Raw genomic sequence first — 72,089 nt, forward strand, 5'->3', positions numbered from 1 at the left:
TACCCATCATAAGGTTACACCATTCTAATCAATATGCTCATAACAGTATCTTACAATTGTCCAGAGCTGCCTCACAATTAAAAGTGTCGCGCAAGAAAACTGAATTTGCACGATGGAAGGAATCCAGCCAAGCTATTCGAGGATCCGGATGGAACCGGACAGCCAAATGCAAGCGGATGGCGTTGCGGGCCTCGTCAAATAGGGTACCTAGAGTAGAGACAGCGAGGAATTTTTGGCTTCATGAGCGTCTTTAGCCAATTCATCAGCGGTCTCATCACCAGGAAGTCAAGGCCCACTTTAGGCGGGATCAATCGGAGCAGAAGGTTACAGCTGTGTGCTGCGAGTCTCCGAAGTTTGGTTAAAAGGCTCTGCAATATGTGCGTGCCCTTCTTAGATGTGGTAAGGCGGAGTAAGAGAGAGTGGGAGTCGGTATGAATGGCAGCCGAGTTAGTTTCCCTCCAAGAGTAAGTCCGTTACTAGGTTCACTCCGATAAGTTCTGCCCAATTAAGTGGAAAGACCTCAAATGGGATTCTAGATTGCAAGGCTAGGCGGAGGTCGGGGGCAGAACAGGCTGCCGTCGCGGTCCCATACAGGATGCGCCATCTGTGTCCAGCCTGCTAAGTTCTCATGTATGCAAGAAAGGGCATCTTGCTTGGCAGCAAGGGAGAGAGATCGGATTTTGGTGGCTCGCAAGGAAAGACTCAGTAGCTACCCGATGTTCTTCATTGGGTGATGAAAGGAGGATATTGCTGTCAGGACAGGGATTCTGTATAACGTCCCTAAATTCAGCTATGATGATCTGGCTCATGTTTGGTGGTTGCGGTATCATTATTTTCAATAGCAGTGCACTGTGAGTGGTAGGAATGAATGCAATGAGTTCACGATAAGGTTAAGGGGTCATTCGAAAGACATGCAGGGTTGAAGTTTAGCCATTAGATTATGTTAAACGCTGCCGAAATGGTAAAATTCGTGCAGATGGCATTAGTTTGAAATAAATATTCAGATCTTAGTCGAAGGTCTGTGCTGAATTCATAAAGTTGGGATTAACGTGGAAAACCCTTCTGAATGTCATGCTGTTTTTTGAAGAATGAGCGGTCGTAGAGGTGCGGTGCGAACAGTGACTATAGTGTATGGTCTATAGTAGGGTACAAATAAAGAATAAAGCGGCTTTTCCCCGACCGAGGACTCCCTTCCATCTAATGGCGTCGACCGATTCTCACGAACCTGCTAGCGTGACAATGCAACGAGCAACGTGACAATGTAGGGAGGGGACTATCCCCGACCATGGAAGAAGGGGACTATTCACTTTAATCGGCCACTCCCTAGCACTGTCGCGCTATAGCAGGCTCATGAGAATCAGCCGACGCCATTGGCTGGAAGGGGCCCTTCGGGGACAGGAATAGGGACAGAAAATTTAATAGTTGGTTTTTGGGGAAAGGAAATGGCGCAGTATCTGTCTCACATATCGTTGGACACCTGAACAGAAAATTTGAAAAATTAAGATTTTCTGATCACTTAGACGGTTAATGCATTCTCGGTTCCCTTGCCGTACCCTCCTCCTTCCACGGCAACCATCCTCCATTGGCGATTCCTCAGACCTCGCCACATTCTCCTTACACAAAAACCACTTCCGGACTGTTCCCGTGGTAATCGCCCTCCGGTTGCGCCTTCCTAAACACTCGCCACACCCTCATCTGTCCACAGTAAACGTCCTCCTCCCTGCAGGGTAACTACCCTGAGCAGCGGAGAAAGGAATTTCAGCGCTGCTTCACGCGTGCTTTAATTCCACCGCGTGGGTCCAACCTTCCTGGCGGTTTAACTCGCCTTGAGGAGGTGGTGCTGTGGAGAATCAGGGTGGGTGCTGCGCTGAGGCCTGCGGTCAGGGCCTCCAGGACATCGCAGACTCGTTTTCTGTACTGCCCCTTCTGCCCCGCTGCCGCTACGGAGGCCACGTTAGCTCATTCTTGCTAACTTACCCCGGACTTTGGGCCGCGCAAGCGACACCTCGGCAGTCAAGGTTACCACGCCAGACAACCACCCAACGCACGAATCTGGACACATGGGCCCCAACGTCGGGCCTCGCTGGCATTTATAGCCGACACAGGCCTACATATGTATACCAGGTGTTTCAGAGAAGACTTTAATTAATTCTCAAAAATAGTTTTTTTGAGGTAAAGATATACCCTTTTCAGCATAGTATTACTAGTGTTGGCGGACACCAGAAAGCCGGTGGATCGTTTTAAGTAGTAAGCTGGTTAACTAATTTTTAATAATTAACTTTGTAACTATTAGAGTTACGTGTCTAGTTTCAATTCGAGATTTATAGTCGGTCGTTAGTAATAGCCATGTCAGTTTTTAAAATTTAGAAAACACGACTACCCTTGGCGATGAGGCTGGACAAAATTTGGTTATTTTGACTAGTTACGAGCACTGGCAAGGCGGCTTTGCCTGCATGCGTTTCGAAAGCGCATGCACTTTGGCACGATATGCAGCCAGATTTTGTCGAGCCACAGTGCCGAGGATAATCGCGTTTTGGAAATTCTAGAAACTGATATCGCTATTACTAACAACCCGCTACAAATCTATAATTGCAACCAGTTGCCTAGCAACTGACAGTTAAAAGTTAATTATCAGAAATTAGTTAACCAGCTTACAACTCAAGACAATTCACCGGCTTTCCGGCGTTCGCCAACACTGGTAATACAGTCGAGGCCACTTAAATGGCCGCAGTTATAACGAACGGTCGCTTATACGAATGAAGGTGGAACTATAGCAGTTAAGATATGTATTACGGCTATGGAACTGCGTCAAGATAAAACGAACAACCATGGCCGCACCACTCGGTTATAACGAACAAAAAGGCGCCGTAAACTCGTCCCCGCTGTCAAAAATTAGCAGTGGCTTATCTCTGTTATGCCAGGATATACAACCGCTGAGCATCAAATGTCGCTGAGCAGCAATTTCGCTCTCCTTTTCCATGGCTAAACCATACTAGCAAACGCCGCGCTATATGTATGCCCCCCCCCCCCCCCCTGATACCTCTGCGCATGCGCACAAAATGAGAAGCGCTATCAAGCGGCTCAGGCGCAGCGTCAGACTTGGCTACTGCGCAAAGGAGGCGCACAGCTGGGCACGCGCCGGCGCCAGTGCATCTGCCGCGGCTGTGACTTCACTCCTCTGGAATGCGCAGACCGGCGAGGCGCGCGCGGCGGCGGCGGCTCTGGCGCGCCAGCTGTGCGCCGTGTGACGTCACTGCTCCTCGCGCATGCGCAGCACGGCTGTCCAGGAGCCACAAGAAACTGCTCAACCTCGGCCAGTATAGCTTGCGCTACAAAAGTGCGCGCTTTCCGTCAGCGCGGAGACCGAAGAGCGTTTCCTAGCTCCCCTGATCCCCCCTCAACACCCAATAAAATGTCAACCCCCAAAAAACAGTAAAAAAGGCGCCATTGAAACTACAGTTAAACGCTGGCCAAGCATGCCCAGACAGGCTAAAGTATCATTCGATGCGTGCGCATGTGCATGCCGGCTGGGAAAGCGTCTAAACTCAAAGCAGAGGCGCGATAACATTGACAGCGTTGAAAGCGAAACTATTGCACACCGCCAATGATCTGATACTTTTTTACACCTGTCGATGAGGCCCTCCTGGCCCACCCATTCACGTGGCGTGCGTCGCCTGCGCAATCGAAACTCCGCCTTCTGCGCTGGCGCCACGTGCAGGCAGCGCACAGACGACAGGCGCGCATGCGAAGCAGCAGCCTCGTCTCTACATCGTTACAACTAAAGGGCGCTTACGATCACTTTTTTTTCGCATGCGCTCGCGTCGCTGCGACAGTGCGCAAGGGCTGCGCAAGGGCCGAACAATGGAGCGCATGAACGCATCCGCCTATGCACACAAGTTGGTTCAACTTTTTTCCGCACGAGCGGATGGTCGCATCACGCTATTGGCTGCTGTCCCGTGACGTAACAGCGCAGCGGTGCCAGGCCGCGCCTCCTTAGCAAGATGGCCGCCCGCTAAGCGGAGTGAGATGCCAGGCCTAGTAGGTGGTAGCTGTGCCGAGAAACACATAATATTGGCCGCGTGTGACTATTACGAGTGTTGACAGCGTCTTCGAGCTTCGCCTTGTGCAAAAGTGGCAAGCGGCGGTTTCCCCCAAGTTGTTTTGTCGCCGTCTACACTGAGGTGACCGAGCGGCCTACAAACCCACGCCGTCTACGCCAGACGTAACAGTGCCGGTTTTCGCGGGGTGTTTATATGGAGTCGTTTGTGTTAGTTTCAAGTGTTCTTTATTCGCGCGACGATATTCACGAACAGCAGCGAGAAGAAGCTCCCCAGGGTAAATTTCCTGTGCATATAGCAAGCTTCACAGCGCAGTGACAAGTGTCAGTGTAGTGAAAGTGATTGCAGTCGGAACGAGTGCTTTTGCGTCAGTCAGTGATGTCGCCTGCAAGTATAATTACGTTTGAAAAGCTTACTACGCACGCCTTGTTTTCCGAGTGCTGAAATGAACTTAGAGCTGTACAGCAGATCCTGGTTTGGGTGCACGCGTGTGTACTGAGTTTGAGAACTGCCGTGAGTGCGACGTGACGAAATGAACTTCGAGCTCTGCAGCGAGTCGCATTCGCTGCAGCGGTTGCAGTGATCACGAGCACAAGTCGTTGTGCTGCGCCGTAGCCATCACCGATATCGATCGTAGTTCGTGTGTACTACTGTGTTAGACAACCGCCGTGAGTGCGACGAGACCATTCTGAAAGCTATGTTTTGCGTATGCGAAACGACCTCTGCTGCACGGACGCTGAGCTATTTTCTGTCGGGACTACTGAAGCGTCGCCAGCATTCTGCGGCGCTGTGCTCCATAAAGTGGAATTTGCGACTATGAGTGGCAGGATTACGATGATATGCCGGCGGCACTGTGAAATCTGTGTGAAAACATCGGTGTGCGTGGCAGATCTCACACCTGGAGAGTCTTTTTTTTTTGTTTCCTGCCGGCTGCGCGGGCCCATCTCTGCAATAAATATTTCCGTAACAAATTGAATGAATCCAGCCTCCCCTGCATGTGATCATGGTCTGAGCCAAGGCAGTAGTGTTAAGTTTGGGTTGTAGCATATCACCAGATCAGGAACACTTATGTACGAACAAAAACCATTGTCGCAACTAATTCACCGGTGTTTCACAATGCAGAAGTCTCTAATATGGGCCCACTAGCGCAGCTCTTGTTCATGAGCATTTCTTTTTACCTGATGCCAAAAAAGAAAAAAAAAGACCACAGCAGATGCTTACGCTTCTGAAAAGCAGTCAACCCATTTACAATTGTGTATTATTAATATGAACACTTTCGTTCCAGATCAGAACCGTACATAGTTTTCCTTAAAGCGAATCGTGATTAAAAATGGAAAGCATTTTCAGTAAACTGCTGTGATTACAATTTATTTTTTGTTTGGCAGCGTGGAGGGAAGGTAGATTTTTGACGAATGCTTGCAATATTAAGTCGATTACCGTGGTTGCCATGGCTAATGGTAAAATGCAGCGATCTCGAAGTGCTCCGTGAGCCATGACAATCGGGATAGAAACTGTACTCTTTGAATCAGCACCTGATCCCATATTCATTGTTGCTTTCACTACACTGCTGTCGCCGAGGTGCTCAATAACTCGGCTTTATTGGTGCCGAAGAGTTGTTAACTAGCACTTCCTAAGTAAGCAGTCCCAGCGCGTGTGAAACATTATCGAAGCCTTTAGAAGCATATGTCATCAATGCACATGCATCTGCTGTGTTCATTTACCTGCGACTGCCTGCAATGAACATTATTTGCCTGCTGGATGAAGGCGATGGTGGGCATATGAGAATGTATCTGTCAGAGATGTGAATGCTTCCTAGATTTCCTTCGCCTTCTTTGCATTTGCTGCATTTCTAAATTTGTTTGCTTGAATGTAGATGCTTGTTTGCACCTTCCACAATGCTCAGCTGTAGGTTTCTGTGGACACACATCTGTTCACATTTGTCGTATGGCCGTGACAGGGCCATATTTGTGTATATTGCCAAAACCATGATAACAAGGTTTATTTTGATTTTTTTTAAATGTGCTATGCTCTATTGCACTGTGGTTGGCCCTACAATGCTGACGTTGAGCCGTTTCCGAAAGTCCTACAGTGCCGGTGCAGCCATCAACCTGTCGAGGTTGAGATCACATTTAATTTCAACCCATTTCCTTACTGCCTGGATTGTATTTGCAGATTCCCTGCTTTGAACCTCTGCCAAGTTCTCGTGCCCGACATGCTCTAACTGGAGTGTTTTTTTTCTTCTTGCCGTCTGCTCTGTTTAAAAAAAAATTAAATTAGTGTTGCAAGCAAACATCTGTTAGATTATAACAAAAAAAAAAGATTATACCGGCAAAGAGCGGCTTAGTTAATTCATTTGTGCAGTGAACAAAGTGCGACAGGAAATTAGTCGCCGAGCTTTTCAGTGCCATTGATTTTGACACTAGAAAAAGCAATGCTTTGTCAGTCAGAAAGTGCAAGCGGAGAGAATCGGCGTGCGTGGCAGTTTAATGTTTAGCAAAAACTGCACGCTATGCTGCAAGTGGTATAAGGGCAATTCCACGGTGCAACAGCCATATGATTCAGTCTGTATTTGTCGCCAAACACTTCTAACAGTCCTTGCGCTATGTTATAGTAACTGGTTACCACAGTCCAGACGTTCGCATTGCAGTCCATATCACACGACAAACATATGAGGGTCCCAATTGGCTTTATGCATTTAAACGCTGTCATTTGTCCAAACAGCAAGTTTCCATGTTAAGGCATGCATGCTTTGATAAAGTTTCATCCCCCGAAAAACTGTCCATAATTCAAGCCATCATAATACACGGTGGATATTAACGAGGCATGGCTGTATACAGCAGAATGTGGTGAATTTTTTTAGTTTTGATATTGTGACAATTAAGCAACAAATAATTGTACCATTTCTATGACTAGCATGGGTTCCTAATCGTGAAAAAAACTAAGTACTCTCACACTGCTAAATTGTTGTGGCCCATTAAATTGTTCCTTCCAAATCGGTACGCTTTCTGAAAATCATTCCTGTGATAGCCAACTTTTCGTTCTTTGCGACGTACACTTGCGCCTTAGTCTCTTTGAGAAAGCATGCAATAAGATCCTTTATAAAATAATGTCTTGCATCGTACTGTTCTGAGTGGGATTTAAGTGATCTTAGCCAGTTAACAGCAGTTGGCCCATGCTAACCCTTGGCCATCCTGCCTTTCTTTTTTTGGAATCTCGGGCAACCTCAAAGGTATTGTACCCTTCCCTTTTTCTTACAGTCATTAATGACCTTCCTTTCACTTGATGGTAATAACGCGCTACACACGGACAAAAAGCCGGCAAATGAAACGACGGACACAGGACAAGCACCCCATTGTGCAAATCACAAATTTCCACTTTACTTTGAACGGACTACAATTTTAGCTCGTGCAAGGGACAAGAAAGAAAATAAAAGAAGTCTATTAGATATGGGAGGCTGGTGAAGACGAGTGCGCAAGCACACACTCGGTGTTGTTATCAAGTGAGGAGTTAGAACTAATCAAGAAACGAAGGAGCGTACGACACAGCCGGTGGCAATGAATTGATTGTTTTGAGCATGTGCATGAAATGTATTTATGTGCCCTCGTACCAGAATAAATTTTAGTTGTTAGTGCATGCTTGTCCTGTGTCCGTCGTTTCAGTTGTCGGTTTTTGTCCGTGTGTAGCACGTTATTCCCATCAAATGTACAACCAACTAGCCCACATTGCTGCTTTGCTTCCTTTCACTGTTTCATTTAACTAGTCATTCATTGACTGCTACATGGTCTGCCATCCCACTGTCAATATCAACATTCCAACCCTCCAGAACAACCGTCTGCGTGCTCGGGAATGGCCTATTTGGCAATGTTAATAGGACTGCATTAATAGTTTTTACTGTCAGCCATACCCGTCTCCATTACGAGCTGATATGTGTCAGTGTTTCCTTTGTGCTTTTATCCCACCCTGTTTCAAGCGAAGCAACACAGAAACTTCCATTATGCGATGTGGTTAAAGTGCTAGGTGCGTGTGTTCACACATGTGACTGTTATGTGCGTGTGTCATTTTATCCTTATCCTTATCTGAAATGGCCAGCCAGGTATGTTATGGGGACAGCATTTACAGTGTTTATAAAAGGGTGCCTTCTTCTCCTCTATAATAAAGCTAAATTTCACATACAGTTCTGTCGTCATGAATGGAGTCAGGTTACAGCTGCTGTGAATTTTGTGTGTGAATGTGATTTTCTGACATTGACGGCAAGGAAACGCAAGGAAAGGCACAAACCTGTACTAAATATTAATTTATTTTTTAAGTTGCTGTTTTCCTTATATTAGTAACACGAGTTTTCATATAAGGCCCTGAGGAGGATTATCATTTTGGTGCATTATTTTGAAAAAGAAGGCCACAAAACAAAAAATTTGTTTGCCTAATACATGCAGTCCTTCTAGGACTGTTTAAATTCTCATACACTCTCTGTATGAAGCCAAAAACTAGGCATAGCCTAGGCAAATATCTTCAAGCTGTTAGGTTAACAACTACATCATTTACCATAAGGGAACTTAAGAGACAAAAGGGAACTTTGGTAGTTTGCAAACCAAACTGGCAATAAAATAAGCTTTACTTTGCAGAAGATGTTGCTAATAACAACAACTAGCAAGTTCCAAACTTTTATATATGACAAGTGGTGCAGACAATGCTCACTTTTATATGCTGTTTTGGGAACCAGAATCACTGTTACGATCCCTCATTTTTTTTATGCTCAGAAAAAAGTCTTAAACATTACTGTAAAGCTATATGAGAGGATATATGCACGTATGCCCTACACACACTTATATGCTTATTTTTATTCCATTGTATTTTCCAACAACAGAGCTTTCTGCTGGAGATAACCAATATGCATGGTGAGTGCATCCTGTGTCCCTAAATATTTGAAGCATTCTTTCCCAACCTCAACCATGCCGGAGCCTTCCAGATGTAAGCCAATTTACCTACTCCCACATCATGTTATGTTTACACTGCAGGTAAAAGGCATGCATGGCTTTTTACTAAGTACTAGGCGACCACTTTGTTTTCATTCACATGGGCACTTTCAGAATTTTTTTGAGTTGTACAGACAACATGCCAGCTTGTTTCTGCATGTGTCGCCATTGACTGGCTCTGAGCACAACTCTCCAGGCTTGTTTGCACTGCTGCAGTCCAGCTTGTGCAATTCTCATTGCAATATGGGCTAAGGAATGACTGCTAAGGTAAAGCTGGTTGCCCGCTTTGACTGTGCAAAAAACAAAGCCATGCATTTCAGCGCAGGGATAGATGGCTTGGCCCCTCTCATTGTCACCACAATGTGCTATTTCTACTTTGGCTTTTATAACGGACGGAATAACATCACAGAGAGAAATCAGTACTGTTGCACGGTCACTCTTCTGTGAAATGCACAACTGCTGCAGTTACAACTGATTTTACATATTCCAAATTATTGGGAATGTCACAACTTTCTTGCGCATTTGGGTTCGTATTCGACAACAGTGTGCTAAAATATGGAATTTTTAATACAACACAATTCAGACACACTTCGCATATCGATGAATAGATAAGTATCTTTCGCAATAACAGATAAGTGGGGAGACAGCAAGGAGGCCTGTTTACTTGACTGTGACAACCAACGTTTATAGAGGACAACTGAAGTGCGCATGGATTAATGAAAAAGCTACAAAATAAAGGCAATTATAATACATGTAAAAAGACTGCAGTATGCTAGTTTGAATAACTGATGATATAACCTGTGTCTGGTCTCAGCTATGTGAATTTCCCGCTTATAATTAAAAACTATCGAATATGTGCTGCTAATCTATAGCTTGTTCTAGTACCGTATCCTTGGCTCCGAGAATTCGCGATACGAATCGCATCGTCATTCTGAAATCGTTATTGCATGTTAGCGTATAGCGTAACTGTCAATAGGGACACTCTTAAAATATTAGGAGGCAAAAACCTTCGATCGTAGTTAGAACGGTTGCATATATTGGTGATCTTCAGCGGAGTCTAGCCGACTAGCGGTCGAACGAGTTGTGTCACGATCGCGGTGTATGCCTTTTTCAATTTCTGAAGTGGAAATAGCGCAAACGTTAATCATTTCCCGCGACGGTGTTTTAGATCCTCGCCTGTGGTGTTGCAAAGTTTGTTGCGACTTCGTTCGTGGACGTCAGAATCGGCCGCGCCGAGATCCATGGCCATCACAGCCGATCGCGGTTTTACCTACTGCTACGAAAAATCTCACAGCTAAACACGTCTCGGGTGAGCCACAATATCACAGTGTGTGCATTGGTACGGCAAGATATCATCGTGTTTTGTTACGGCACATGCCTCTGCTGCTGCACGGGCGGCACTGACGAGCGCGGCAATCAGAACGCCGGAGTCGTCCGCTCGGCCGCATGCAGCAAACCTGATCGTACAGCACCTCATCCGCAACGCGCCCTCACGCGACCGTGCGCATGGTCGCAAGGACTCGTGCTCATGCGGAATAAAGTGATCGTACAGCGCCCTTAACGAAGACGAGGATGCCGGCCTACCGTAACTAGCATTGCTCTCGTATGCACCAAGCATCTCGCCAGCAGCACATGGCTGCGGTGGAGAGCTTAGACAGCGATTTGATAGTGTCTATCTTTAGGAAACAAACGTGGTTCACGGTACTTCATAAAGAAATAAACGCCTGTTTTGTCCTAGTGTTTTTGGCCGTATTGGCAAGTCCACTTACTACGAACTTCGGATACAACGAACGGAGTCCGGTTGACAGTCAGGTTCGTTATAAGTGGACTAGACTTTAATTAGCAGCAAAATACATATTTTGAGTCCCAGAAAGCTATTTTTGAAAATTACTTAGTCTTCCATGACCCACCTGGTATATGACTTTATTATGCCGAAGGGCATATTTGCTCAATTAAAAAAAACTAATTAGCCTCCCGGGCGGTTCTTCTTGCAACCACCCACCGGTTGCGTCTCCTTAAAGGGGCCATGACAGCCTATTTTCACGCATACCCTGCTTATCGCATTTAATTCTCAACACGTTAAATTAAAATGCCCTCAAGTTTCAGTTGATTCTGTGCGGTGATAATTTTTAAAAAGAGCTTTTTCCCGTTTCTTCGGCGAACTGCTTGCTGTTCTGGCAACCTCTGATCGCTGACGTCAGAGGGGCATGCCCGCCCCGCGTCGTCTGATGCGCGCTGTTGAGGTGCTTGCATGCACACTGTAGACGGCGGTCGCTCGAAAAGTTTGTTTTTTTAGCTTATCGAAATAAAATGCATTTTCAGTGTTTTCTTTTCGGAAGCCTTCAGCTTAGTACGCGAGCTGAGTGATCCCTGGGAAAGTGGACTTGCTCGTGGAACCCGTTTTGTGATTGTTGAGGAAACAGAAATCGATGGACCCCTGCTTTACTATTTACGCCCAGAAACATGTTAGTATTGTGTTATGAGTGTGGCCTCTTTTGCGCAGTCAAGTGCTCCCGTGTGTGAAAAGCGGCACGTGCCGTGCATGCCTTCGCCGAAGTGCGCCGTGAAAGCCGCGGCGTTTCGTAGCTGGCTACCAGTTTCTTGTCCGCTGTTCATCGCCTCGATAATTAAACTCAAATTATCACAAGGCGGCACTAAAGTAACCTTGAAGCACAAAAGGAGGAGGGAAAAGTGCCGAATGAGACGACTTCCCCGCTGCATGTGTGCATTTGTAGGTCGAACATACATTCCCTTCGACTCGCAGAACCCTTTTGCAGGAACCAAGCCGCTTGCAAAACCCTACGCGACTCGAATGCTTTCACTGCTCGCACCGATGAATAGTCGCCGCCGTCTAAATTAGTGCTTGAAAATAATAGTACACCATTTAGCCTTTACTGTGCGTGCGCATTGTGGCCCAGGAATGCGACGATTATGACATTTGCAGCCCCGCGCTGGGGTTGTTTACATAGCTGTGCGCAAACAGTGTACTGCTCGTTTGCGTGGCATAAAACGCAAAATGGGCTCTCCTTATCTTAAATATTACGTAGTATTGCTCACAAATTTAGTTTTACTCATTTACACACTATGATAAGACTGTAATAATTAAGCGCCGCTGATGCTACATCCCCTGCTTGGGAAACGCATCACGTAGGACCGACGCTTCCCGCTTAATTGTGTCTGCTTCGTCTTTAGTCACCAATATTTGATTTTAAATCGCTTTAGCTTAAAATACGCTCAGTCATTACTTGAAATAATGAAAACAACCAGATTTGTTGTCCACATTCGACGCCGACGGACGGCTGCTGCCGGCTGCCTTCCGCACATGCTGTGAAGACCGGGTCACATACCGACACTTCCCCCTTATTGCACTCGCGTCGTGCGATGTAGGCAGTCGTCGTTTTGGGGGCACTGTAGCCAAAACTACGCTCGGCAGCTATTCGCAGGCGCTAAAAATTGTGAATTCGCTCTCCGCAATCGCCGAAATCACCCACACGAATCCTGCGTATACTTGCTATAGGCCACGTCACGAAAGGGGCCGGCGGGCCACCGTCGACCGAAATTCAAGAATGTGGCAAAAGTTCCGCGCTGATTAGTAAGAAAGTGTGAAGATATGAAATGCAGCCGCTCGTTTCGTTTTTTTTTTTCCAATACGGATAAGGTACACAAGCGCAGTTTTTCCGGCCGTCTTTTCACCAGGCGTGAAGCTTTCGCTCGGCCGCACAAGCACATGCAGGCGACGGCGGCGAGCGACGAGCGGCACCGTCGTGCGGCGTTTTCTGCCCGTGTAGCTTTCCTCCCCGATAGGTTCTATGCGCAGGAACCGAATGAAAGCACATCTTCGCTGGGGCACGCACATCGCGTATGTCGCCGTGGCTAGCATGAGCAGGTCCAATAAGTTTTAAAGTTCTTAAGTGTATAGAATGTCCTGCCAACTAGTCCCCCACCACACTCTGCCAGTTCCCACTAAGTTCACTCTTTACACTACTGCGATACGGGGTAGTTGATCGTGCTGGCGTCGTCGTCGGTCTAGCGTGACAGACCAGTGCGTCAGCGACGGCATTCTCACACCGACCAGCCAACCGACCGCCGATCGCCGTCGCGTCGGCCTAGTGTGACCGGACCTTACCTATACCGAAGAATAACTGCGTTACTGTTATTAACGTTTTTGCGGCACCAGTCACTCATATATGGGGGACGACTGCTACTTCGATCGCCCTCGAAAGTACAGGAGGGAATGGGACCTCACTGCGCACATTGCAGCAACGAGAGCAGACGACGTTGCTCCGTGTATGCCCTGGTGACGTCACGAGAGCATTCAATGTGGCGGTCGCCGCCGGTGGGAGGAGTTCCCCGTTCTCAATTTCGATCGCATTTTTTTTTTGGAATATACAGCGCGTCCAGGGCAGCCAAATTTCGGAAACTGAATCATAAGCTCTTGAATTAGTTACTGAATCACAAGACTGCAATATGAAGAACGACCATGTCATGGCCCCTTTAAGCTCTCGCCATACCTTCCTCCTTCCACGGTAACCATCCTCCGGCTGGGGATTCCTCCACTCTCGCGATACGGTAGTGCTTCCACGGTAACCGTCCTCCGGATGATTGAGGCGGTAACCGCCCACCAGTTACCCATTCCTCCGCTCTCGTCATACCCGCCTCCGTCCATTGTAACCATTCTCCGCCCTCGCCATACCTTCCTCCTTCCACGGTAACCATCCTCCGACTGGGGATTCCTCCACTCTCGCGATACGGTCGTGTTTCCACGGTAACCAACCGCCCTCTGGATGATTCAGGTGGTAACCGCCCACCATGCAGTTACCCATTCCTCCGCTCTCGTCCCACCCGCTTCCTTCCACCGTAACCTTCCTTCGCTCTCGTCATGCCCTCCTCCTCCAACGGTAACAGCCCTCTGGGTGGTTATCACAGGAACGCACGCACCGGTTACGCTGACTATGATTATTATGACTGCGGCTACTACACTACTACTAAGAACTAAGACGCAAAACCCAGGAACGGGCACTTATCAGCTGTCGCTGTAAAAATTATAGATGATCAATGCAACTGACGCGGCATATTTATGCGCAAGCGTCAGTGTTCTCTTGGACGGAGCAGCCGTTGCCACTGACGGGTTGAGACCTTGCGAGCGGGTGGCGTGGTCCAGTCCATCAATCACCGTGCAACAAGCTGAACACCCGCTCCGCTCTTCTGATCCAATCTAGTGTGACACATCCAATCAGTGTGACACATCGTAACGCCTCTCCACTTTTCCCCGCTCATCGACTCTGATTGGCGACCGCAGTGTCCCCCTGACCACTCGCCGCCTCCCACCCCTCTTCCTCTTCTCCCCTGAAAATGAAAAAAAAAGGGGGGGGGGGGTAGGAAACACCTTCGATTATGGACGTTCTAATGAAAAAAGCCACGCGTCGGATGCACCACGTCCGCCGATGCGAAGGGGGTGCTGCGCAACAGACACCATGAACACACGCCGCCCTCCGAAAGCCTTCATATTTTGCGAGTCTGAGAACTCATGTGATATGTTAAGACAACGCTGTCACAAAATCCAAAAGAAAGGCTTCTGCGGAGCCACCAATAAAACTTCATTTAAAGCAGTTAACTAAATTATTATAGAAACCGTCCATGATAAGGGTAAAGTACAAAGCAATATAAAATAGCTTCTATGTGTGTACTGCTTGCGATTGAGCTCGGCTGGCCTTAAAAGCGCGCCTAATCTCCGACACCGCTGACGTCACCACTCAGACCGGAGCCCATGCTTGGGCCGGGCGCGCAAGCCGGCCTCCGCCCAACCTGGTTCCTGACCAACCGTGTGCTGCCATTGGGCCGAGAACGGTTGGACGGTCAGCTAGGTTACTGCAGATCTCGGAAAACCGCGCGTGGCCATTCCTAAGCTAGGGAAATGCGCTAAAAAACACGCGGATGAGAAGACCCCTCGGCAGTCATCCAATGCCGCTTGGCGGGCTGATCACACCGGCTTGCCTGCATCCTATCGTGCATGCAGTCTTTTATTTCGCTATTTTTCATTATACATATTATACTTATTTGTATTATACGTTTTGTTAGTATTGTGCGTAACAATCATCTTAGAGGTGATTAATATGGTATAGTTCTATGCATCTTCAGCCGATTTCAAAAAAAAAAATTGCATGCTTTTAGCTCTCGCACTGACGTAAATTATGCAGTATGACCAGACCTATATGCAGAAATAGCTGTACCATCCTATACCAAGATATACTGGACTGTCTGTGACTCTCCAAATTTCATTTTAGTTCGGAACGTACATATGGGCTGTCCGCACTACACATAACAAGAACGGGGCAATGTGGACTCCTTCACTAGGCCCAAAATGTGCTTAATGTGGGCAGCCCACATTGCCCTTGTTAATAACCCTTGTGCTTGTACGCGAATTTAAGGTGGTCTGCTCAGATAGGTCTGACATTGAAAAATACTGCTTGATGTTGGGCCCCTGAAGGTCCCACGGCGGTCACTGGGGCTTGGGCAGCCCCTATAACACCCACATTGGCCCCTATATATGGCAAACATATAGACAAGCCTAAATCGGGCTTGCTCCAGTAGAGTCAGCATCGGTCTGATGCCGGTATTGGAAATACTAATCGAGGTGAAAAAAATGACGGGTGACTTAGCTTGGTTACGACAGAGGCGAATTAGGTGCGCTAGCACTTCGATTTCGGTTCGAGAAAAGGTTTTCAGTGTCAAGCATGCTTCAGGCAACATCGGCAAAAATGGGCTTAAGCTCCACCTTAAGGGCTTGACGCGATGGCGTTAATGGGTTAATGCCCATAGATGCGGAATAGCCCTTTTCACCAATTGCAGCGCCGCGTCATTCCCCTGGCGGATTCGCGCAAAGTGTGATGAGAGAACGGAGCGATCGCCTTCCACGTCGGCTGCAGCTTTCAAACGTGTTGCCGTGCTGAGCCGCTGTTTTCTGTGTTTGTCTTTCTCGTCCACGTTCAGTGCTTAATTGTTGGTGTTTCCGAGCAAAACGTAGCAGCGGAATGCTGTGCAGTAGCTTCTTGTCCTGTTTTTAGTGACATTTTCGACGTAGCAGAACTTTCTGACGGGCTAGTTGGTACATTTCTATCAAATAGCGTGCGCTAACAGGACGAACAAGGGAAACTTGGAAATTTGCGCTTCTTTCCTCTCTCTCCAAGTTTCCTGTGTTCGTCCTGTTAGCGCACGCTATTTTTTTCGACGTACATGCCTGCGAAGAAGAATCGTGGTTGCGGCCAAACCTGCTGCGTGCCCCGCTGCAGCAACAACACGAGAAAGGATTTCCACGTTTCATTCCACGTATTTCCGGAAGACAATAAGTTGAAGAAAGATTTGGTGCACGGGACAAATTGACAAGGCTAGTAAGGGCGATTTACCATGTGGCAGCCTTCGAAACACCATAAAATGTGTGGTGCGCATTTTAACCATAGTGGAGGCAAGGGATATATGGACCGTATCCCCTTACGACCTTTCCACACCTTTTGTGTCCGTCGCGGGCACTTGTTGCGATTGCGACTAAGAATATCACTTTGTCAGGAGGCGGTCTTTTGTTTCTAATGCTTCGTTATGCATGTTTGCCATGCGCTGCAGGGACCTACGTAATTTATCTGGTTTCTCTAATGTGACCGATACTTGATTCTAAGTCTCTTTATTCAGAAGTATGTACGGAGACATATATTATATAGTGTGGGCAGAGATAAAAGAAAGAAAAATAACGTTGTCCAGCTCTATGTTCGGAGACAGTCGGCATTAATTAAAACGGCCTGCTTTGTTGTCCACAAGTGACGCCGACGACTGCTACCGGCCGGCTAAAATATTGCTCGGCAGCCGGGTCACACCGGCGCTTACAGCTTATTGTACACGCGTCCTGCGAGGCAAATATTCATCGATTTCAGATGTCAATAGAAATCATTTAAGGGTCCCTTTAGCAGCCCAAGGTAAAGTCGACGGTAGGCAGCGCTTGTGTTTGGCACCCAGCTATAGGTCGCATTGCATGGTGATACTTTCCACCACCCCGATGCAGAAGGGATGCTGATAATTATCTATCAATATTTTCCAAGTTTGTGAAACCGAGGTTGCTAACTGTAAACAAACAAAAAAAACACTGCGTGAATTCAGAGCCCCAAAGTTTAAAATCCGGAGGAGGTTGTACTGTGTTTCTTGGGGCTAGATCAGGTCGTCTGAGGACCAGACAGTACTGAAGTAGTATGTGCAGGGATACGATATCTGTACAGCATGTGGGAGTAGTATAGAAAAAAAAATGTTGTAATAGGCTGTTACTCAGGTATCAAGGACGACATGGTCAGGCTTCCTGAAGCTCTGGGTTACAGGGATAGTGAAAATTAAATTAACACACCAGCAGTAGAGACGAGCAAAGGAATGCTAGAGTACTGGTGGCGTAAAAGCAGAATAGAAATTTTCACGAACTTCACAGAAGACCAAATGGTATACCTTCAAACATGAAAAGAAAAATGCTTAGAATGCTAAAAAATCAGGACTAAAATTCACAAAAGAGTAAGAATTAATTCAAACAACCACATTAATTTACTAGCCAACGTGGCGCTCGCCACCACCTCAATGCAAAGGCAATGCCAATAAATATATTTCTGTGAATAAAAACATGATAGCGCCCATCCATCGAAACTAAAATCATGTATTTCTTTCTCATACGGTGTCATCGCCACGCAGCCGCTTCCGGTACCGCCTTTGAAATAATACCGGTAACAGCGTCGGGCTTGGTGCTAAGTCTCCGGCCCACAGGACATGTGGTTCTTGGAAGGGGGTGATGGGGGATTTTGAAGAAAAATCCGCCCACCTTCTGTTACTTTTAGTTCAGTCGAGCAACACATTTATGGTATAATTGCATTATGAGTTGCTTTTTGCACACAGCCATAGCAGCAGTTAATAAAATATCCATGTGAGCTTTTTAAGCACAAAATATAGAGAGGAACCATAGGAGAAATCGCATTTTATATCGACCACAGTGCTCGAACTGTCCGACGAATGGCAAGATAAACCTGCACACGTTATCTATAGATTTTAAGTTCAGAAAGGGGTGGCTAATCAAATTAGGCTAGTTGGTTGCCCACCGTGAAAACATAAAGCAGCGTGAGAAAACGAGAATGTTGACGAACAACACTAACCACACCGCTACGTACTTGCTAGCGTGATATCGCGGGGGATGGAAGAAGATTAACCATGGTGTAACCGAATAACCACACGGCCATGAAAATCGGCCGACGCCTTTGGCTGGAGGGCCTCTGTTCAGGGGTATCTGCCGCTTGGTTCTTGAGTTGTAACCGACTGTAGCGATGTAACTGTCCTGCTAAAGGGAAGGAACAATAAATCTACTTAGTGTGCAAGTCGCCGCGGTGGCCCAGCGGGTATGGCGCTCGGCTGCTGCCTCGAAAGTCGTGGCTTCGATCTCAGCCGCGGCGGTCGCATTTTGATGGAAGCGAAATATTAGAGACCCGTGTACTGTGCGAGGTCAGTGCACGTTAAAGAACCCTATAGGCGGCCGAAATTTCCGGAGCCCTTTACTACGGCGTCCCTCATAGCCTGAGTCGCTTTGGCACTTTAAACTCCCATATACCATAAATCAAATCATTTGTGTGCATCGTCATCGTTCTCGCTGCTTTAAATATTCAATGTAATCAAGGTTCGCCTTGGAAAGCCTGTGACCAGAAATACGACGGTTCACACTGCCCATTTCTGTCATGAGAAGTGATCTTGACTGACGTAAATTGTGAACCACCTTGAAGGCAACAGTTTTGAGCAGCGGGTACTTGACGGCACAGGTACTTTGTTCAGACACTAAAATCTGTTTCCTGCGTGATGCAGTGTATGCAGCGCTTGCCATTAGTATAGTCGCCGTGTGCACACTAAGTCGTAGTGCGCACTGAGCTTTACTGAAACGTGGAGCTAGAAGTCGTTTGCAGCGGCGTGAAAGCTGCGGCGATCTGAGCCAATCAGAACACCGTGCACTTTAAAACGTGCTCTTTCGTTCCCCTCACCCCGCGGCTGGTGACTCCATCACGGGGAAAGAAAGAGCCCCAGTGTCCAGGTGCTGCGCGCAGTAGACTCGGCCTGCTTGGCGGTTTCTGTGGTACACGAATGGCAGCGACTACTTCGCAGCAGGCCCCCGCAGTGCTGTGTACGTGCGGACGTTCTCTGCTGATTTAACCGGTGAAGAAAGCGCTCGCTGTACTTCCAAAACCCCATCCCGAACTACCCTTTCAATAACTGGCGTCCATGGTTGAGAGATGGCAGGTAGATGGGTTTCTTGCAAGCACAAAGTGAAGAAGGCCGGGGGAAGCCTCAGGGTGCTTGCCAATGTTTCGACAAGAGGACTTGTCTTGGTCTGGGCAGAGCGTTCATCGTTGGCGGGGTTTAAATAGGGCCCTCCCTCTGAGGAGGAAGACCCGTTCAGGGGGAGAAGGTCGCGAAGTGGGAAGGGTGTTAGGATGGGGAGCGTGAACTTTGTCCAGGCATGATGGCTGATTAAGAAGATTAACCGGTTGGCCTGAGAAAGAAATACGCCATCTCAGAAAGTGTGTGTGTGGGGGGGGGGGGGGGGGGGGGGTAGAGAGAGCGAACATGCGCTTGAAGGGCTGTGTGTCCACACATAGGGAGCTGGGATAGGTGGCATGGTATGACTGGTTGGGCTGACCTGGACAAACTAGAACAAAATTGAGCAGTAAAGCTGAACGAAACACCGGGAAGCGAAAAAAAAGCCCTCTGCAGAGAAAGAAGGTAGGGAGGGAGGGCCAAAGCAAAAGGTTCCTGGGAAATAGTAGCAGGTGGTGCAAAGCTTAAGGTAAAAGTAGATAAGAATAAACGATAATAAAAGAAATGGGAAAAAATTGGGGGAGACACTTCAGCTTCGCCTTAAGTGTATGACATGATGACGTTTTGGGTTATTTCCCATATATGGAGAAGGTCATTCTCTGCTTTACATTCATAGATGCCTGGAAGTCCTCATGCCCCTCCTGGCGCAGGGGTGCAGCGGTTAAGCGATGCGCCACTGCCCTGCGATGGCAGGTGCTCCCAGCGGTGGGCTTTGTGCGGCCCAAGTTGCCCTTCCAGAGCGACCGACCAATCATGAATTTAACTGCCACGGTGGGCAGTTTGCTCACTATCCGGTGGGCAGGTTGTGATCAAGCCGCAAGGTCCAGTGACTTAGGTGGCCCAACTGCCTCCTGTGTTGCACTCTGGGCACCACTTGCTAGAGTCATGCTCGTGATTTTTCCGCTCACAACGCCGACACCGAATTTTCTGGACAATGGGGCCTTAAACGCTTTCGCGTTGAAAAGGAGAAGAGGGCGGCTAGGGAGGGGAGTAGGGCGAAAAAACCGATAAAGAGCCGATATGCAGCACTGAAAAAAACCGGTGGTGATTTTTGTTGTTTTTTTGCTCGAACCACATGCATGCAAGACCCTTTTAAAAATTACTTCAATGCCGGAATGTACCGGAGAAATTCTGTACTCCATCTCCATCTCAGTAGTTCCTTGCAGCACTACCACAGCTGCGATGAGTGCACAGGCGACGTTCTGACGCTGCAGAATGTAGTGCCTGTATAAAAAAGGCATATTGGTATTTGGGATAGCGTGCTTCAAGCACGCATGCGCCAAACGCTATTTCACATCGAGCCTCAACGTACGCTCGCATTACTTAAGCAATATCCCGAATTTAGCGTGCGCGACTCTTGCGTACGTTCAAACACCGTTTTCAAAATGGCGGCCCCCTTCGAAGCAGAACCCCTCGCCTCGGACTGAATTGTCGTTGTCAGTGCCGTTTTCAGGGCGTTCACAGGCCGTAAACGGGCCACTGGGTATTCGCTTCGTTAACATATAAGCGATAAATTCGCTTCATTTTTTTTATTTAGAGCGACGATTCTGGCGCTTGTAGTCCTAAGAAGAACATAGGTTTGTTGACAAAAACGATTCCCGTCCTAACAACCAGATGGCGCTACTGGGCCGAGTTATCGTGGCGTCTCCGTTTGCATGCGCTGAACTAAAAATACGAATATTTTAAAAGGCGTAACATCCTGCAAAATGCTTGCGCGTTTAACATACGTAAATGTGCATACGCTTATGGTATGTAGACAGCGTCGATTTAGCCTTTAAATTGTAACCATATCTGTGCACGCCGCGAGCAGACGACGAGTCGCGGATGAACACGTTTGACGCGCTCTCCTGATTGGCTAAGAATGCCTCTTCCTTCCATACCGCTGCAAGGAACTTATGAGATAGAGTATAAGTTTCCTTTGGAGATGCCGATCCCTGCTTGTTAGAAGGTTTTCGATTTGTGGATTAGGAATTCGTCCCTGTGTTTTCTATCCCTCGCAGATTTGAAGCCTGATTGGAGAATGAATAATTGAAGTAATCGAAGTTGTGGACACGTTGATTAAAGTGTTCCGACACTGCTTTCTGGACTTTCTTTCATATGGCTACATGGTGGGCGTTTAACCTAACGCTAATTGGTTGTCCGGTTTCTTCGATATATTTTTTGTGACAGGAGGAGCATGTACATAAAATTGGATGGCGTGCAGGTACAGCTAGTTTTTATATCGAAGGTGAAGCCGCTTGCTGTTTCTAACAGCAGTGTCGCTTTCTAAATGCTTGAACGTCTTGTATATAGGTCTAGAGCATGTTTTTTTTTACCGAGCCTAGCGTGTACTATGATATCATTCAGGATTGCGTTGAGCATGTATGTCACACTTAAGACACCAAGAAATATTTTCTTGAGACAGTCATTGCTAGTTAAAATAGGGCGTTATTTCCCCAGAGCAGTGTTTATGTTAGAAAGGCGTTCGAGTACTTCGTTAGAAGTGCAGGGGACCGGTCATTGTTAACTCCTGGTCGTATTTTAAGTACATCGCCTTATTTTAGACTGGTTTTAGACCGTCTTATTTTAGACTACACTGGCGGCGCCAGGCGCGCCTGGCGGGGATCGTTCAGCCACCGCTGCCATTGCGCCTGGCAACTTCGTGGTGGGCGGGGGCAGTGCCTTGTGAGCCATTGAGAACACCAAGTACTTCGAGGAAATAGAGCTTCATTCGATTCAGAGCTGGTTCACGGCACCAGTCCTGAAAAAGTGTCGCTGGTGCCAGCGCAGTGCAGGACCAGTTCTGTGGTGCAGGTGCAGCGCGTCAGCAGCGCCGCACTTATGTGCGACAATTTTCAATCGAGCGCGTGCAGGCAGCTCTTGTCGTCTGCTCGCCGCGGAGGTGTTCAGTGGTGCACTTCTCGCGTGCGTTTTTTGTGTGCGGTCGCTTTCGTGCATAACGAGACTTGCGTCGGCTATGGAGTTGACCATGGTCGACGATGGGGACGTCACATAGTTCCTTGTTACGGAATAGCTCTACTCTTACGACAGTGAATACCAGGAAACCAACTCTGTGCTGTCCTTGCCGCAATTCACGTGTTTGGACCGATTGCAGCCGAATTCGGAAGTTCTGTAAAAGCGTGGTTGCAATTGCTACTTCAATTTCGAATTCATGAGTCTCTTCAGACTATCTAGAGAGTCGTTCGAAGAACATTGGGCGCGCTTCAACGCCCTGCATATTTTCCGACGCCTATAGGGGAGGGGGCACCCACAAATTACCGTCGGGAGCTGTTTAAAGCAGTTTAAAGGCTGCCTCTATAAGCAGTTTAAAGGCTGCCTCGCTGCGTTGCGTGAGCCCCGGCATCCCCGTAGCCGCAGCAGAATTAATGTCCAGGCAGCGGCGAACCAGCAGCATCTGCCTGCATGCTAGCGCAGCAGGCAGAGGTACCGACGCCGGCAAAACACGCCCGCGATTCGCCCTGCCCGTATTTTTCCAACAGCCCACACACCATTAATGGGCCGTCTGCAAAAAAAAAAAAAACGTTTCATGTGAACTCGCACGCACACGGACGGCTTAATAAGCTATCTGTTACAACTAGCAGGTACAACAAAAAAAAAACAGAAAGTTACCTGCTATCGCGTATATTTCAGCGTAATTTTCTCGCAAAATGACATAGGACCCGTCGACGACAGCGAAGACCTCCCTCAATTCACCTTCGATACTTACGAGCATGTTAGCGTCGTCTGCGCGTCGTCTGCTCAAAGCTGTCTGCATGTGCACAACTTTCCTGCACCTCCTTCGCGGACGGTGCCAGGGTTCCTTGCACCCCAGCGACACCACGGCTGCACCCAAATCAGTCGCGGACAGTGGTGCAGGGGGCGCTGTGAATCGAGGGCTTTGGTGCTGCGCACCGTGAACCGATGCCGGCGGTGCAGAGAACCACGGCTGAATCGAACAAAGCTTAGATCTCTCCCGGCTACGTCATCAGCGCACGTGTTTCTGGCCCGATGAGCAAAGCATGCTCCGTACCGAGGAGGCTCTCACCAAGTGAAGAAAGGCTAAGAGGCGTCTCGAATCGGGGAACAAAGGTCGCGGGGAAGCGCTTGACACCAGCAAAACCGGTTCACAACCGAAAGTGGACGATTTGGCCCACCAGCCCACAACAGGCGCGGCTGGATGGATGGATGGTAGGTAGGAGCGTCCCTTTTGAAACGGGGGGATGGCAGTTGCCACCATGCTCAGCTTTCTTCCTTTATTTTTGTTTAACTGTGTTGTAAGTTATTAAAATTCACCATTTTCTTCAAATACGTACTTCATACACTTTTAATCTTATGCCTGCGATAGGGGCTGGTTGTCGGACGACGCTGTTCCCACGTGTTACGAAGTGTGTTCCGTGCTACCCGGACTCGATTGCGTGCGACTGCGCCGAAGACGCGGGCGTGTCCCGTCCTGGCGGCTAGGCCGTCTCGGCTACGCAGCAAGCGCCGTCCAGTGCCTGAACGCCGCGGCCCTAGCGGCCGCGTGCGCACTGGTGGGCGCGTTACAAATGCTTTGCCTAAGGGCGCGTGCTCTCTTGCCGCGCGGTGATAACCGGGCCTTCGGGTCGGATGCCGCAGCGAGCTCGAACGATGCACGGGCAGCGAGAGCTGCCGCGAAAAAGATGCGCGTCGCGGGCCGAGGGGTGAGAGGGGCCCCGATCGGCCGCGACAGGGCTCCCTTGAGGAGCGACAAGGGTTTGCCTATGCATCTACCTGGTTGATCCTGCCAGTAATCATATGCTTGTCTCAAAGATTAAGCCATGCATGTCTAAGTACATGCCGAAATAAGGCGAAACCGCGAATGGCTCATTAAATCAGTTATGGTTCCTTAGATCGTTTCTTTCTACTTGGACAATCTTATGCCATCTGTATGCTTTTGAGCCACCAATCTTCCAAGCGCTTTTTACTAATTTCCACCACAGATTTATTTACATGACTATTGCTATCTCTAAACCCTAGGGCCTCAGAAAGAGTGACTGTGCCTGCATCGACATCGGGATGAATACCATCACATTTTAGTATGAGGTGTTCTATTGTTTCTACAGATTTACCACACACAGCACATGTCTCATCTCCTTGGTTAAATTTCTTTTTATAGCTGCGCGCTCGAAGACATCCATGAAAAGGGGGCAACGCCTTGTGAGTCATGTGAGAACAGGAAGCAACAGGAGGAAATTGGGCGCGGAAGCCAGCACATTCTCGTCGGCGCGCACCGAGCCTCTGTCGTCTGGCAACAGTGGCATCCCTCTCAGACTTCGTCTCCCGGGGGTTCTAGAGCACTGTACCCCTGCGAATGCTGGAGCGGGGCAGGGGGTCGCCGACCAGTGATATCATGAAATTCCTTCAGAGGATGCTTTCCTGGACGTTTCTGTATTGTGCTGCCGTCGCGATCAAGGGATTAAGCGCAGCTGTCCCAAACCACAGCTTGCAGGTGCAACATACTTGCCTCGCTAGACGCCGCGACGGGTGGTGCAACACAGCTGTGTCAGTCAGTCAGTCAGTCAGTCAGTCAGTCAGTCAGTCAGTCAGTCAGTCAGTCAGTCAGTCGGTCAGTCAGTCAGTCAGTCAGTCAGTCAGTCAGTCAGTCAGTCAGTCAGTCAGTCGGTCAGTCAGTCAGTCAGTCAGTCAGTCAGTCAGTCAGTCAGTCAGTCAGTCAGTCAGTCGGTCAGTCAGTCAGTCAGTCAGTCAGTCCAGTCAGTCAGTCAGTCAGTCAGTCAGTCAGTCAGTCAGTCAGTCAGTAAGTCAGTCAGTCAGTCAGTCCAGTCAGTCAGTTTTTATGTGCAGGAAAATGACATCATCCTGCGGGTGGCAGAGACTAAAGGCATAGTTGCCTGACGAGGTCTCTGCCCCCGTAACAAAAGGAGCAACCTGCAGCAGTACAGCAGGGAGCTGGTACAAAAAAGAGAAGCATCGTTACAAATAGTACACGCATACATCCTATACAACATGGCTGTACTTAAGCACTATGGACATTTTTTTTAATCACATTGAAGATTCGCTCAACTACTGGGCCCACAAACATTCCGGAAATCGGCGACAGCTACACGCTAGAGTGAAGGTACACCCTCCGCTAAAATGACTGATTGCACTGGTCTTGAAAGGAGAAATAGGCAGGGACCCCGGAACTTTTTTTCGAGAGGGGGCAGGTCTTCGAGTTTTTTAGTTGCTTATTTATTTATTCCATGTTTTATTTAAACGTTTATTCAATTTTATTTACTTTTTGTTTATATTTTCATACTTCGCTGTTCAAAAGTGTATTTGTAATGGACATAAAACGATGAAACCTTAATTGAAATGGGAAATTTTACATATATAAACATGTACACATGATGAGTGATCGACTGCATTAAAAAGAGTTTCTTCATACTTTTTCAATGCTAGTAATCATGCTCATGAACAAAGCTCAGTCAAATAAGTTTCTGTTTGACCATGATTGATTTAGGTTACTGAAATTAAACGTTTTAAGGCTGGCTATGAAGCCAACAAGCTCAGCCCCACTCTGCTTTACATTAATAACTTCTTAAATTGAATCGTTTATCAGGAATCTGATTTGAGTGCAAGAAGTTGGAGACTTGGGGGGGTTGGAGCGCTGCCCCTCTGGAAAAATGTTGAAGGAGCAACCCCCCCCCCCTCCCCCTGTTCCGCTCGATACGTAAAAAAAGCGTGGTGGCAAACATGGAAGTGGGCAAAGAAAAGAAAACAAGATTTGTTTATGACGAATGCTTTATATTTGTGAAAATTTAAATAAATTTATGCAATATATCTGTTTATTCTGGCATCACAGCGTGGGCGGCAGGAAGCGCCGCAAGAAATTCTTAATGGCGTTCACATATTCGCTAAAAGTACTAGGCACCTCGTGACACAAGCCGCTGAGTCCTGTGTGCAGACTGATTGATGACAAAACTGTTACCTAGAAGGCAACAGGAGCACCTGCAGTGCTGCTCGACGAGCGTCAACTTCTGTACCGTTTATTTTGCACATGTACTTTAAGCTAGAAAGGGGCGTTAAAAGGCGTGCTCGCTCGATAAGCAAGTCTGAACGAACTAATGTTATTGAACAAATTTTGCCCGAAACAACATTTCGGTGCGAGAAACATTACTGACCGCCGTATAGCAGCCAATCCAGCGTAGGTGATGAATACATTAAATATTTGATTACGAGCTCGGTGGACCCCACGGCACACTCTCACGTAAAAAACTAAAAATAGAATACCCCAATCAAAAATCCCAACGAAGCATAAATTCATCTTGCAGAGGCAAGGTCGCGCCATGCATCCACCCCTGAACAGCATCAGACGCTTCAGCAGAACAGCACTCCTAGGCCTGCTAATTTGAAATTTTTATCATTGGTTTCCGTTATAGCCATTCGCCTGAAACAAACATGTGCAGCCTTGGTTGGCTTTACAGAGCACGATCTGAAATGTGTGGGACGCCACAAATCCGGTCGCTGCTGTGCCATCTGGTTATTCCAATCCCGTTAGTGCACCTTACAGACATCATTTTCGTCTTGCAAGTTTTCCGGGTGCAAAAAGAACTCTGTCGGGCGTTCACAAAAATACAAAAAGTGAACAAGCTTGCTCCGCTCTGCAGTAATTTTTGGATTCGCGACGCGTACGACCGCCATGTCATTGCGCAATTGTTCACATGAACAGGGAACCTCGAGTAAGGCATTCGTAACCATCCTGCGAGTTCTTTGCTGGCGGACATTGTTAGCGACGGTTGTGACATTTTATAACTAGGTCAACTGCGCAACTCTGTCGCTTGTCTCAAACGGGCATTTTCCAATGGCGTTGAACGGAACGGTATGGGGATGCTTTGGATGGAACTTAGCGCAAAAATTAGTTCACTGTAATAAAGTCTCAATCACTTAATCAGGGCACGCATGATCTATTATTAAATACAACTGGTTATCACTGGTGCCTATTTTTAAAAGAAAATAATACATAATTTCACATTTATTTTACTCGACGGTAATTTCAACGCATACTTTGTACTTAGCATATACAATACCAGAATAACGTAAAGGACCAAGAAAACCCTATAGAATCTGTGTGGCTTCAGCTTAGGCCCAGCCAGTATCAGCATGCGCTGGCATTCGCCCACTGCCAATGTCAGGCAGAAGTCACTATAATCTCACCTGCTCCTCAAGTCCTCTGTTATGAAGTCGGTCCGCACACGATGACACTAAGAGAAATGTGCTCGAGGTTTCGCACACGACCATTGCGCTACCTATTTCGTATACAGGTCTCGGAAACATTTTTCTGTCTTCATGGTCAACAAGGGGGGAGTGAATGCCTAGGAGCGTCATTCCCTTTTGTTTCAAACTTTTGGTTCACACCTTGTCGGCAATGTTTCGTTGAACATAGCCGAGTTTCTCGCTCATAATTGGTAGTGGCTCGTTCTGAAGAAAACGAGAAAAAAATGCACAGGTGATCGTGCGATGTGACGCAACAAATCCGCGTCAGCAGTAATGATTACATTACATGTCGCTCTTGTATTGACCGTCTTCTCATTGGACCTTTAAATTTGATTCCGTTGTCGATCATCCCTTGTCGAGAGAAGAGGAGGGTGGATGATGCATTTTTACCGCTGGGTGCCCGGAGATGCGCTAATCGGAGGGTGCTCAAGAGGAGGCATCTTCCGGGCCTGGAGGGTGCCCACAAGGTGACGAGATCCGCTCCGATCCGTTAGCGGCACTGGGCCGCGGAGGCTTCAACCAGACATACAGACCGCGGCTTTTTCGCCGAAACGCACTAAAATTCTTGCTTATGAATTTTTTTTCTCTCTTAAATTTATGCTTTCGTTATAGCTCCGCAATATCTGGTTGGTACCGTCCAAATGTGCACGTGTTCCGCTGGCATCGCTCGGCGTTTGTGGGTGATCCCGAGCATCTGTGTACCCCCCTAGTCCAGGCGGCGCTGAGGGGTGGTCGGCAGCTTCCGCATTCTGAATGCTGCTTTCTCGCCCAGCGAAGAACAAAGCGTTGCGTAATGGGCCGCGCGGGCAACAGCGCCGCCTCTTTGCGCCCGCGGCGGCCACAAGGAAGGCGGCGAGGGATGGGCTGCAGTTGCCGCGCCGACCCCCTCCTCCCGGGATGCCGGGCGAGGGCGAGGCAACCAGCTGTGTTTGCGCTCCCGGGCAGCTGTAGCCACGGTCTCCTAGCAACCGTCCCCGCATCCTCCTCAGGGCATCGCCGGCGCACCCCGCCAGTCAGTCGGGTGCGCGCAGCCGTCGAGTACGCATCACCGCGGACTCCTGCGTGACGTCAAGCGGCGTGCCGTGCCCGGACGACGCGTGCTGCCATGAGCGCCGCGTCGAGCGACGACAGCGGCGTGGAGCTGCACAAACGGCGCAACAAGCGCAAGTCGAGCGAGCCGCGGCGCCGGCGCCTGCTGAGCGGCCGGCCCCGCCCCTGCCAGGATGCGGACACCACCGAGGACGACTCGGCCGAAGAGCGGGGCCCGGCTCCCGCTCAGCCGGCCGGCCGGGAGTCCGTCATCCGCGAGGGCCCCCCGCGTCGGCCGGCTCCGGACGAGGACCTAGGACTGGACCTGACCACGACGTCCAACTCGCCGGCCACCTCGGCCACGTCCAACACCGCCGGCGGCACCGAGGGCGATGATGAGTGCCTCGACTTGCGGTCAAGCCACGCGCCGGTCTTCGAGTCCCGTGAGGCCGGCGTGGTGCTGTTCGGCGGGCACATGGCGCTCTGCAGGGACCAGTCGTCCGCACAGCCGAGGTCCTGGGCCCCCGACTGCAAGAGGCCGCTCGCCGAGGACCCGGAAGGCTCCCTGCGGAGCAAACGCATCGCCTTGTTCGACGGCGCGAGCACATCGTTCCCCAGTGGCAGCAGCGCGCCACGGACACGCGACACTTTCGACGCGAGTGACGTGGAATTGATTCCGAGGACTAGTGGCGCGTCTCCTTGCCTCGAGTCCGCGAGTGGCCGCTGTGCGCAACGCAACTACAAGGGCATGACCAGGCAGCGGCGCATCGAGGCGAACGCCCGCGAGCGCTCGCGCGTGCACACCATCAGCGCGGCGTTCGAGGCGCTGCGGCGCGCCGTGCCGGCGTATGCGGACAACCAGAAGCTTTCCAAGCTGGCCATCCTCAGGATCGCGGCCGCCTATATCGTGGCCCTGGCGCGGCTCAACGAGCAAGACTACAGCTGCGACCAGCGGGCCCCATCCTTCGCTGAGTGCACCGACCTCTGCACGCGCACCATCCAGGCTGAGGGCAAGGCCAGGCGGAGGAGCTCGGCGCCCGCAGCCGCCGCCGCCAAGGTATATGCCACGCCTTTCTTTTGGGCCTGTCATCTCTCGAGCCATCCCGAAGGGTGGCACTGCGGAGAAAGCTGCGGTCGTCATGGGCCGCTTACCGCTTCGTGTCAGTGAGGAGAAGAGAGAAGCCGACATTCGGTTGATATATGGCCCTGTATATCGACGTTTACTGTACGGCTTATAACCTTAAAAAGCGTCCCGCATATATTGTCCTTGCCACGTGACGTTGCAAAATGCATTTTGTGTGTATTATTGTTAATCAGCAGATTGGTCTTTAGCACACTATAACGGTCTGAAATGTTCAACGCTTCTCGTGCAGCGTACAATGTCGAAGTAGGTGAGAGAAACGCCTGCCTCACCTTCTTCGCATTGTACTGTGCACCCGCTTTTACTTCCGATTTCCATCTCGCCAGTAAAAAACGTCTCCGTGAACGTTTTGCAAAAGCATCCGCCTTGCGTTTATGGACGAAACGATAATATGTGTTCAAACCATAAGGGAGGAGGAACAAGCGGATATCCAGGGGCGTTACTGTTTTTGTTCCGCGATATATTTGTGTGTAGATGATTAAGTTGCGTTCGACATAGGCAGAATGAAAAGAAGAATCCACGTAGCTCGTGTTCAATGATGTCTTATAAAATCTAGATGCTGTTTTTCTAGAGAGTGCCTTCCAACCTTAATAGAAATAGAATACGCAGACAAGACTTCGAGTATTGATTTGGTTCAAGCTAGTTGTTTACGTACGCATATTATTGCGCTGCGCAGGAGCACGTCTTTCTTTTTATTTTGAGATATGTTATAAATAGTGAACAACAGTTTAGGGGCACATCAACGTACTGGTTCGCCTAAACGTGTTGTTCTTCGTTTTGTAGCATGCATGAAAAAAGGGTTCTTGTGCAGCGGCCGAATGCACATACTTAGTGAAGACGAATGGAGAAAAGACGTCCAAGCCATTTATACAGGTGACAAATCATCTAGGTTGCTAGTCCGACCGTGGTGCTTGCTTCTACTTTTTTTTTTATTTTGGGGCAAAAGGGGGAATGCAGCATTAAAGTTCTTCGCTCACATCAGCCTTCAACGTAAGGGCAAAATACGTTAGCTAATAGTCCAGAAGACATTTAATTTACGTCTGTTAATACTTTAAAAACGGGAGAAACAGCGTGTGGACGATAAAGAACGAAAAGGATAAACAGGGCTGTAGTTACAACGAGGTTCTATTATTCGCGAAGGAGTATATACAAAGGAAGGCTAGAAAAGAGAACGAAACGTCGACTGCCCGTGACTTTCCGCATTGTGCGCGCTCAGCAAACTCCTGACAAACGCAATTTCGTTGCGACGCCATGAAATCGGCGCCGTGCCACTGCACTTCTCACTGCTCTGGCGAATACAATATGCCTTGAAAATTTTGCGTAATGGTTAGTCAGGACAGCACCTTTTGATGTTAGAATTGTGAACATTACATAACGTCTACAATCGATGCATTGGTCTCTGAGCCCGTGGTTGATGCAACGGCCGGTTGCGACGATGTAACACCTTCCTCACAGATGACGTGCTGGGCGAGGAGCGGTGGTCGGACGTGGCCCTGCAAAACAAAGCTGTTTCCTTTGTCTCGCAGACGATGTTACAGCGACGCTGCAGATGTAAGATGTTACATACGTGGGCAGCCATGTCTTCTCATTGTGCCTTGTGCGACTGTTATTTATTGTTCTACATCAGCAACGTCACAAAGGCGTTACCGTGAGGAGACCTCATGTTAAATTTTCGAAGCATATTAAATTCACCAGAACCTGTGACAGGCGCATTTCGCGCACTGTCGGTTTCGCTGGTGATGACGATACTTGTGGGCTCCCTTTATAGCAGAAGTTCGAATCAGGACGAAAATGAACGAATTGCAAGAACGCAAAAGAACATTCTCCTCGCCGGGTTGCATCGCATCGCGATCCTGTTCCTCTGTAGCCTGCGTTAAGTCCGGAGTGTGATTGCGTGGATCCAAAGTTCTATTCCGGGTTGTCTATAGGTCAGCGCTCTGCTCGCCCTTTATTCTATCTGGTCTCGTCTCTACAAGTTAGAAGGGGACACTCGACTGGAAATTGAAGCACGCGTCTAAATTAAACCTGAGCGTCTGTGTGTACCTAACTTTGATAGCTAAGCGTGTGCTTCAGTTATAACATCGAATGTTCCCTGGAAGGGCTCAACTAAAAACTAAGTGACGGCGGCCTCCACGCAGCCACGACTGCGTTTACTGAATTCAAGACCGTCGCCGACCTTTCGTAAGGTCTGGTGTTGTGCTTGACTGAACAGAGCACATGCGTCGCACATTTTCGTGTAAACAGCGCCATGTGGTTCTAGGGCCGACAACAACGCTGACCTAACTGAAGACAGACGCGGAAAAGAAAGCGCGGGGAGTGCGCCAATGAGGTCAGACGCCGGAAAATAAGCCTTAGTGTGGCAGAAACATATTCCAGGAAACAAGCATGCGTCGTATTTATGCAAGCATGCCCCAGCGGTGGTTTAACTGTTTGGTTAAGCAGAGTAACTGCCGTGGAACGGCTGTCCCAACATCCTCGAGCCTAGGGCGACCGCCAGGCAGTGCAATGTCAAGCGACTGCTAAGCGCACAAGCTGCGAGGCGGAATGCTGTTCGGAGCAGGAAGAGGTGCTTCTTATCTTTCCGAGTAAGGATCAATTAGAGCCCAAGCCAGTGGATGCAAATGAGAGCCCCTTCGCTACTGAACCGCGCGAGGCTGACGCGGGGGCGGCGGCCGCCGCCAGGTGAAGGTGAAAGAGCTCCAGTGAACAGATCGGCGTGGCGGCAGAGCGCGCGTGAGCGAACTCGAGGCGCGCGCGAGTCCTATTTATAGCCCTCGGGCGGTCGTCGAAGCCGCGCCGGTTCAGTGCTTCTGCTCACTCGCCCCGTGGGGCGCCGAGGGCTGCTGGCAGATCCGAAAGCCCGCTGCGAATGTTGCAACCGAAGCTACGGGGTGTCGCCAACGCGCCCTCCAAACCCAGGAGCCACCTAGTTAATCGCACGCAAAATTGTACCGCTCGCGATTCTTCGAATACCGGCTCGTAGCGCTCGAGACTGCATGGAACCGCGGCTTGAGGCATGGCGTACGATGCGGACGGCGACTCGGGAGTCAAACGTGGAATCCGGCAACCGCGCGTCCCGCACTGACTGACTGAGCGGAGGCGCACCTGTGCCTTCGGAAAAGCCGTTCGCGTGAGCCTTCGGCCGGCGGGGAGGGGTGGGGGCAGTGCAGCAGCCGGGGCGAATAAGGCGCGGCTGCGCGTCAACGGGCTCCTCGGCGGGAATCTGGGGGCGCAGAGGGGGGGCCCCTGCCGGCCTTGGCGTCCTTGCCCTCTCCGCCGCCGGCTATCCTCGTGAACCGGACACCGCACTGCCCCCTGGGCCAACAACCGCCGTCGCGCAGAACCTGCAGCCCGGGCAGCCGCGAGAAGCCCCGGCCGGCCAAGATGGGTGGGGGGAAGCAGCACGCGGCGGGAGAAGCCGTGCCCGTCATGCAGGAGAGAGCGCCGCCGCTCGGGCGCCGGAACAGAACGGTGATTGAACGGCCGCTGCACGACCAATTCAATTGCGCCGAGGCACTTACTCACCGCTTACGCTATCGGCCGCCAAATGGGGCTCGCCGAGCTGGCTTCCTCGGAGGGGGAAAAGGGAACCGCGCCTGCTCAGTCGTGACCTCGGACTCCCAGGTGACGAGTACCCGTGCGGGATGGCGTCCTGCGTCTCAACGGGCACTGCCTCGCTCCTTCTCTGGATTGCCCAGGGCGGCACGTTGCAGTTATTATTGCAACGCACTACGAACTCAGCGGCGCCCGTTTGCATCAGTAAACCGCCGCGAGGCTGGCGGGCTGGAGGTCACACGGTTGGAAGCTGGTGTGCAAACGAAAGTAAAATTGGGAGCATTTTTATGGCACTGGTCTTCGATCGCACGATCGATTGGCAAGGGAAAATGACAACACATGGCCGGAATGCGCATAACATATAAGGACTTTCACACACTGCAGGCAAAACAAAAACGAGATTTTCTGAACGCACTAATTTAGCCTTTTTTTTCTCTCTTCTCAAGATGCCCATACATCACCCTCTAAAGAACATGTCATGAACTCCAACCGCGGGTCACCGAAGCGATGTCCAGCTTTTAATGTTTTTCCTCGCCGACTGAAAACCTCTTTGCATGTTCACTTCAGTCCTTAAAAATTAATTCCTTTTCGTATTTTCCATGTCTCACGAATCAGAACGGCCTTCATCTCCCCCTCTCTCTCTCTCTCTCTCTCTCTCTCTCTCAATTCCTAGTCAGTTGTTCTTTTTTTTTGTCTGAAATCTCAGCAGGTGATGCGCGGGGAGTGCTATGTGGACGACTCATTTCAGTTTGCTTTCGTTGGTAATTCTTGTTCGGCCGGATGTCAGGTATAAAATATTCATGCAGCTTGGTTACTGCGCGCTAGTACACAACACTGCTGACAATGCAGGAGTAGGCGATGCAAGGTTACTGCGCGCAGTAACCAAGATGCAGAATCAACTGCTTCCCCCCCCCCCCCTTTTTTTAGTACCGCTATACATGCAGAATAGGTGTGTCGGGTATATTAATTCAGCAAAATTATCGCAGAATAATTTTGTAAATATTGAAACTGCATTCGAATGAGGTCCTACCATGCTTGGTATGCCACAACGCCGAATGAATTTTGCGAATTTGCATTGCCAGCGGAAAGGTGAATGGGCAAGAGCAACAAAAGACAAAGTTGCTTGATCGTCTTTTTCACAAGTATGCGCACTCCCACGCGAAGCTTGATGTGCTGTACACGATGACGCGTACTTTGTGCGATTTTCTCGAGTCTGGAGTTCCGCCCTGCGTGACTCACGCTGCAGAGAATGCATGTGAACACCGCGCACGCATTTAGAGATCACAGTGCCATACCAGATTTTGGCGACATGGTTGGGTGCTCATTACGGGTCTGCTCACAGCTTATTGAATGGTGCCCTTCGTTTCTTCCGAAAAGGCGCTTCGAGAGGAACAACAGTAGCGACAAAAATTGGTCCTTTGCGCTTTCGGAAGGACATTCGTGCACTGGATGCCAAAACGAGCACCCAAAGAGGATGATGTGACTCCTTTTCAGTTTCCTTGCTTTCCGTATTCAGACCAGCGCCGCAACGGAGGCGATCAAATTTCTCGCTGGGGGCCTATTTCACTCCCATTATTTATTCATTTACTTTGCGCACGCTGAGCTGGCTTGAAGGTCCCCAGAGGAAGTTCAAGTGTCGTGAACATTCTTATCGGGTGTCGTGTGTGGTGTCGTGAACATTCTTATCGGGTGTCGTGTGTGTTCGTCACTGAGTCGCGGGAGCGAATCGGCGTCTTTCGATCCCGAAAGGCAAGCGGGAGGTTGGCACCCTCTGCGCAGCGAGGGTGACCGGGGCCCTGCCCTACGAGTCAGTGGTGGCGGCCGCCTAGAGGCAGGAAGCACTGAGGGAGGGGAGGCCAGGGGTGCAGCGGCATCGATCAGGCCGGAAGGAGGCGCAGAGGGGCCCCCGGTTCCCCGAAGCTGCCCCTTCGCCGAACTCTTGATCACAGCCACCTGCTGCTGCCCCGGCTCCCTCGCCATCCGCGCGAGCGGTGGTCAGCCGCCGCTCGGAGCAGCTTTACCACCCGCGTGCACCGCGCGGAGAGGCGCTGCTGTGGACGGCCTTCACCGCGGCTGGGCCGCATGCATAAATGACGGCGACACTGAGCTCTCCAGCTGGGCCAAGTAGCGAGAAAAGGGGTGGAGCAGATTCTTCTCCGAAAAGCTGTTCGGGTCCATTTGAGAGGGCCAGCGTTAGCGTTGGAACGAGGGAGACACATACCACATCGTGTCTCCCTCGTCCCAGTGTTCACGCCGGCCCTCTCAAATGGAATCGCACCAACTTGCCCGGAAGAAGGCCATTGTGCAGGTCTTCGAGGGTTGGGAACGGAGGGGATGGAAGACTGGAAGATCTTGCGCTTCTTTCGGCTTCGAACTGCGAAGGTGCTTTGTCCCAGATACGCAGCGCGGACGACATGATCGGCACGCGTTGAAAACAGCCGCACGACTGCCTATGGGGCTGACCATATGCTGCCTTGAAAGCTTGTGTAGCTCCCCCCCCCCCCCCCCCCCCCCCCATTTCTGGGAACTATCTACCAGATGCCCCGGGAGTGATATAATATGCTTGCGACGCATGAGTTGAAATGCCGGAAGTGGCTGCCTAGTAGAAAAACCGCTTAAAGCGCGTGACCTCCTCGCTTTGTTTCAGCCCGCCGTGGTGGCCCAGTTGCTTTGGCGTCTGTCTTCTGATGCGAAGGTCACGGGTTCGATCCCGGCCGCAGCATCCGTATTTTGGTGGAGGCGAAATACAAAAACGACCGTGTGCTGCGCGATATACGCTAAAACAACCCCATACAGGCTAAATTAATCCGAATCCCTCCATTACAACGTCCCTCATAGCCGATGTATCACTTCGGGACGCTAAACCTTACAGATTAAATTTCGTCGTTTTTTTTTTCAAGCAAAACCACGCAAAAAAAAAGACTACGGCATAGTAGGTGCTTGTTCTTTTCACTGCCATTCTTTAGCACAGTCACTTGACCGTGCGTCATTAATGACTCGATATTCAATTTGTCAGCGGGGCGTTGACCACGTTCACGCTCGTGATCGCTTCACTAGAGTTCCGCTTCCAGCAGACTCGCGAGATAGTATAGAGGGTGCAGCGTTAACATTTCAGAGCTGTGCCTACTTTTTGCGCCGTTGCTTTTGGTCACTGATAACATGAACGCCTTGAGCCAGTGTCCAAATTAAACAGACATTCTGTATCGTCGTAGAGAGATGTAAGCGTGCAGTGCACTGGAGAAAAGGCGCAGCGTATTCTAAGACGGCTCATAGATGGTGATAGCCACACTCGACTCTTGGAGTCTCCGTCATGAGCCATTTTCTCATTTTGACATGGCGAGCGGCAGCGCGCTCGGCTGTTTTCGCCGCTTTTACTGAGTGTAGGCCCACGTGGCTAGCGCCGCCCTCCGATAAAGAGGAGGCGACGTCATCACTCACTACAGATCGCGGTCGACAGCGCCTTTTCTTTTTTTTTTGGAACTAAATTTTTCTCTTAGCGTTCTTCGCGAACATTCACATCGTGGAAGAATAGATAAAAGATTATGATGACGACAACAATACCAAAGGCACGCCGCGAGAGGCTGGCTACCTGTAATGCACGTGGCGCGGGATGCTGCGGTAATGGCCCAGTGCCGATAGTTTGTGGCTACTCATCGTGATTACGAACCCTAAGTCATCATTTTCCTGATTGGGCTGCACAGCCTGTGGAAAGCGCTGAACCTGTCGTTTCTCCCAGAACACAATTTACCCGAATGATGCTCCATCAAAAGGACATTTATGCGAAAGGTGACTTTCAACCGGACTGGCCACCATTGCTGATGTGCTGTGCTGTCTATCCTTGCCGGCCTTTTGGTGGTAAGCGAATCTGATCTATTTGCGTCGCTACCGTTTCAAATCCCGCTCGAGGCTGATTTTTTTTTTAATTTTAGCTGGAGACCATTTTTTTTTAATTGGCGACTGTGTTGTCTGCGACTGAGACTATTTATTCACGAAAACACACAAACACGCACACACACAAGAGAGAGAAAATGAATATTTCAAGAACGCTGTTTAGTGCACCTTTAATCTAGCCATTGTCTTCTATTTGGCGAAAATAGAACGGAGACAGCACGTAATATCAGGCAACTGAACAAACTTAATTGAACGATTAAAATGGACAATTAAAGTCACACAATCTTTTTCACGCTAAATAATATATCTTCAAAAGCTCACGTTAAATTCTAGAGAGGTAGGTAGCGCACTACCCATTAATTTTTCCTTTTTCCGCTGGGGAGTACATTGTTACATTCCCGAAATCAATTTCCTATTCGTTGCCACTTGTGGTTTCTGTTGTCCTAATCGTCGCTGTTGTTCACTGCCTGTGGCGTTCGGCTGCTGAGCTCGAGGTCGTGGTGCGGTGCCCGGATTTCGAAGGGGGAAATGCATAATGAACTTTTTAAGCATAGGATGGCGCTATCGGTTAGGGGAATAGCGGGGGACCAGTGCGTAGGCGCCGGACAGTAAGAGACATTTAGAATGAGGTGACGCGATCTGTTAGGGGCATAGGGGAATTGCGGGGAGCCAGTGCACAGACGCCGGACAATAACGCCCCTCCCTCCGGTTATTAGACAGTTTTGGTTGACCGGAGCGGCCTCCCGCTCCGCTCAGGCAGCCCAGCGGGAACGCAACTGCGCATGCGCAGCACGCTTGGCCCTGAGCGGGCTACCGGAGCGCACCTCCCGCTCCGCTCGCTGACGACCCCAGCGGAGCGAGCCTAGCGAGATGGCCCCCGGCAGCGGAGCAAGATGGCTGCCCCCAGCGAGGCAAGCGCGCAGAGTTCGTCGTCGATTTTTTCCGCCAGCGGTGCTAATTCGACTTTGGCATCGTCTTTGTGGATGTACCAAATGTAGAAGATGTACGTACATACGTACAGTGGCTCGTGAAATCAACATCAGCGTTACGGTGGCTAGAAGAGGAGGTGAGAGTTTCGCAGCGGGCCGTGCACGCAAGCGTGTGTCGTAGCCATTCATGCTGTGAACAGGTGCATGGCGCGCGCGTCGCGTCTTAGATGCCTCTTTTCGGCTGGCGAACGTTTGTGAGGTGCATGCGCCTCTGTGAGGTGCATGCGCCTTTCCCGCTGCGTTGCTAGCAATCAGTTTTTTTTTTCTGATTACGTTTTCCCATTGTAACCTTAACGTGTCCTGAGCACACAGGTAACAATGGAGATACGTGTCAACCGCCAAACGCATTGCTTTGCGCCCGGGTGCACGTCAGGATACATCTCCGCCAGAAACACGGGCAAGAAAGTCTCCACTTTTGCTGCCCCGAGCGATGAAGAAAGTCTGAAAGTGTGGTAACGGGCGGTACCACGTGCAGACAGACCCCTGGAGAAAACATCTGTGCTCTGTGAATTGCACTTCGAGCAAAGGTTCGTCGTGCGAGACTACATCCACGTTGTGAATGGGGAGACCGTAAGGATTCCCCACGGCCGGCCATGCCTGTCTGAGGACGCCGTTCCCACGCTGTTTCCAAACACTTCAGCGTATCTTTCGAAGAGGCTGCGCGTGAAGAGGAAGCCAAGAACATCGAGAGGCGAGGTGCTCGGGAAACGAAGAAAAGGGAGCGACGGCCCGCCATGCAAGGTTGCTTCATTCGTGGCTGACAGCATCCGGGACTCCGTGGCAACTGACAACGACGCAGCAGCGGATGGCACAGCGATTCATTACGCCCGCAGCCGGGAAAAACTGGACAAGTTAACAGGTGAAAACATTCCAAGTGAATCCTGGTCGAGGAACGTCGTCGCGGACGTGCCCAAGTCACTTACATTCAGTGTTTTTTCTCAGGCATGTGACAGCGTGTGCTTGAAAAAGCTGGTGTTGTGCTCGGCGAAAAATACACACTATCAGTGTGCCGTGTTCGTCCAAGGCGCGGCCTTGAAACAAGTCGACGTGCTTGACCCCGAAGGTGTGGAAAACCTGCTTCAGTTGGTTGATGAAATAAGTGCATGTCCTGGATTTGAGCAGAGCTTGGCGCCGAGTGAACTCCATCAAAGCCGCAGCCGAGTAAATTACAGACTGCACGGAAATAAGCTGCACAGCAAAGGCTGTCGAGGAGTCTCCCAAGGTGAGAAGTCATGCATTCAGTTCAAGTACCTGCGGAAGTTTTTAGCGAATCAAGCTTGCTATAAGAAGAGGAAGGCGAGGGCGGCTCCTGTTTCCAACGCATCAAAGAAACTTGCGACGTGCAAACTACAGCTTCGTCGCGAAAAGGCGAAGGTTGCTAACCTGCAAACACTGATGACAGCAATGAAAGAAGAAAATGCCGCTATTTCAGAGGGGAAGCTGGAAAAGAGCCTCTCTGGACTGCCTGAAAAGCAGCGGCAGCAAGTTCAAGCATGCTTTCAAGCGTCAAAAACAAAAGGCACGCAGGGAATGACGTATAGCCAATGATGGGTATTGGAGTGCATCCTAATGAAAATAAGGAGCACCACGCTATACGAGTACATTCGTAAGCAAAATGTGATGGTACTCCTTAGCAAGAGTTGCCTGCACAAGTATATGAAGGGCTATAAGAGCTCTTTTGGCCTCAATGGGAATATGTTTGCCGCAATTGCCAAAAAACCAAGGGCATGGATGAGTTTGAGAAGCATTCTGACCGATGAAATGAAGCTTTCAGAAAGCCTGAAAGTGACAAACAGTGGTTTTATCGAGGGCTTCGTTGATCTGGGTGCCTACACTTCTCCAGACCAAAGCAAGGAGACCTGTGACCATGGTCTAGGGGTATTATTTCAGCCATTTTCTGGAAACTTCCTGCAGATCCTTGCCTCCTTTGGTTCACATAGCAATGTGAAATATAATTGGTTTTGGGGAGAAAGGAAATGGCGCAGTATCTGTCTGATATATCGTTGGACACCTGAACCGCGCCGTAAGGGAAGGGATAAAGGAGGGAGTGAAAGGAAGAGAGAGGTGCCGTAGTGGGGGGCTCCGGAGTAATTTCGACCACCTGGGGATCTTTAACGTGCACTGACATCGCACAGCACACGGGCGCCTTAGCGTTTTTCCTCCATAAAAATGCAGCCGCCGCGTCCGGTTCGAACCCGGGAACTCCGGATCAGTAGCCGAGCGCCCTAACCACTGAGCCACCGCGCAGATGTTCTTTCAAAGATTGTGATTGACATCACATTAGCTGTTGAAAAGTCCGGCCTGTTCGTGGATTTTGTTACAACAGATGCTGCATCATGGAACAGGAGAATGGGGCGTGTTTGCGGCATCGAAGGGACCGCCAAGAAGACAGTCTGCAAGGTCAAGCACCCTGCAGATGACAAAAGAAGTTTGCACTTTTTGTCGGACTTTCCTCATCTGGTTAAGTGTGTACGTAATTCTGTTGTGTCCAAAGGGTTCACACACCTGAAGGATATGTTAGAATGGATGTGGTAAGAGAAGCCTGGAAATGTCACAGCAGGGATGTTGTACGGCTAAAAGCAATGCCATTATGTAACTTGGGCAGTCATTGAGCCGAAGGTATTTGAGAAAATAAAGGTCGACTTTGCTTTTTCACTATTTAGCGACGAGGTATGCGTACCAAGATGACATTGAACGGGTGTGCGGTGCTGGCTCGAGTGCAGCAACAGCATCATTTGTAAGGCAGATGTCTAAGCTTATAGCAGCTAAGACATCTCGGTGCAGTCGTGGTGCTATGCGCATTGGTTCAAAAAGTCACACCGAGGTGAAGGATTTCTTAGCCTACATAGACGCCTGGGAAGCACAAATAGGGAAAGTAGGCTTTCTTACGCAAGGCAGGGCTTCGCGGTACGCTGACAAGCGCAATGTCTCTTCTTGAATACCTCACAGAACAGCTTGATTACAAGTACCTAATGACCTCTCGTTTGGGTAAGGATCGCTTAGAAAATTTATTCTATTTTCTTAGGCAAATGTCAGGCAACAATGATCACCCCACACCGTCATAGTTCTTGATATCAGTGAATTGTTTGTCATTTTGTAGCTTAGGGAATGCCGCGACAAATGGAAATGTGTCGCCCTCATTGATGAAGAGCCTGCTCTCGGCAACCAGTGAAAGGCCAGGAAACATTCGAGGAAAGCTTGATCAGCTGATGGATATTGGGTGCCTGAACGAAGTTCATGAGGTGCTTGCATCATGCGACCTACTTCTTGATCATGATGCGACTGTTGCAATAAGGAGTGACTCGTGGATTTCCTACTATGTCGCAGGATATGTTGCTCGGAAGATGCTCAGCAAAACAAAGTGCCATGACTGCTCTAGAGCACTGCCCCTTCCAGCTGGCTCTGAACTTCCAAAGGAAGATTGCCTCACACAAGAGGTTGATAATGGAGGGTTGCTGTATCCATCTCAGGAGCTTGAGAAATTGATTGTGAAGCTAGAGGATTCATTCACACATTACTTTAGGGTCAATAAGCTAAAGGCCAACAGTGCGATGGATTTGATTTCTTCTTTGGCAAGGCACAGGCTAAGTACAGTTGGCTGCGACAAACACAGCACAGAAGTAACAATAAACCATGTGAAGTTTTACGCACTAACAAGGCTAGACTTTCTAGTACAAGCACAGAACAAGGCTAGAAAGGGAAAGAGGCAAAGAATGCGGCACCTTAAGCTGAGGCATGTTACCTGAGGGTGTGTTTTCCTTTGCATGGTGCGTTAATTTTTTGTGTTCTGTCTTAGGCTGCATCACTTATTTGCCCTTACTGGCTGGCTTTGCCCACATACTTGTCTATCCCTGCAATAAAAGTTTGTGCTGTACTGCAAGAGCCCTGTTGCTTTTTTTTGGCTTGAGAACGAAACACTGGCTGACAGCCGAGAGAAATCCAGCGCTTTTTTTCGGCAACAACTTGTTGCGTTCTTTCATGGGCAAAAATAGCTAAAGAAAGTTCTTGGCAAGGGCCTCCTACCCGTCGGCGTTACTCGCGCGTCTAGTACGTTTGCGTGTAATGCTAGGCTTGTTATCTTCCTGTTTAGAATGACTGCCCACGTCGGCCGATTAGCATTTTATATTCGTGTAGTGGGCAAGCGTCATATAGTCAACACATGCTCATCTAGGCTAACACAACGCAACACTACCCCGCTCACGGAGCGCACGAGCTCGCCGATGGTCTCACCTCCCCTTCTAGCCACCGTATCAACGTCAGGAAAAACTAGTACATCCTTGGCTAGGGCTTCTGTTGGCTTGCTTTGGATATTGAGAAGACCCGACCTGTCGAAGTACATCAATATATGTTAAAAAAAAAACATTTCTGCTGCCTAAATTATTTTCAACTGCATATAAAATGGTACAATAAAGAGTATTTTTTACAGTATAAAAAGAAATAATGACCCTATATAGTTTATCAAATGTAGTGCCTCCAGTTTTGTTGTACAGAGGGCGCTACGAGCGTCTCCTCCGCTGAGGAAAATTCGTTTCACGCGCAACTAAAAAAAGATATCGGTGTCAGCGCTCCGCTACCGCTTACCGTGCTACCGTGAGCGGGGCGGGACCGTCGCTCCGGTCAACTAAAACCCTGCACCCGCTATCTATTCACCTAAGCCCCTAACCGATGGCGTCACCCTATTCTAAATGTCTCTATTATTATTTCACTTCTTCCCCGTCCCATCCAGTTTTCGCGTGTACAAGTGCTCTGTCCGCGAGTTTCTTCGGTCTGACTGTGACAGTTGTTCATTCTATTGCCACCAGCTACTTCTTACTTCCCCGTCACACCGCTTCCTCCTCCCCTCAGGTGTATACATTGTATATCTCTGCAAAATCGCACGACTTCACAAATACAGAGCCATCTTCCCTCTCTTCATGTTAAATACTTGTCATCGGGATACCCGGGCGTTGTCATCAGGATATCCGGTATTTGTCCCACTCCTGCACACCTTTGTCACTCTCCTATTTGTCGCCCTCCTGCACACCTCTCGAGTAATTCTCCAATTCCGACTAGTGTTGTTAAAAACTGGAAAGAAAAAAAAGGCGAGTATAGCACACTTAAATTAGTTGCACGGGATTGGTAGCGACGAAGAAAAACCAAACAAAAAATGAGCAGTATTTGATCGCGCTGCCTGGAAAGTGACGAGTGTCTCTCACACCTTCATATCATCGTCGTGCGATTCGGGGTGAAAATCCTCATCGAAGCCAGGCGGCGAAGCACAGGACGTCGATTTCCGCTTAACTGATACAGAGAAGGCGTGTAACTGCGTGAAAAAGCTGCCGCAACTTTTTTTAAAGCGGTGTTTATTGCCTCAGGGCATAAAGGTTATACTCCTCGAAATCAGTGTCGTTACATCAGAAAAAAGAAAAGAAGGAAGGAAAAAACTTATATGCTGCTTTACTAAATGAGGCGCACAGTGAAAATTGGGGAAAGTAAACAATGTTGCGTATACGGCAGAAAATACAATACTGCATGCCGAGGAAGGAGATTGTATTGGAAGGCTGGTATTGTTGAAAAGAGAGTTCAGCTGCTTGATGCGTTATAACGGGAAATGCCAAAAGTTACCTACGCTCGGCCAATTCTTTTACAGTCTCGCGCGACCATCTACCTGCCGTCTTGTCAGCTCGTTATCACAGCGGGGAACGGCGAAAGAAGCGAGAATAAGCACATGTACCGGGTGCACCCTACAGGGCTAAAGAAGTCTGTGAATCAGTAGTAATGCGGGAGAGATTAGATCTAAAAGCGGGGGAAAGGGGGGGGGGGGGGACGGGTGTGGCAGAGAGAGTGTTCGTGGTGCCTTGAAGAGCTCAGTCATTTTCCCTGAACCTGAGGTAATTGTCTTCTCATGTGCCGAGCTGTGTCTGGGCTTGCTGGCCGGCTGTCCCGTCACCTTCCGCCGCGAAGGACCGCATAGCGCGGCTGCGAGCAGCGACCGAACATGTTCCAGATCGTCATCGCATTGGGCGTTTGGGTCAAGCACGACTTTTGCCGAAGCACCTTTCATGCCTTCCTCTCGTCATTCCAGCCCTCGGTGGCGAGCGCAAGCTTCCGCTCAGTTAAGCACACAGAAGAAAATTTCCTAAAAGGGAATCACACCGCTTCGTCTTTCGGCCTGCTGCGACCACCAATGCGGCGCAGGTTTAGTCGAAGGAATGTCGTTTGTGTTGTGGCTGGGGGTTTTATTACTTATTTATTTTTTTTTTATAAGCGGCTCAAAGCTGGACTCAGAAACGTTGCAGTCGGGGGCGTCAACTTCTCGAGCGCGCGCTTGTGTACGCGGGGTACCCGGGGCGGCTTGGGAGAGCAGGGGGAAAAGAAAGGGCTCCCCTGCTACGGTGAAAGGCGGCGCAACAGCGAAAGCGCGCACCACCGGCGACGGGGTGGTCAGGCGCTCACCTGCGCCTTCTCCGTGCACAGGTGTCACGTGCGACGCCGCGGGGTTTCTTCTCGCGAGGCGCGAAGGCAGCGGCGGCAGCTGGGAAGCGCGTGCTGCAGCCCCGCGCGTGTGCCCGGCAGCGCCCTGAAGCGGAGCGTACCGTGACGCAGGCGCACGCACGCGCCGCTGGATGCGCGCCGGCGTTAACCGAGTGGAACGTCTCGGCGCTTAATGAACGCGAGCGGCACTCGGAAGGATGCGCAGTGGCCCACGGCCACCGGTCCGGGCCGACGAGGCCGCGCGATCGATGCAGTGGCATCGAGCGCGAGAACTCGCTGACGCCGGCTCTCTGGAAGCGTACGGCGTGCGTCGAGGCCGTCGATGCCTGGCGGATGGCTGCGAGCCGGAGCTTGCCTTGCCTCGAAAAGCAATCTGGACCATTTCCTTATGACGCCCCTTCCATAGGCGGCGTACGGAGGCTTCACTTCTGCGCGCAAAGATGAACCAGTTACGCAAAGTGCCATGACAATTTAATAGTTTCTTAGCTTGCAGTTAGTCACCCTTATGACGCAATTTGGACGTCACTCTAGAAAGTCAAGGCGAAACAAGGGTGACTGTATGTCCGTTATGTCGTCTGGAAAGCATGATTTTGTCGATCGAGAGTCGCCCTTACGGCCGCATCATCGGTTTGCATTAGGGGACTGGCCTAGAAGGAAATACAAGCGTCCACGCATTTGTGAGCTTCAAAAAAAAAGGGGGGGGGGGGGTTCTTGAAAACTGAAATGTTTTACTATGGATGTGAACAACAAGTGCCTCCGAATATCGAATCAAATACCCGTTCAGCATTAGACCGTCGTCACGCATGCCGTTACGCTCTCGTCAGATGTGTACAAGATCGCTTGTCCTGCCGGTCGCACCTCGACTCGGCCCACCTTCGTGGGCCCACACGAAATTACGGAGCTGGGCTTTTCTGTACAAGACAGTTGTCCAAAACGATATGGTGGTGCTCTCTCTAGGAGAGTCTCGAAGTCGACAGGACGAGTGTCGTGGGTGTGGGTGTTCATTACGGAATATATTATAGAAGGATGAAACGAAAAATTTGGGACGATCAGATATCTGCTGCGACAATTCTGCGAAAGTTCACCCTCACTGATTACTTTGACGTTTTTACTCTAATGAATGTTTTTACTCTAAGCCGAGGCTTCACACACGCGGCATAATTTTTATGTAAGGTGCAGGTGGATGGAGGTGGGTCGAGGGCGGCAATGGCTGTGTGGACAAACCTTTAGCTGAGGGGGGGGGGGGGGGGGTGCTTCTGGAGGGCAGCTGGCTTTTCCACTGCGTCTTTGAAATGACTTCGCCGTCTCTTTTTCGGTCCGCTGCTGCGTTGGCTTCTAATGGGAGGAGGCCTTGTGGATGGATGTGGGTTTGGTGATGGGCGGGCATCTGGAGGGAAGAGTTGGGTGGGGGTGGGGTGCACGGTGGATCGAGGATTGCGGTGAGTGACTGGGCAGCCGCATAGCTGGGAGGGTGTGGTGGGGAGGTGGGTGGTGCTTCTGGAGGGTGGAGGCTTCACGCTTGGGCTGGAGGCTTTATTTCAGCAGACACCATATTTCCGGGGAGGTACAGTAGCACTGCTTTCCCCCAACAGAAAGTCACAAGATGGTTACGAGTTTGCACTTAATGCGATTATCCAGCGTTTGGTGGCTTGCAATCGCGAAGAAATGGAGTCGTATTAGAGTGCGTGTTCTAACCACAAGGCCACCGCTGCGGCGGCCTATACGGGAGGCGCTGGGCGAGAGGTGCTTGTTTCGTAGGTGGTATAATAATAATTGGTTTTTGGGGAAAGGAAATGGCGCACTATCTGTCTCATATATCGTTGGACACCCGAACCTCGCCGTAAGGGAAGGGATAAAGGAGGGAGTGAAAGAAAAAAAGGAAGAAAGAGGTCCCGTTGTGGAGGGTTCCGGAATAATTTCGACCACCTGGGGATCTTTAACGTGCACTGACATCGCACAGGACACGGGCGCCTTAGCGTTTTGTCTCTATAAAAACGCAGCCGCCGTGGTCGGGTTCGAACCCAGGAACTCCGGATCAGTAGCCGAGCGCCCGTAACCACTGAGCCACCGCAGCGGGTGTTTCGTAGGTGGGAAGTATATTTTTACTGCTGAGTGCCCGGCGGTAGGCTATGCGGACGGCGCCGTTGACCCCACATGCTCGTGGAACAAGCTAAGAACAGCTAAGGCTGTAAAAACAGCACTCTTTCGCGTTCGTGTAGCCGACCATCTTGTTTTCGTCGGCTGTGGTATGCGAGAAATTCCAGCTAAGGAATTTCGCATGAGGTCCAAGCCTATCAGCGTCAGAATGTGACCGGTCCACCCGATAAACGACGAATTTATGAAAGTCGGTGGTGTTCGGTTGCTGCTGAATATCCAGAAATTTTCGAACATCCATTCCGCAATAGAATATGAACCGGATGACAAACATATTCCATTCGTAATCACAATTTCTAATATTCGCACACCTATAGTTTTAAGCTTTATGCTGCTCAGTTGCGCTGTGGATAAGGATAATCGTGGTGGCTGAACGCTGCGATACTTGGAGGCAGTCTTCTAATGTCAACATAGGCGGGAGCACAATAAGGATCGCGCCTGAGAGCCAAAAGCATATTACTTTGTCCAAAGGTAACTGCTGATTCGAGGAGCGATGCGAAGAGTGAAGCAAATGACAGGGATTGTGATTCTATTTGCCCCGTAATTCTTTCCCTTTTTGATCTGTCCAATCGTTAACATCGTTTTCAGCCCGCGGACCAAGAGCAGTCTGAACGCAGGCGGCATCAGAAGGACCGAGAGGGGCGGAGTGGCCCGCGAGCATTGAGTGCAGCATATGTCTGCTTCGTAAATTAATTCTCGTTACTTTCGACACATTAGCTTCATCTTAACGTGGTTACTTTTATGCTGCAGAGAAAAGCAAAGGCTGGTGCCGTTTCCGGAGATGACTGCTTTCTCTAGCGGAAGAGCAGAATAAAGCGCGCGGCCTGTGTTCGCATCGCAAGCGAACGCGATCGACTCGGCGTGTTCTATGGCGTTTTTCTCCTAGGTTAGAGTGGCTGGCATAAAGTAACAAAGAACAGAAGCCAGCCAATAGTAAGACGCATTGTGTACCTGAAAGGAATCGGCCAACTAAAGGCTGGCGACCTGGAAGTAAACAAGTGCGCCGTATCGTAACCGTATCGCGGTGCGCTCTGCGTGCGGTACTGGCGGAAAGAGCAGCGCGAGAGGAACAAAGGAAAGAGAGAGAAAGAAATGTAGCCCGCTCGGCCATTGCAGTGAGATGCCTGGCGTCGGGGCGATGGCGGGCCCCGCATCGAGGCGGTGCGCGGTCCGCAGTTGGCGGAGTGCAAACGAGCCAGCTGTTCAAAGCAAGCGCCCGACGACGACCAGAGCCGCGTCGCGAGCCGTGACGGCGAGGAGGCATCGGGACGGAGAGGGAGGGCGCGGCGTGCACTTGCCGAGCAGCGCACGCACACCTGTTCCGGCGACTCTTCCTCCCGCGGCGGCCCAGCCGAGCGAGCCCCCCGGCGGAGAATGCGCCAGAGGCCGCGGAAGAAAGACGGAACTGAGAAAGAAATGCGGCGGCGAAAAACAAAAACACGAAAGAATGAATGGCGCGCGGTGGGCACCAAGCACAAAAAGAGGCAGGAATGAACGAAATGACTAGCGGCGAGGCAGGCCTCCCGACTTGCTGCCGCGGCTCGTTGAAATGGACGAGTATCGCTCGCTGTGCTTTGCTGCATGTGCTCTGCTCAGTTTTGTTTTATTGCCGCTGTTCTGGCGGGCTTGCTTTTCTCCTTTTTGTCCTTTTCCGCCGGCGTCTTGGGCCGTGTGCTGCGCTGATTGCCGTTTCCAGATACGCCTCCCGACCCCCGGGGCTCTTAGCACTCCGCGCTTCCCTCCCCTACCCTCCTCGGTCGGGGTTCCGCGCTCGTCCGAGCACAGTGAGCCGCCTTTGTGCTCGCAGCTGTCGCTGCACAATATGTCCGCGTTTGTAATGCTCCGACCACCAGGGCTATCCTTCGCGCGGCCTACACTGTAGTACGTGTCTGCTATTTTCGCTTCGTAAGGAATACTTGGAGCCGAAGGCTGTTTCAGACCTCGTTGAGTCTCCGGAAGTGCTGTGTGTTCACGATAATGTAGAATCCACGCCAGGCAAAACGTCGAGCAAGGGCTCAGAGCCCCGCGGTCGCTTCGTGTACAGAAGACAAATTGCTTGTTCCCAGAAAGAGGCAGCTGGTTTACAACACTCTTTCGATTGTTGGTGCAGCCTACATTAGTAATCTTTTCTTTTAGTTATCACTCGCATAAACTCGTGTAGGGCCCAGCGGTGCTGATATCTCGGCTTACCAATGAATAACAAACAGTGTTTGTGGGTGCTATCTGCGGCGTAATGTTAGCAACTTGAAGCAGTAATGGCCAGACTTGTCGACATATGTCTCAATGACTGCGGTAAGCTTCAGAAGCACCCGATAACGGCCTCCACAGTACGCTGTTCAGTATTCGGCGTAGGGTGAAGAGAAAGGGACCATTGACGCTCGATGGGCCAGGTGCAAAAAAAAAAGAGTCATGTTTGGTGGTCTGGAACGAAATTATTGAAATTACCGTTGCATGTAATTATTTGTGCCAATGCAGCTGTCGCGGTAGCCAGTTCCCACCAGAAGAGCTAGGGGATGGGGACTGTGATGTCTAGCAGCTTTTGTTGCGATTCTCCTTCGTTGTGTCTCGTTTGCGCTAGGTGTTTCGTAAATGACGGGGCGGCGGAGGTTTCCTTCTTACCGAATACGTGCCCGGTGCAATCGAACAAGCGTAATGCAGTGGCGCAACAGCAGCAGCGACTTGACCGCGCGCGTTGTCGCTTTCTTGCGCAGGACTCCCTGGAGCTGTCCAGCTGACGTCGAGATGAGGGCAGCGCGACGGCGTCCAGTCACTCTTCGTCCCCGCCGTGAGCGCCGCCGTCTGCGCCCAGACCACGACCAAGCGAGCTTTCTTCGGCAGTGCTCGCAGTGCTCGCGCGAGGCGCTGTCCTCGGTGCGCGGCTTCCCAGCTCCGTTGCAAAGAGACTCACGGACATGGGAAAGCGAGCTGCTTGCCGACTGCTGTTCTCGTGTGATAACTTCCTCCCCACGGGAAGGAGGAATACGAACTGATTAATTTAAGGATTTCGTTCCTCGCCAAAAAGAGGAATATCAACTGATTGATTTACTGGTTGATTTAAGGACTTCGTTCACCGCCAAAAGGAGGAATATCAGGTGATTGATTTAAGGAATTAGTTCGCCGCCAAAAGGCGGAATACGAACTGATTAATTTAGGGATTTCGTTAGTGACTCTCGTTGTCCGCGGTTTGTTTGTTGTTTTTTTTTTCACTGTTGTTGCTTGTTTTCTGTATTCCTGTATCGTATTCGCTGGCGCAAAACAACGACTTCAACATTTTCAGGGTCCTTCGATACCTTCGCAGCACCGTGGCATTCTTTCGACTGGTGCTTCTTCTCAAAGTGGACAACGTGGGCACTTGCGTGGCGTTGTCTGCACGTGGGAACATGTGCCATCGGCAGCTGGTGCGGCCTCCATAACGAACCTGAGGTCACTACACGAACAGTCATTTCAACAAAGTGCCAGCAACGAAAGAATCATTTTCACGAGGGTGTAAAACATCGGCCGCAAACTGTCATCTGCCACAAATGTTCAAACACTCATGCTTGCTAGTGTTGCGAGCTATTGGAGAGTGCGCTGCCTGCATGAGGCTACCGGGATCGCTGGTTCAGTGCCGGTAACTTAAAAATGTGTTTCCTGGGGTTACGATAAGGGTGATGCAGCTGGGACGTCACTGCCGCATTCAGAACAATAGGAAGCGACCAAGAAGCATGCACTTCGGCAATCACGGTTCTGAGTACGACTGTCGACCAATCAGTCGGGCCAACGGCCGATCACGCGACATAGCTCTGTCATAAACGGCGTTGAGCGCTGTTGGCTCACGACGCGAAATGCTGCGTGCGTCGCTCAAAACCCACTTCTTCCGAAACACGCAGCTCTGAGCTTGCGTATCTGTAATCCTAGCCAGATGTCGGTGCTATAACGTTTCAGGAAGAGCTACGGTCCATTGTCGTGCTTGTTGTTTGCGAACTAATTAGTTTGGTTTATGGGGCATAACGTCCCAAAGCGACTAAGGCCATGAAGGACGCCATAGTGGAGGGCTCCGGATAATTTCGACCACCTGGGGCTCTTTAACCTGCACTGGCATCGCATAGCACACGGGTCTCTAGCATTTCGCTTCCATCGAAATGCGACCGCCTCGGCCGGGATCGAACCCGCGTCTTTCGGCTCAGCAGCCGAGCACCATAACCGCTGGGCCGGCGCGGCGGCATGCGCGCTAATTAGATGTATTGTTCCTTCTCTTTTAAAAGCGCCAGCATATGCGCTAACCGCAGACCATCAAAAAGTGGTAGAGATTGTCTGCGTGAAATACATAATGTCACAAAGCACGACAGCCCAGAGAGGGATGGAAAGTTAGGGTTAAAAGTACGTTTTTTACCAAGAGGATTAGAATCTCACGTATGCAGGCCAACGATTTCTCACAATTTGTATGAATTATTGCATCTGCATCAACCACTGCAGTCACCATCATGGACTCGGAAGTACAGGATGAAACGGCTCCTCATAGCTATATATTTCCCAGTGTCGCTGTAGATGATTCACTGCAAGCCTCTTTGATTACGAGTTACGGAAAAAAAAATGTAGCTGTTTAGAACTAGTTCGTAGTAGCTGACAGATTTGGTGACTATAGGACAACGAATCTAGTGGAGTACTTCCTCAGCTGTGTGTGTGCAGAAGCTGAGTAGCTGCTTTTGCGCGAAAGAGTATTTATAAACAAGCTTCGCCGCTCTAAAAGGTGTCGCGTTGTGAGCCTAAGTGCAATTAAGACAACCTGTACTCAGCATAAATGAGGTATCTAGGGCGAATATCCAACTGTCGTCGTAATTGTTGCCGGCAACAAAATCTGCCGCACACCTGTGGCAGATTTTGTGCATGCTTGGGCTTGAAATGCAGGATCCGCAGCTGCTCACTCAGATTCATCTATTGGGGACGGTGGTGTAATCTGCGTCTGCTTATGGAGTGGTTTTATAGTTGTATGGCAAGTGGCCACTGCAGAATTAAAAGGGGTAGAAAGGGGCGCACGCCGTGAACTTCACTAAGTCGGATGCAACTCAAGAACGAAGCGGTTTTTCCCCTGTCAATGGACCCCCTTCCAGGCAATGGCGTTGGCCGATTCTTATGAACCTGCTATCGTCACAATGCAGGGAGAGTAATATCCCCGACCATGGAGAGAGGGGACTATCCCCGTTCATCTGCAACTCCCTGCATTGTCACGATAGCAGGCTCATGAAAAGCGGCCGACTCCATTGGCTGGAATGGAATCTTTTGACGGTGTAAATCTGCTTCGTTCTTGAGTTGTATCCGACTGTAGTTCCTAAACGAAAGAGTCCTGCTCGCTGCTTTAGCTCACGCTTTTGATTCTGCGCTGGGTGCGAAATTGTGATGAACAGCCGTGCGCTTCTCACCTGCTCGGTGCGAGGCGGATTAGTGCGTTATTTGTTATTTAGAAGCTGTGCTTCTTGCCTCAACTATGGCAGCGGCTGCCTTTAGCTCCACGGTTAACGTCTTATATATATACCTGTACTGGCTGCCCACTGCGGCGGCAAACTATAACAGAGAGGAGTCAATTCAGTTTTTACCTTGGGGAAAGGACTACGTTTCAAACAACAGGGCTGATTAAGCTAAAGGGTGTATTTAAACACGCGAGCGGCTCCTAGTAATGTGATACGGTCTTTTATTGGATCGTGTAGCGGCTTGAGTTCAACGTAGAGTGGCCTTGGTTAAATTATTATCGTCCCAACGCGGGCTCCGGACCAATCGGCATTCTCGCCAGCCGTCCATGCGAAGTTGGAAGGGCCTGCTTAATTTTTCCAGGCTCTCATGCGTTCCATTCGATAAGCGAGGAGCAATCGCCTGGGGTCCTTCAATCGACGTAGACCGCGCTCCTATATAGGGCGTGGCCTTACTTGCGCGGTCGGAGTTTCTCGACAAATAAACGTCACTAAGATCGCTGACGGCTTAGGGATAGCCGAGATTTTGTTTCTGTGCGACTGCTGTTTTGCTTGCTTGTCATTGGCATCAAAATGTGTTGTCTCAAACTGCGACAATGATGGATTCTCGCCGCCAGTCGCAAGCCGTTACGTGTTACGCGATACCGCAGAGTCGCGCAACAGAGATGGCAGGATCAGAGCAAGACGAAATTCACGGTCGCGTCTAAACTTTCGGCTTTTGGCGTTCAGTTGCCCTCGAGTAAAATCGTACTTGCAGGGAGTGTGACGTTCTCAAAATAATCGTCGATGTACTGCGTTCGTCGTGGTGAGCGCCGCTGGCGCAGTCATAGAACAAACGCTGAAACGCGCAGAACTGTTGCTAGCGTGCGTCTAATCGTTTCGTTCACGGGGAGACACAGAGAGGGACGCGCTGCTTTATATATCGTCATCTAGTGAATGTGTGTGCGTTTGTAGCTGAGAAAATGCCTGTGGTCATTCGTGCCTGACTCAAGTGCCCACATCATTCATTTCATATTGTGTGCGAGTTCAAAGTGCGTGTGCAAAATGGAGTCAAAATAAATTATATATTTGCGTCGCACTCCTAAGCGTCTCGTCTGCGCTACTGGAAAGGCCTCCACAGATGCACTTGTACAGCTGGTAAGATAACAGGTAGGTATGGTGAACGTTACTACGTCCTAAGGGACCGTTTCGGCGACGAAGGGATCAGAGATTAATCCCCGCTTGCGAGGCCGAATTCTGCTCTAACACGCTTGCAGGTGCCGAAATGTATTTTTTGCAGGTCTCAACACGTGCATAGTGCTGATAATTTTATGCGACAAAGAAGCGGGATCTCTGCTGCTGATGTCCCACGGGTAAAATGCGAGCGCCCTCCCGTTGGAACGGGGCCAAGCATGCAGAGGCACTCGATGTATAAATGCCCCTCTTGGCGCTTATGTAAGTGAAAACCTACGTGAGCGTAATGAGAAGAAACTTAGCTGCCCAGGTTTTGCCGCGAGGCCTAGCTTTCGATGGCTACCCTCGATGTGGCCGCGCTCGATATGGGAAACTTCCAATGTAGCTCTTGAACATGCAGCGCCGGTTCACGCAGTTTACAAGTGCGGTTTGGCACTAGCATTCTGCGGCTACCTCAGGGCTACTCAACTCGTGGACGCTGTCAAATTGCAGCAACAATGGCAGTCAGCTGCTTGCCATCTAGATAACAGCAGCCTTGATAAAAACCCTCACCGCGTGGGGCAACTTCGGAGACCGATTCGCGCTGAAATGGGACTCATCTCTCATGTCAAGCCTCTGGAAACCAATGTTCCTGTGGTGTGCTACACCATGTTAGACGAATGTAGTGCACTCACACGATACGAACACGCATTCAGCAGGTGCTCGACCTGGATGCGCCGCAAACTCGCAACGTCGTCTCGTAGGCATTTCCACATTGACTTATCAACACGATCATCGTAATCTTTCTGTTCCAATGACGTGTGAATTTGTCAGGAACTGTGCTTGCACTTTTGATAAACGAACATGGAGGTGCAGGGCGCGCGCGTGACGCTAGGGAATCGAATACTACATTGCTTCCCTCTTTGAACTGCATGCATGGTGCAGCGAGTTTGTACAGCCTAAGCGGAGGGGGCTGCACACGTGGTAATGAGGGATCGAACGAGAATGAGCCCATCGAGTGACTGGACGATGGACATCGGAGGAAAAACACTGCGGCTGTGCGATTGAATGGCATGGTTCCGCTGGAGAATGGGTTCGTGTGAAGTTTCTTGCTTTCGAAATTTTAGGACAGCAAGGCACTCACCATGCTTCAGGACTGATCAACTGTTTTAAAAGCAGGGCACTTAATGCGCTTTACAAATCTAGTCCATTAATGAATTAATGTATTCAATTTGTGGCAAACCTGAGATGCTTCTCGCTCAATTTTTTTTCAACAACACAGTATTATTGGTTCTACACAACGCTGAAAAACTCTTCGAGTGTGAATCAGCCCTATTTCCGGCATATATAAGCCAGAATCACATCCCCAAAATATCTGTCAATAATTTCTGCGTTGGCTGCTCGCTGTCATGGACTCGTAACAGCCATGATTTATTTTGTAAACGCCCTGTGCATGCCCAGAGATAGCCCTTGAGGCTGTTCTGGTGGTATGTGGTGTTTAATGTCCCGAAGATGTCCGTGGGCTATGGGAGACACTGTAGTGGACGGCTCGGGACTGATTTCGTCTGCCTGGGGTTCTTTATCGTGTAGTGACAACGGGCAACACACTGGCATATTCGTATCACGCATAAAAAAAATTCGGCCGCCGCGGCAGGGATTGTTTGTTTGTAGGGCTTAGCAGCGCGGACGCCATAGCCACTGAGCCACCGCGGCAGGTATCAGCGGATCCGTGAACTCGTGGTGCAGGACAGAACAAGCGAGTTTAAAATGTTGGAAGGCTTCGCGCGGCCTTCGGTCAACTTTAACTGGGGCCCTTCAAGATCAGGACTTGTTGCCAGAAAACTTCCATCTGTTGAAAAAGTACCTGTTACCGCTTCGGATTTTCTCGCCTGCGGCTGCTTTGCCGCAATTCCTGGAAAGTTACTCTCGCTTGTTGGCCTCCCTTCGCATGCTTGGCACTGAAACATGCAATATGGAGGGGCAGCTAATATGTCGAAATTGTGACCGTGGAGCTTGGGATTCAGTGCCCGGATTATGTCCCAATGTCGCTGTATGTGATGGTCGCACAATGGATCCTGAGTAATTCTCGTGGCCAATGCTGGGTGCTTTTCCTGAACGAGCAGTAAGGGCAGTCAGGCGATTTAACTTCGCAGCTTATCAGTGCTCTCCAATTCCAGCGCTCTTCAAGATCGATACTGCAATCGGTATGCTGGCCGAGCGGGGCATGTATCCTCTATACCTGGGAAAAACACGAAGCCGGACTTTTTCGCCGATATAGTACATCCCACACTTCGAAGCTTATCTTGTACTCTAATAAAGGTCTGTCGGGCTATCATTGCCAGACGTTTCCGTTAGTAGCCGGTAGCCAAACGCAGATTCCGCCAAGACATATTAACATACAGACCGGCCTGCAATCTCTGTTCAATACGTCGGGAAGACCAGTCATTGCAACATTAAAAAGCGTGTCTGCAGATACAGTTGGGCAGCTCCTCCACGCACCAAGTAAGCCAGATGCGCTTTCATCCATGGTGACGGTCTTCACTTTCCGTCTCCAATGGCGACGATCTGTGGAGTGATTTCTATTATTGGGACTGATGGCAATCTGAAGAATCGCCGGAGAACAACAGGGACATCATCCTACCTCAATGGTCAAACTCCACGAATCCCTGGTAATAAGTCGGGCAATGCACCAAATATCTCTAATTTCTCCCTCCGCATTACAGTTCGATCGTCTGGAAATTGTGTAGCGAACGAGCCTAAGGACAGTTCTTGGTGCGCCGAATGCCGCTGCGAATGAATAAAGTTCTTCATGAGTCCCTATCGCCACCCCTCCGGATTCTCGCTCCGCAAGGACCGTTAATATGCAGCTTGGTCGCCCGAGAGTGATGAATACCAGGTAAGCTCTTCTCCTATGTCTCCGGAATAGCATTGGATCCCTGGCTTAATAGACGCTTAACGCTCCTAGTGCACTAGGTCTCCATTTTCCAAAACGAAGGCAGCGATTGAATTCACCTCAGTCATTTGAGAGCCTCGACTGCTCTTTGAACATTACTCGCGTTCATGCTAAGCGAAGTAGTACACCTTCGGTGGAAATACCTTCTCTGATGCTGGAGCATTTGGTAAGATAATGGAAACATCATCCTAACGTTGTTACTGTTGGCTCTCTGAAGAGGATTTGCGGATGTAGTGTAGCGGTGTGTCACGGTGTTTCACATGACAGTTTTGAATGCAGCCTGGTCTGGCCCTCTTGCCCGAGTTGTGTCCTGCACGACGAGGGAAAGTGTTGCCACTGAGGCTTCCTCGCGAAAACTTGGGTGCTGCCCAACTCAAACTGTGGTTTTAGTGACGGACTTAAAATCGGCACTTAAACAGCTATAGAGCGCAGCCTCCCTTCTGAAAGCTTGAACCTTATTTCTCGGCATATCGTACAGCAAATGCAAAGCAGGATTTTGCCTACGTTTTCAGTGAGTGGCTCCGCACATAGTACTCCTGGAAAATGTGGCGGTTGTAGGCTCGTTCACGAAGCATTGTCTGCTGAACCGCCAAAATGTTGCTTAAGATGCAAAGCGATCCTATAAAAAAATAACTCACGAGGAATTTTAGATGTGTCCGCCAACCAGCCCTGTGTGACCGAGAGGCTAAAGCAGGCAGAAGCTTAAGTATCACATCGCATTTAGACGGGTTATGCCAGGACTACAGCATAGATGCATAAGACATGACTGGCATCGTCTCCACTAAGCTGCTGGTGTGGGGTTTTCGACGATTTGTATCATTATCAAATGTACTGCCGAGATTACAACGGGGAGAGGTGGGTCTTGCTTTTCTCAGGAGGGCAGGGGTGCCTCATGTTTCTTTGAAAGACAATGTCTGCCCTTGAGGGAGCTGTATAATTCAGAGGGAGGCCTCCCGGCTTCTAACATACATTTGGGACATTTAACTGGTCTCCACCTAGTGACGCTCACAGTTAGAGACCTTTCTGGACACTTGTGCATGTGGTAACGTGGTTCTGTTAGGTCACAGAACTGTGCCAAAAATGGTCGACGTAAATTGTTATCTAAGTCTCGCTATGATCGAACATTTTCAGGTAGTGTTATGTGAGATTCCTTTCACTTGTAGCTTACAACAATCTCGACCTTGGGGCATGCATATTCCAACGAGCCCGGCATTCACACTGGGCCACTTTGTTTGTCGTGCCAGTCATCCAGGAGAGCAGAAGCATTCGGCAGTGTCGAGATTATTGGGGTACCATTTACCAAGCAGGTCAGCGTAGAATGAACGTGGAGCCGGAAGTTGACCAGCTATCCGTTCACTTATCCGACTCCTATTGTTTTCAAGTCCCAGCCTCAACTGCGCTTGTCAAAAGCTCGCGGTCAATAACTCAGCATCGTTGCCGCTGACTGTGAACACGAAACGGGGTCTGTTAAAGGTAACGTTACTTTCTCTTGAATTGTCTTTCGCGCCGGCTATATTCCAAATGCACAGTATAAAGTCATTTGAAGTTTATCGCAGTGGTTCCGGCTGAACAGTACAAAAATTTGGATGGTGCGACGGTTATTTACTGTTAAACAAAAATTATCGTACAGGATAAAGGAACCAAACGGCTAGTAAGTGCATGTTTCCCTCAGCCACCTTTCAAAAATGAGCTATGTTATGGCACTTGAATCGGGACAGCAGGTTAAGCCTGAAGTGATCACCTTCAAATCTGGTCATACTGTACATGAAATAACTTCCGGCAGGAATTCCGAAAATATATCTTTGCATAGACGATGTTCAGTAGGGAGGCTGAGACGAGAAGTAATACCGCAAGAGTCTCATTGCTGTACTCGCTACAGCGCGAGACGAGTTTTTTTTTTTTTGTCAAATCAAGGACAAGTGCATCTCAGGTGCTGTAGCGATCAAGTTCCTGGGTTACTGAGCCGACAAAACCAAGGTTGTGGGTTCGATCCCGGCCACGGCTGCCGTGTTTCAATGGACGCTAAACACAAAAACGCCCATGTGCTGTGCGATGTCAGAGCACGTTAAAGAACCCTATAGGTGGTATGAACTAATACGGAGCCCTCCACTACGGCGTCCCTCGTACCCAACATGTTGCTTCGGGACGCCACAATTTAAAGTTTATATACGAACTGACCAAAGCGGAGATCCGGCCGCTGCAATGCAAGAAAGTCAAGGAAATACATGATGGTGCTTAACCAAAAGACAAGTGGCAAGTGTATTTGGGATGTTCAGATTCAACAACAGACTCCTATGCAGGGCCACACACCACCTTGGGCCAGTTCATAACTGCTGTGGAAGGAAGCAGTAGCCTTAAAGTGTACTGACGAAGAGGCAGCAGCTTTTGGCTCTTGCTGCTTATTCAGTCTTCGGAGGGGCTCGCACAGTACGATGAAAAAACGCCTTTAGTATTGGCTTGCGCACCTTACCCTTACCGCAACCTAAATGCAACAAGGCGATTCCTATGCCACCGCTTGGACCGTGCCGAGAATTGTTTAGAAAGTTGCCAGACTCCCTAGGCGAAAAAAATATGCCAGTCTATCTCATCGTCAGGAGGAGATGTAAGCATGAAATGCACTGCGGAAAATGCGTAGCGCTCTCTAGGACGAGTCAAAGATGGGGGAAGCTGCACTCGGGCTTTGAGCTGCCTCCGTGTACAGCCACTTTTCGTTCCTGCAGAACTATTTCGGCCTCCATCGCCACTGTTGGTGTGTAGCGATCCGCGTGACCAACGTTGGCCACGTGCCGAAGAAGAGCTGGCTCCAGCACGCACTACACAGAACGCGGGGCCTTCGGTTCGCACGGACTCCACCGTGGCGCTCCGGATCGACCAACATAACCGCAATAAACGTGGTCTCGGCTGGGCAGTCTACCGCAACCGCAACCTGCAGCGCGTTCTTACGCCACTACCTCTACCACTAAAGGTGCTTCAAGTGCCGCCATGTTTTGCCGCTTTCTTTTAGTGTCCTATAGCACTAGATGCTTCGGTAGTGAAAAGGCCGTCCTGTCGGCGGGTGAAGCCGCCACCTGCCAGCTGGCGCCTGTCACGGTTGGCAGGTTAAAAATTTCTCTCGAGAAATTTTAGTTTTTCATCTGAACACTTTATGCAGACCTATTCCTAGCGTTACAAGACACGAGCGGACAAGGGAGAGAAGAAAACACTGTGTACTGTGTTTGCTTCTCTCCTTCGTCGGCGTGTGTTTTTTAGCGCTACGAATGTCCTCAAGAAGGACAGTTAGTCTGCTTTTCAACGGGAAATACTAATTGCAGTTGTTCAACAGACACGTACAAAATTTCGCACAAAATATCCCAATGTTTGGAAATTGTAACATCGAAACATCAGGATTGGTTTAACAGGTAGTCGAGAGAGAGGATCGATATAGTTTATTTGCCATTAAGATGCACATTGTGCTAGAAACGTAGAAAAAAAACCCATTACATTACTGCTGACAAAACCTGTCTGCATGCAACTGGCGGAGGAGGTTATACCATGGGCTGTCGGTTCTGAGAAATATTATTCACGGGGCTTGCTGGTTGACATAAAGAAGCCTCCTATTTAAGATACAATGGCTGCTAAATTCGTCTCAAACGAAGCAGTCACTGCTAGTCATTTCACATTCCCAGAGAAAGGTCTGAATTCGCATGTACAGAATTGGATACATAGTTCCATAAATGTTTGGCTTGCTTTATGGGGTTTTAACGTCCAAAAGTTACCAAGACTATGAGAGTCGCCATAGTGAAGGCCTCTGGAAATTGTTAATAACGCTAATTGCGAGGGAACCCACTGCCACGGCGGTGTTGGTTTCTGCTGGAGGGTGTTGTCAGCGCGTCGCATCTCAAAGGCTTGTTGTTTTTGTCACGCTATGGGCTCGCGTCCCTGAGGAGCGAGGCCTTTCTCCCCCGCATGAATACCTCACTACTGTGTAGAGTTCATTTGGAATCACGCGGAAAAAGACGCTCGGTAAATTGCAGCTACATTTGGCCCAAGATTTATGACGGCTATTGAGAGCAACCCACATACGTATATGAAGTGCTAGCAATAGTGGCCGGAGTTAAAATTCTACCCTTACCTTTAAGCGGCACTCACACGAGGGATGCATCTTTCTATCTGTGGTGGCCGACGCTATATGTGACGGTCACCCTTTCGAGAGCCGCCGCGGTGATGTTGGTTTCGGCGGCAGGGATGGTCCTTTTGCCTTGTTAGGGGGTCTCTTTGCTGTACCATTGTTTTCTTGGCCTACGTCTGGCAACTCTGTGGATTGTGCCCTGTGGGACGCCAACGGCGACATCGAAATCGCCTGTTTGCTTTTAGGAGGTGGTCCGTCGAGTTACAGTATCTCGGCTAATAACTATCGGCTTCACTCCGCCTGCGCGAATGCCGTATGGAAGGAAATTCTGCTCGTCGTCGACGCCATGCAAGTCTCACCTTGGCGGGTTCCCCCCGCGAGTACTGCTCTACGGCTGTAGATTCAAGATTTTCACTCAACAGAAACCTTCGCCTGGTATGTTGTACCACTGCAAGCCGCGGTATACAAGCAGTTCTCTTGGGGCGTTTGTTACGCTGAAGGTTGCCTCTTTCCCAGAATAAATGAGAATTTTTCTAATTTCAGTCGACTTCCCTCCCTCTCAGGCAGCCAACGCTGACACTCCATGCGTTGTTAGAGACTGTGCAAGCGAAACCGCTAGACTGTGTGCAGGTTGCCTGAGCTGCTCTCTCACGCGTCTTGGGCTAAATATGGCAGGCATCATTTGATGAGAAACAGCCTGAAGCTTGTCAACCATTTCGCTTGCAACGTGACGATATGTCCGCCATATGCAAGAGTGCACCCTATGGGGCAAGAAAATTGTTGCACCTCCTCCCTTCGGAGTGATCTGGAGTGCCGCCGGCCCTGCGTTGTGCACATTTTGGAAATGTACGCATGAACGCTCCTGCGACAAGCTAGCGGCCTGGGGTGGACAACAAAGTCGAACAGATAGTTTGCAGCTGTTGCACGTGAGAAAAATCCCGCAATGCACCACCCCGTGCTGGAGCACATCACTGGGAACCGCGAAGCAAGTCGCCGTCCAGTCTATGCTCGGAATTCGCAGGTCCCTTTCAAGGGGAAAAAAAATCCTTCTTGTCATCAGTAGCTGCTCGAAATGGCTTGAGTTGCTTCTCGACTCGTTTTTATCTACTAATATACCTCTGCAAAGGCGCTGAGAAGATTTCGCAAAGCACAAAACACCAGACGCTGCTTAAGAGAATGGTGAAAACATTCGTGCTTGAGATGATTCAAGCTTTTCCGAGATTAAAAAAAAAGAAGAAGTATAGACGATCAACAGGGGGCGACTGATGCAGCAGAGTATGAGTTATCATTACTGTTCAATCCGGACGGAGAAGCCGCTGCCCCTAACGTACGTTGTTCAGAATGTGCGAGCGGTGGCGTGATCCAGTCTGTCAATCACCATGTAACACGCCGTATACCCTCGCTCAACTCCCCCCAATCCAATCCAGCAATCACAGTTGGACATGCCGCACCCCATCTCCGCCCACCCGTCACCTCCCACCCTATCTTCGTCTTCCCTTTCCTACTTTCCCTCTTCCTAATCTCCCCTGAAAGCAGAGGGGGGCGACTTTCCTCTCTCCACTTTTCCACCTGCTAACCGAGGCTTCCGCGGACGTACGGAGGAGCAGGTTTTTCTGGCATTGGGTTCTAACGCTAACACATTAAAAAACAAGGTTAACCAGTTGAATGGAATAGACGTAGAGGCCAACTTTTAATCTTACGTGCATCAGCAACATATCTTGCCGCAATCATTTAAAAAGGAACCCATCAGGACCCCTGTTTCTAAAAGTACTACAATCCGCAATCGATCTAGTGTAGACTGATAGCTGCAAAGCACTGCAATACTGACAGCTGTCAACCGATAAGTAGCAAGGAAGAGAGTCAGCTTGTGCGCAAGAAACTTAGGCTCCGACGGATGACATTGGCTGCCCGGAGTGATCACTGCGAGCTATGCACTGCTGTCCTGTGAACTCGACCTAGTTAAAGGCTAACGTCGGAAAGGCTATAGGATCGTGTCAGGAAGCGCAATCCAGAACTGCAGGACCTATACCCTTCACCAAGCAGAGAACTCTGGCACGTATTGATCCTCACGTGACCCTGTAACGACATGCATTGATAACTCAACTTACATTGGCCTAACGGTTCTGCCGTTACTATTGAGAGATGACACGTGCGCCACTCTAAGGTCCACGAATCGCCACAGGATACATTTTCTCCAAGAGAGCGTTTTCGATCCCTGTCTATTAGCTGCTGCAAGGAGAGACTTGCGGCCGGTATCCGATTGCCGTCCTTTGCCAGGAAGAGAATTCGAAATCTGTGAAGCGCCCCCATTTCGGATTCTGGTTTGCTACCAGTAGAGATGGAAAACCTGCAGCTGGCATCATCCTTTATTCTCCAGCTGGGCGCATGCCCAGAGACTCAGGCACGAGGGACACCGTAATGCAAGGCTTCTGGTAATCTCGACCACCTGGGGTTCGTTAAAGTGGACTGACTTCGCATATAGTACACGGTTCTCTAGCATTTAGCCTCCATCGAAATGCGACCGCCGCGGCCGCGGTCGAACCCACGTCTTTCGGGTCAGTCACCGAGCACCATAACCGCTGCGCCATCGTGGCGGCGCGAAAACATCTCATAGGCTCATTCTCCTCAACCAGGGAAGCCAGATTTCGAGCTATCCTTCCACTCGTCTTTTATCGTAAGGACAATAAAAGTGCCTCAACACTGACGCTGCAGACCGATTGGATTCTGCAGCGAGTTTCACGTGTCGATGTGGCTTCCCGTCGCTGAGCCACCCATTCTAGCGAGGCGTGTCACAGGCGGTCGACTATCCTCTGTAGGCCATAAGCGGGTTTAACAGATTGCGTCGCTCCAACGACGAGATCGTTTTGGGGAAGGCGAGAAAACGTCTCTACCCAATGGAGGTCGGGAAAACACCCTCCATTGCCAGCTAGTAAGCGGCCTGAGAAATCTCAACGGCGTCGAAGAAAAAGAGGCGGAAGACCTTTTCTTCAAACAAGTTGCCACTAATTCTAGCTGTCTGTGAATTCTTCGAGAGACGTAACAAGCCGAAAGCAAAGATCGGCCCTTCCTTTGGAAAGGTTACCCGGCATTGTGTGCTCCTATATTCATTGGGAACTAATGTCGTAAACCGAACTACATACTGAGAGATGGCCGGCCTTGATGAAACATAATGGAAGCGTTCGACGAGGCGCACGACTCTTAAATGCTGCCGGCCGGGCGGCGCTAACTACTAATCTCCAGGCTCGCATAAATATAACAGGCAGGGTTAAAATGCAAGACTGAGTTTTATCGATTATCCTTAGCGCACGTCCCTCCACGTGCACCTCGCTTTACTGCTGCGTATCGTTTGCTTCTAATATTATATATCATAAAACCTGGGAAATGTGCCATAAAACCAGCTTACACGTTTTTCAACCGCCTTAGTGCATGGGACGCTAGCAAAGGAGGACAAGGAGTTTACAACCGAAGGCCAGTGTGCATTTGCTAATGAGGATAAAACTCTCGATCGCTATAGCAGCCGTCCACCGCATACCATTTTATTGACAGAGAGGAAGAGGAGGTTAGAAAGAAAGGCGCAACAACTGTCTCACTTTAGGTGGACACCTGAACTGCGCCGATGAGGGAACAGATGATGGGAATGAGAAGAATGTTAAAAGTGGGAGGGAAAACGAAGTCAAGAAATAGGCCACTACATAAATGGCCCACTGTGACAGATAGACAGACAGAATATAGAGTGAGGTTAGAAGGAAGAACCTCTCCCGCTGCACTAATGAACCGGAGGTCAAGCAGACAGACGCCGTCTTGCTTTAGTATTGCTAGCACGTTGTGCGTTGCTTGCAGGTCTTGAGGGGTCGCATACCGCCGACCACGGCCGCTTCACGCACATTGCTGTATCGGACTCAATGACAAGCAACGGGATCGAAGGTGATATCCGTGCTAGCAGGCTTGGTGTCAGCTGCTGCGCTACGCATTTGCGTTGCGTGTGTGCTTAGCCGTGTGAGCAGAATAAATACTTCAGTCATCTGCAGCAACATTTCACTATCGTGTTCATTAACGCTACCAACTACAGTTATTCAAGGGTAACATCGAAAATTGTTAATACGCAAACGCAATATGTTGAGTGTTCGTGCGAAGCAAGGATGTTTCACATAAACATTTACTTTCAGAGAAGAGGAGGGCGGCTTTGGGCTGTTCATTGCTGAATTTGTAGGTTTTTTCTCTATCTGTGATTCCATCAGCGAAACGAATAACGAACACAAAAATTCATTGGTAACGGTTTGCTGTGGCTGCGTAAGCTGCTTATAACAGATCGTTGGTAACCCACGAGATTGTTTAGTTTAGTTTGCAGCTGGCCATTGCAATAATTGCTTATTTTGTCAATACTGCCAGTGTAATCTGAGACCATAGCAGGTGCGCGAAGAAAATGGAAGACATAGTAAATTCAAACAATGCACTCAATAATTAAGTGTCAGGAAGTCATACAAACGGAAGAGAACAAGGCAAGTTATAAATAACAAAAACCGTATTAAAGAGACACTACGTATCTAGGACTCAGATGTAACATCAAAATGAGAACGCCAACAGAATAACAGCAAATGGGCACGATAATAAAATAAACTACCTTCACGATGAATTAACAATCCATTGAAGTGTTGAGAAGCTTTTAATGTATAAACAAGACTGCATTTGTGATTGCTTGATATGAATACTATCCGTGAACTGAATTGGGATAATGAGTCTGCAGTAATAATTGAAGGATCGGGGCATTTCATTCTGTGACCACGACGGGGAAGTAAGAATACATGTACGTGTCATTGTGGCAAAAGTTTTGTCATAGAGTGCGTGTGTTCTTTCGTCGACGATCGTGACTGCAAAAAGATACGTATTTCAAGCCCGTTAGGCGTTTAGAGAAACCATATCTCTCATTCTCAATACGAATTTCACCTTTGTACTTTGCCGCCACGCGTAAATACTTAAACAGCATTCAAATCCCACGTTGACATTTTATAAAAGGCCTGCAGAGCGTTGGTAAACATCACCAACGTACTCTGAATTTAACTACAACCGTGACTCACAATATTTCAAAGCCGTAATGTCACAAGTGCACCACCCTAAGTCATTTAGCACAAAGACAGCAGAGAAAATAGTAGTTAGGTAGATGGCTATGGAAGGTAATATTTTCTTTACAAAGTGACAAAAAAACAAGAACAGCAATGCCCGGTGATGGAAACAAAAAAAAAAAGGCCTGGGAATTAAGGACAAGGAGACGAGAAGAAAGATGGAATAAGGAAAAAACATGGGACGACTTGAGCATTTTCTTTGTACGCAGGAAGTACTTCGTTCGATCCATAAGCTTTCTCCTGGCCTGATGATTGGCTTCTCTGGGCTAGAAGGTTTATAGAATGAGACTTGGACACCACCTCGAGCAGAACAAGCGCGTTAGACACGGCACTCCTTGGCTAAGTCATCCTTGTAGCACTGAAATCAAATCATCCAGGGAGAGGACGAGAGAGTGATTGCTTCAATATAAGATCTATAATCCGGATGGCTAACCTATTGGTCAAAGAGAGAGGGAATAATAAAAATGAAAAACGCCCATTCGCTTCTCGGGCGGTGAGGAAGGGAAAAATTAAGCTAGAAAGGGTATCACTTAAAATCGCTGGTTGTACAACCTGTTTACAAAATAGCGCTGTGAAGGAGGGAGGCACAAAGGTATAGTGAAATGAATAACTTGACACGTTAAATCAGGAGCAGGAAGCTGGCTGCTTACGAGCCGGTGTATAACAATAGAAGTGCAATGTAAGGGCAAAGACGGAAAGAACTAACCAGCGGCAGCACTCCGTAAGGGGCAATTTTCTGCATTCTCGTTTTTCGCTTTTTTGCATCAGCATTTATGTTACGACTCTAGATGAACTATGCTAAGGTGCAGCAGACGTAGCAGCGCTAACAGTGCGAAGGGAATAATGCGCATCTCGAGTGCAAACATCCACGGAATACGCTTCAGCTGCCGCACTTGGTGACGCCATGAAAGAATGAAAAGCGTGGTCTATAGGGAGAGAAATGGGATCTTCGAATAAAACCGTGAACAGCAGACGTTTTTTGGTCACCCGCCACGGTGGCTCAGTGGTTAGGGCGCTCGACTACTGATCCGGAGTTCCCGGGTTCGAACCCGACCGCGGCGGCTGCGTTTTTATGGAGGCAAAACGCCAAGGCGCCCGTGTGCTCTGCGATTTCAGTGCACGTTAAAGATCCCCAAGTGGTCGAAATTATTCCGGAGCCCTCCACTACGGCATATCTTTCTTCCTTTCTTCTTGCACTCCCTCCTTTATCCCATTCCCTTACGGCGCGGTTCAGGTGTCCGCCGGTATGTGAGACAGATACTGCGCCATTTGCTCTCCCCCAAAACCAATTATTATTATTATTATTATTATTATTATTATTATTATTATTATTATTATTATTATTATTATTATTATTATTAGACGTTTCTGAATCTGATGAAATGTAAAGTCTCGATCGGGCAGTCCAAATAAGGAAACGAAGCCTGGGCAATAAATGCCAACGTTTGTAGCTCCTGTTAACTACAGCCCAGAATTTCTATGTCATTTGTAAGTGGTCGATGAGGTGAGGTTGATGAAAGGTATGGTGTTAGCATGCTCTCTCACATAACTGCAAGATATCATCTCAATGTATTCGGTAGGCGCTATGTTTAGAAGAACCACGTAACCTCAATCTCCGTATTATGGTCCCCTACCCGGTCGAGCGTTATGGCCTTTGTGACGAAAGCGTCAATGCAAGGGGCCTATGGAGCGAATAGCATTTTAATACTGGTCAGCCTTTGTGTGCTGCCTCTGGAAAAGAAGAATTAAATAGAGAAGGAGCTCTTGTGTTATGCGCCAAGAGAAACTTGGCGCAGGAAATCTCATGAGATCTCCACTGCACCGCCTATATTACGTTTATCCCTCCAGAGCAGCTTTTAGATATTGCGCTCGCTTCTAAATAGTTTGGCGAATCGTGAAGGCGGCGTATATTCAGCAGAAAGCTATCATAAACTAACTCTCATTCATGCACACCTTTTGAACTCGGCTCGCGGTTCAGCGGAAAATACTGGCCAAGTTATAATCGGGACGCGCAGCAAAGCAGGCGAGAACAGGTTGCGCCGCTGCCGCGAGCCCCTCGAGAACGTCCCTCGACGCACGAGTGGAGAGGCCCTCCCAGGCGGCCGCGCGCTGCCGCGCGGGAAAGCCGCCGGCCCAGGGAGGGCAGGCGCCAGAGGATGCGGAGGATGGAGCTGCGGCAGACGGGATGCGGGGGAGGATGCGTGGGGGCCCCGAGCGACAACAGCTGGCCCGCTTCGACCGACGACGCCCGTGACGTCATCCCTTCCCCGCACTCCGGAGGCACTCCAGCAGCACGTTGCCAGGAGAGGCCGCTCTCTTTCCCCGGGCATCCTCTTTGTTTTCGGGGCTGCGCGCCGGGGACGCCACCTGGCGCCCCGCGCTTTCGAGCAGCCCCCCCCCCCCCCCCCCCCCCCCTCATCTCTCTCTCCTCGCGAACAAAGCCGCGCGGGGCGAGCGCGCGTGCCGAGCGTGGGGGCTCGGACCGGAGCCGGCGGTGACGCCGCTGCAAAAGGAGGGGGTCTCGCTCCTTCGCCACGCGCGGATAATGGATCTGCGTGCCGACGTGGACGCTCCTCCGGCTTGGGACGCAATCGATTGGCTCGGGCTGCATTCGCGTTTGCTTCAATGGCCGCGTCGGCCACTCCAGCACAGACCGCGTTATCGCCCACGCGCGGAGTGCGCGTTTGCTGTCACGTCGTCTGCAGACCCTGTCGGTGGAATCACGTGGCTTCGCCTGCACCCTGGTTTCGGCCGAAACGGACATGCATGTTCCAGGACAGCCGCTACATGAAAAGAAGCAGTGGTGCCACTTCAAGCCCACTTGAGCACAAGCGGGCCGGCTTCATCGTGCGAGCTTTGGAAGCCATTACCTATTTATTTATTTATTTATTTCATAAATACTGCCGACTGCCCTTTGGCGGTCAAGGCAGGAGTGCACAAAGGAAAAAAATTACAAAGTGGTAACAACAAAATAACAGCGACAAAGGGCGATTACAGTACGAGGACAAAATTCAATAAGACCAACGGGAAGAAAAAAAAAAGTACAGGCAAATCATCCGACGTCAAACAGACTAAGTGAACAGAAAAAAAAAACAAGGAAACCGAAATACACTGTGTACTAGACACGCTACTGCGATACATGAGCCGAAACAGCAGACAAGAAGGATTCTGAAGATACCAGGTTGGTGATATCGCTTGGCAGTCGGTTCCATTCGGAAATGGTGCGTGGAAAGAAGGAACAAGAATATGCCTTTGTTCGGCATCGTGGCATCAAGATAGTCCTTTCGTGTTTGTTACGGGTGGGGCGTGTTGTGTTGTATTGCATGTAACTCTGAAAATTCAGTTTTGTTTTATTATGTATGATATTGAACAACATATTTAGTCGGTGCTGCTTGCGACGGGATTCAAGAGTGGGAAGCCCAGATCTGTTGAGCAAATCAGACACCGAGACCTGCCGACCATAAGCGTGGTAAATAAACCGGAGTGCTTTCCTCTGGACGCATTGAAGATTTTTTATATCCGTTTTTGTGTGCGGATCCCATACAGCGTCGGCGTATTCGAGCACTGGACGCACAAGTGATGTGTATGCTGTCAGTTTAGTTTTGCTCGTGCAATGCTTTAGGCGGTGCTTTAATAATCGAAGTTTTTTGGACGCTGCTGAGACAATGGACTGGATGTGTACGCTCCAGTTCAGGTTGGATGTCATGGTTACCCCAAGATATTTCACCTGAGTCACTGAGTTGATCGGAAGGCCATTGATTTTGTATGTGCATTGGAGCGGTTGTTTCTTTCGTGTTACTGTCATTTTTCCGCATTTTGAACTGTTTATACCCATTTGCCAAGTACAACACCAGCTGGAAACTGCTGTTAAGTATTCGGCTAGGAGTGTCTGGTCTTCGACTGATGTGATACTATGGTATATAACACAGTCGTCGGCGAAGAACCGACAGCGTATGTGTGAGTTGAAGGACAGGTCGTTCAAATAAATAAGGAAGAGAAGCGGCCCAAGGACTGAGCCCTGGGGAACTCCTGAAAGTACCGGCACTTTTGTGGAGTGAGATTCAGATATCTGAACAAACTGATGCCGCTGTGTAAGGTAGGGGTATATACCTATGCAGGGGTATAAAAAAGTGGGAATTATATATGGGCACTTTGCCTAATCTATTTATAAGATACCTCACAGGCTCTAATTGGAGTATCATGTGAACAGGGTTGCATGATTTCAGGAGACATTAAAGCCCAAAGGAAAGACAAACATGCAAGACAAGAAACTGGAGTGAGAACAGGATCAAACTGGACACTGTTGAATCATAGTGAAAAGAACAACCAACTGGAAAAGGGAACAAAGAGGCAGCACACTGCAGAACAAAATGCTGCAAGTCTTTTTTCCAAGATAACGAGGTCAGATATGTGAAGGATGTAGTTTGGAAGATAACTCAAATAAATGGTGGCACATTGCATGTCTGATGAGTTTAAAGCGGTGGTTCCTTTCGGAGTGTGTCTGAAACCGAGGTGATTATGCAGTAGATGGTGCGCCTCGGTTGTGTGAGAGATAGAGTGAAAGGATAATTGCTGTAAACCCTTTTGCGGAAGAGGGAAATAATGGTGATTATTCTGCGAGATTCTATAGAAGGTAGGGACAGCAATGTGTTAATGTCGGTTACGTTAAAATTTCGGCTGTAGTAGCAGGCAATAAAACGAGCGGCACGTTCTTGTATGCTCTGTAGGGAATGAATTAAGTAGCGGCCAAATTTTGAGGGCGGACAAATTTTTGGCAGGCGAGCTGTGGATTTGAGGTGGGTGCACCCCTAAGGTCGCGTTTTAAATGGCCTAATGTAGTGGATGCTTTGGCAGTAACTTTTTCTGTGTCGGTTGAATAAAAAATGAATGCCTAGGTAAGTACATACATGATGACGCGAGGGTGACTGGACCGTTATTAAGCAAACACGTGAATATAGAATTTAATCGTTTGCGGATAAAAATCGTTAATTGGAATTTATCACCATTAAAAGACATTTCCCATGCTCAGCACCAGTTGGTAATGCTGCCGAGCATACCTCGTCACCATGAGAGGTGGCTCAATAACACTCACACTCACGGTCGCTCGCACTCCCACCCACTCACACTCATGTCCACGCACACAACCACTCACTCACACTTCTGTTCCCTCACGTATGAACAATATTTGATATATTAAGGCTGTGCGTAGGTTGGTGAACTAGTCAATTAAGGAAAAGTCTAAGGCGGTGCTGTTCGAGTACTCCATTTAATATTTCGATAATTTAAATCACTGAACAAATAATTGTCGGCTTTTGGGGAGCTAATCCTGATATCTCTAAGGTTGGTATGCAGATTATATACGAAAGCGCCTGAACTATCGTGTAGTCGGTAACGTATTCAAAGTATACACTTAAAGGATGAAGGCATGATGCAAACTCACAAGATTTCTAAAAGCGATGAAATGTTAACCCAGAAGAAAATATGCTTTTATTGGCAACCATTGCTCACCACCCCTTTTATCACGCCGGTAATTGCGATAAACAACAAAATCACAAGAATCAGGTAGGATTCCGTGATCTGTTTTATCAGGATGCGTCCACGTTTCTTTCACCGCTAGAATGTCTGCGTTACTATTTGGTGGATATGAGCAGAGTTCAGTGCGCTGGGGAAAAATGCTACTGATGCCAGTGAATATGGAAAACCGCGGATGAGCAGTGCCGCTGCACGGAGACTGGGGATGATTTTTCACCTCGTTTTCAACAGCTCTACATTTTTTTTTTTTTGCTGTCGGTTACGATGTATTACTGTGTCCGCAGCAGCGTCGTACATGTATACAGTATTGTTAATGTACTGTTTATGAACGCGAAAGTTGCAGGGCCCGCCCTAAGACTTTGCAAACTCTAACAGCTTTTCCTAGTCAGGCATATTTGGAACGAAAAATATTCGCGTGCGGAAAGTACATGTTTTTAAACTTGTAGCCATTTTATATGATTTGCTGTTTGTTCTTAAAGAGCGTGAACTTAACGATAATCGGTCCACATTTGTCCGATTGATATCGGCCAAGGTGATGGGCTCTCGCAATTTGTAAAATTTCAAGCGCGCAGCCAAGGTGTTCCGAACAATTTTTTTTAACACTTTATTTTCTGAGGTGAACCATGTTTCAGACGGGCCGTGAGGAATACAAGTGAAGAGTAGGTTGGAGAGACGAGTCTGTTTTCAGCGACAGCACAACCGAAGTTAATCATATTAATATTTCATATATAATTGAAGAATCGAACCGCGGGCAGTTCTGTACAAGGCGTAGCAATGCTTTATTTCATTTGTACCATGCCGACCTTGACAGCGCGAACCTGGGAGATAACTGTTTCAGCTCGACGTACACCACTGCTTTAAGGCTCGTAGGTCATTTCTGATACCGTCTTGGCTAGATTCATTTGTACTGTCTCAAGTGCAGCTGCAA

General features: G+C 49.3%; 1 protein-coding gene across 1 annotated transcript; it reads left to right on the plus strand.

The window, feature by feature from the left end:
* Positions 1 to 28,634: 28,634 nt before the first annotated feature.
* net (atonal bHLH transcription factor 8-like protein net) lies at positions 28,635 to 53,374 on the plus strand. Its single transcript, XM_077648347.1, has 2 exons — positions 28,635 to 29,705; positions 49,564 to 53,374. The coding sequence occupies exons 1-2, from the start codon at positions 28,725 to 28,727 to the stop codon at positions 49,585 to 49,587; spliced, it is 1,005 nt and encodes a 334-aa protein (XP_077504473.1). The 5' UTR covers positions 28,635 to 28,724; the 3' UTR covers positions 49,588 to 53,374.
* The last annotated feature ends 18,715 nt before the right edge of the window (positions 53,375 to 72,089 follow it).

This window comes from Amblyomma americanum, chromosome 1 (assembly GCF_052857255.1).
Source record: "Amblyomma americanum isolate KBUSLIRL-KWMA chromosome 1, ASM5285725v1, whole genome shotgun sequence".
NCBI classification, from domain to species: domain Eukaryota; kingdom Metazoa; phylum Arthropoda; class Arachnida; order Ixodida; family Ixodidae; genus Amblyomma; species Amblyomma americanum.

Coding starts and splice junctions, on each gene's coding strand:
- net (XM_077648347.1), top strand. CDS start 28,725: ATGAGCGCCGCGTCGAGCGACGACAGCGGCGTGGAGCTGCACAAACGG. Junction 29,706..49,563: donor CCGCAGCCGCCGCCGCCAAG/GTATATGCCACG, acceptor TTTCTTGCGCAG/GACTCCCTGGAGCTGTCCAG.